The sequence below is a fragment of the Arachis ipaensis genome, chromosome B8 (genome assembly GCF_059453495.1).
Source record: "Arachis ipaensis isolate K30076 ecotype BB chromosome B8, ASM5945349v1, whole genome shotgun sequence".
Lineage (NCBI taxonomy): Eukaryota > Viridiplantae > Streptophyta > Magnoliopsida > Fabales > Fabaceae > Arachis > Arachis ipaensis.
In genome coordinates, this window is record NC_142443.1 from 55,441,253 (window position 1) to 55,513,341 (window position 72,089).

The window sequence follows — 72,089 nt, forward strand, 5'->3', positions numbered from 1 at the left end:
CACTCACGAACTTTTTTCTCTCTCTCAAATTGAAAACATTTAATTTTATATTTTTTTATTCCTCCTATCACAAAACGTTGCTGACGCTTTTACAAAAATGTCATTCACGTTTTTACTTTTTTTGCAATACATTAACGATGTTTTGACCGAAAAATAATTTAAAAATATGTCTTCAAGCAAAATGTTACTGACATTTTTTTGCATCAATTAAAAAAATAAATATACAATACGTCGCTGATGTTTTGCCTATAATAAAATTAAAAAAATATTTTTTTTATACAATATGTCGCTAATGTTGTATCCATGCTAAATTTTAAAAAAAAAATTCTGCAATCCAGCGATGCCATTTTGTTTTTTTTTTTATTAAAAAAAAACTCACCCACCCATAAAATGTCAATGACATTTTGTTCTTTTATAAAAATTGAAATAGACCCATAGCAAAGTAAAATACAATACCACTCAAATATTATTAAATATCACACATACGTTTATAATATAAAAAAAACTCAGCCCCATTTCAACATGTAAGTCCTAATATATTTTCATATGAAAAAAAAATCAGCCAAAAAAACAAATACTCTTTAAATTACATTTATGGATAAATAAAATATTTAATTTATTTATTTATAAAAAAAATCCCAGTAAATTGGAGTTGACCAGAATACCTGATTACGTAATGGATTGCATCACATTTCGTGGAAAGTATTTTTATTTTATTTTTCATTGAAAAAGAAAAGAAAATAGTGGGAAAATGTTGCTGACTTAAGCACTGACATATGGTTGTCGCCTTGAATCTCGATTCTACGTTACTTTTCCTCTAATTTCGAATGTCCCAGAAACATACATAACGTGCGACAACAAACCATAGCCCAAAGATATAGAAAAGAGAATCCTAGAAAACGCCATAGCAATTTAGCGACACAACACACTCGTATAAGTAACTACCGAAGTTTAGTGGCTAAAATTTTTTGAATGCGCCAGAGAAAATGACTTAATTGCTCAAAATAATATAGAAGAAAAAACTGCAAAAACATCTCTAGATGATATAGATATCAATAACAATATTTTTCAAAAATCAGAATCTCTAAAATCTTTATAAAAATAAATATCCAGCATTCAATTATTTTTATCAAAATTTAAATATTCAAAATATTTTTCGTTTTAATTTTTTAAATATATTTTTATCAGCATATAAATTTTTTGAAAATGTTTTCTGTGATTTACTGTTGTAATAGAGTATTTCTCTGATCTGAATATACTAAAGAAGATAAATCGTTAAAATACAAATTGTTAATAACGCATTTTGAGAAAATAAACCATGAATAATAAATTCTTAATATTTTAGTAATTTAGAAAAAAGTAAGTTTTATATATAACAGAATAAAATCGTTATTTGGAATTTATCAAAGTTAGAAATCACTAATCACGATTTATGGTGGTACCATATTTACATAACTACATAAGCAATATTTATTTTATTTTATTTTTTATCATATCACCTTAACCATGCTCATCTTTTTTTCTTTATTTTTTTAATAATATATTAAGTAATATATAAAGTCTGCTATATATTATCTAAAATCTTTACCATTATACCAATATCAATAACGTAACTTGTAATTTTTAATGTACATATATATAACATAAAAAGTATAATAAAGATAATATTTATTTTATTTTTTAAAAACAACTAATTAAATTTTTTGTTATTAAAAATTATAATTGTATTTATTTTTAGTCAATTGTTTGCTATCATATTCGCTAATCCTGTTATGATAACAACAAATTAAATGTTCATTTATGAGATTGGGCGGCTAACTTTTCCTAAACTGAAGGAATTGTTTTTCAAAGCATATTAGTAGTTAATGAAGGTTGAAATTAAGGCCTATCACCTGTATAAATAGGTGAAGCCTCGCTTCAGTTTATACAACAACAACTGAATATTATTCTCTCTTCTTTTATACACATAGCAATAATAAAAACAAATGCTATTATCTCTCTCTTTACTTTTCATACTCCTTTCTATCTTTATATATATATATATATTTATGCAATTCTCTCTCTCTACTTTTTATACTCCTTTCTATCTTTGTATATATATATACATTACAACATATAATATTATTATATATCTATAAATTATTATTGAGCTAATTATTTTAATACTAGAGTCTTCTATTTATACATCTTTATCTTATATATATCTCTCATTTTACAACACGTTATCAGCACGAGACTCTGATAAAATTTTTAGGAAGACTCAGGTAACAAATTTTTCATTATGTTGAAACTCTCTCATCTTGAATTCAATGCTCTTGATATATCTGGAAACAATTATTTATCATGGATATTAGATGCTGAAATCCATCTTGATTCAATGGATCTTGGAGATACCATTAAGGCTGAAAATAATGCATCCCAGAAGGATAAAGCTAAAGCCATGATTTTTCTTCGTCGTCATCTTGACGAAGGATTGAAAAATGAATATCTTACATTAAAAGATCCTGCAGATCTTTGGAAAGACCTTGAAGAAAGGTATAATCATCAGAAAACGGTAATACTTCCTCAAGCCCGATATGAATGGACGCATTTGCGTTTACAAGATTTTAAATCTATAAATGAATATAATCCTGCAATGTTTCGAATCACCTCACGAATGAAATTGTGTGGGAAAAAATAACTGATCATGATATGTTGGAGAAAACTTTCTCAACCTTCCATGCCTCGAATGTGCTCCTGCAGCAGCAGTATCGAGAGAAAGGGTTTAAAAAATATTCTGAGTTAATTTCTTGCCTTCTTGTTGCTGAACACAATAATGAGTTGTTATTGAAAAATCATGAAGCGCGCCCAGCTGGCGCTGCCCCATTTCCTGAAGTAAATGTGGCAAATTACCCCAGAAGAGGTAAATGGCAAGGTTTTAATAATAAGAAAAATTATGGAAGGAAAAAGAATTATGTTCAAAAGAGAAGATCTCACCAGAAATGGGATAAAGAAAGGAATATCGGGCAGAATAAATCAACAGAGGATAAGTGTTTCCGTTGTGGTGGAAAGGGCCATTGGTCACGTACCTGTCGTACCCCAAGGCACCTAGTCGATCTTTACCAGGCATCTTTGAAAAAGAACGACAAAGGAAAGGAAACAAATTTTGTTTCAAATGATGCTGAGAACTCCACCACTCATTATGATTTATCTGATTTCTTTGAAGATCCTGAAGGAAATATTGGTCATTTGATCAATGATGAAATAGTTTAATATGTGGGATTGTGAAGTATGTATGTAAATAAATAATGTAAAGAACTTATTGTTAAGTTTTATTTTCTATGTATTTAAGTTTCAAATGTGATGTACATAAATAATGAAATATTAATGTTTATAAATTTTGAAATTATTAAATGTGTCAAATTTTAAAATAAAATTTTAGTATATGACATTATTTTATGTACAGTGTTTCTTAGAAAAAATAATTCTGATCAAGTATTCAATTTAACTGTGCATACTACTCATTTTATTATTATTTGTTTTTGAAGAGAATGGCAAGGATATGTAATGAAGATGTATGCCTTGCGGATAGTGCAAGCTCGCACACTATTCTCAAAAGTGATATATATTTTACCCATCTTGTGCCAAAAGAGGAATATGTTAATACTATTATTGGCTCAGGCAATGTGATAGAAGGCTCCGGAAGAGCTATAATTTTGTTTCCTGGAGGAACAAAATTTATAATAAATAATGCACTGTTGTCTACCAAGTCTCGAAGAAACTTGTTGAGCTTTAAAGATATTCGCCGAAATGGATATCATATTGAGACTATGAATGAAGGAAATCATGAGTACTTATGTATCACAACTCATGATTCAAATAAGAAAGTTATATTAGAAAAATTACCCTCACTTTCATCTGGGTTGTATTATACCAAGATTAGTGCAATTGAATCACATGCCATTGTAAACCAGAAGTTTACTAGCCCAAATGAATTCATAACTTGGCATGATAGATTGGGTCATCCGGGAACAACCATGATGAGGAGAATTATTGAAAACTCTCATGGACATTCACTAAAGAACCAGAAGATTCTTAAAACTAGTGAATTTTATTGTGCTGCATGTTCTCAGGGAAAGTTAATTTTAAGGCCATCACCAGTAAAGATTGGATTTGAGTCCCCTGAATTCCTAGAAAGGATTCAAGGTGATATATGTGGACCTATTCATCCACCATATGGATCTTTTAGATATTTTATGGTCCTGATAGACGTATCTTCGAGATGGTCACATGTGTGCTTATTATCTTCTCGCAACCTGGCGTTTGCGAGATTATTGGCTCAAATTATTCGATTAAAAGCGCAATTTCCAGAAAATTCAATCAAAGCAATTCGTCTTGATAATGCTGGTGAATTTACTTCCCAAGCTTTTGATGCTTATTGTATGGCTAATGGAATAAGTGTTGAACATCCAGTAGCTTATGTTCACACACAAAATGGGTTAGCAGAATCACTTATTAAGCGCCTCCAATTAATTGCTAGACCCTTGCTTATGAGAACAAATCTCCCAACCTCGGTTTGGGGGCATGCTATTTTACATGTCGCAGCACTTATTCGTTTGAGGCCAACGAGTTATCATCAATTCTCTCCTATGCAATTAGCTTTTGGCCAGCAGCCAAATGTTTCCCATTTAAGAATATTTGGGTGTGCGATATATGTTCCCATTGCACCACCTAATCGCACCAAAATGGGACCCCAAAGAAAATTGGGGATATATGTTGGATATGATTCTCCCTCTATAGTGAGGTATCTTGAGATACAAACTGGTAATGTGTTTAAAGCCCGATTTGCGGATTGTCATTTTGATGAATCAAAATTTCCAACATTAGGGGGAGAGAATAAGCTTCCTGAAAAGGAACTTAATTGGAATGCATCATCGTTGATGCATTTAGATCCTCGATTAGGGCAATGTGAACTGGAAGTTCAAAAGATTATACATTTGTAAAGAATAGCAAATGAATTACTTGATGCATTTTCCGATACAAAGAGGATAACTAAATCTTATATACCAGTGGAAGATGCCCCAATTCGAATTGATGTCCCCGTAGGATAAGTAGCCACTGAAGCAAATTCACGCCAGAAGTGTGGCAGGCCTGTCGGTTCCAAAGACAAAAATCCTCGAAAGAGAAAAGAGGTAAATAATATTCTTGTTGAAAAAGACATAGTAGAGACACCTGCAGTTGTCCAAAATTCTGATATAACGCCAGAAGACGTTCAGGTACCTGAAAATTGTGAAAATGACGAGATCTCGATAAATTATGTCTTTACAGGAGCGAAATGGAACTGAAATAAGACAATTGTCAATGAAATATTTGCATATAATGTGGCATTAGATATCATGCATGAAAGTAAGGATCTTGAGCCAATATCAGTCGAAGAATGTCGACAAAGGAATGATTGGCCAAAATGGAAAGAAGCCATGAAGGCTGAATTAGACTCACTTGCAAAACGTGAAGTCTTTGGACCTGTAGTCCGTACACCTGAAGATGTAAAACCTGTTGGATATAAGTGGGTATTTGTGAGAAAACGAAATGAGAAAAATGAAGTTGTGCGCTATAAAGCCCGACTTGTGGCACAAGGTTTTTCACAAAGGTCCGGTATAGATTATGAAGAAACGTATTCCCCTGTAGTGGATGCGATAATATTGCGTTATTTGGTCAGTTTATCTGCATATCATAAACTGCATATGCATTTAATGGATGTGGTAACAGCCTATTTGTATGGCTCATTAGATCGGGATATCTATATGAAAGTCCCTGAAGGACTAAAGATATCTAAACCATCCAATGAATATTCGCAAGGGTTATACTCAGTCAAATTGCAAAGATCTTTATATGGTCTAAAGCAATCTGGACGAATGTGGTATAATCGTCTTACTAAGTATCTGGCCAAAAACGGATTCAAAAATGATGATATCTGCCCATGTGTTTTCATAAAGAAAACTACATCTGGGTTCATTATAATTGCTGTGTACGTTGATAATTTAAATATCATTGGGATTCCTGAAGAGATTCCAACAATTATAAAAACTCTAAAAGAAGAGTTTGAGATGAAAGATCTTGGAAAGACTAAGTTTTGTCTCGGCCTGCAGATTGAGCATATAAAAGGAGGGATCTTTATTCATCAAACAACATACACAGAAAAGATATTGAAAAGATTTTATATGGATAAGTCACATCCCTTAAGTACCCCAATGATCGTAAGATCTTTGGATGTGGAAAAGGATCAATTCCGTCTTAAAGAAGAAAATGAAGATATCCTTGGTCCTGAAGTACTATATCTTAGTGCCATTGGAGCGCTAATGTATCTTGCTAATAATACGCAACCCGATATATCATTTGCTGTGAATTTACTAGCAAGATATAGTTCCTCTCCAACCAGAAGACATTGGAGTGGAATCAAACAAATCTTTCGATATCTTCATGGGACGGTTGATATGGGATTGTTTTATCCCTATAGATCCAAGTCACAACTAGTTGGCTATGCAGATACCGGATACTTGTTTGATCCACATAAAGGGAGATCTCAAACAGGATATCTATTCACATATGGTGGTACAGCTATATCATGGAGGTCCACGAAACAGACGATTGCTGCAACCTCCTCTAATCATGCTGAAATACTTGCGATACATAAAGCTAGTCGCGAGTGTTTTTGGCTCAGGAGTTTGATCCAATATATTCTATCATCATGTGGACTGATTGATCATATGATAGCTCCAACTGTCCTGTTTGAAGATAATACAGCATGCATTGCTCAACTTAAGGGTGGATACATCAAAGGTGATAGAACAAAGCATATTTCTCCCAAATTCTTCTTCACTCATGACCTTCAAAATCAAGGGACAATTGATGTCTAACAGATCCGTTCAAGTGACAATCTGGCATATTTATTCACAAAGTCACTCCCAAAATCCTCCTTTGAAAGACTGGTACATGACATTGGGATGCGCCGATTTCGAGACATTAAATAATGTCAGCAAGAGGGGAGACTGTACTCTTTTTTCCTTGGTCAAGTTTTTTTCCCATTGGGTTTTTCTTGACAAGGTTTTTAATGAGGCAGCCCCATCATTAAAGGATATTGTACTCTTTTTCCTTCACTAAGGTTTTTTCCCACTGAGTTTTTCTTTAGTAAGGTTTTAACGAGGTAATAATTCTAAATGGGCATTCAAGGGGGAGTGTTATGATAACAACAAATTGAATGCCCATTTATGAGATTGGGCGGCTAACTTTTCCTAAACTGAAGGAGTTGCTTTTCAAAGCATATTAGTAGTTAATGAAGGTTGAAAATTAAGGCCTATCACCTGTATAAATAGGTGAAGCCTCGCTTCAGTTTATACAACAACAACAACTGAATATTATTCTCTCTTCTTTTATACACATAGCAATAATAAAAGCAAATGCTATTATCTCTCTCTTTACTTTTCATACTCCTTTCTATCTTTATATATATATTTAGGCAATTCTCTCTCTCTTTACTTTTTATACTCCTTTCTATCTTTGTATATATATATACATTACAACATATAATATTATTATATATCTATAAATTATTATTGAACTAATTATTTTAATACTAGAGTCTTCTATTTATACATTTTTATCTTATATATATCTCCCATTTTACAACAAATACGATATTGATATAAACAATTAAGTATTATTCTGTAATGTAATAACTATTTGATGTTTAGACTTTTAAATTATGATCAGTATTTAATTATTCAAAATAATTTTAAAATTTAATTAAATCGAATTTAATGGACACAAATTAAGTTATATAAGCTAATTTTATATACTATATTGACCACAATTAAGAATTATTTACATTAATTAACTACAAATGATAATCTTTAACTGGTCAAATGAATTCTATACAAAAAAAATAACTAATTAAATGAATTTTAAGATAAAAAAACAAGCATTACTAATAGGATTTAATTTTATATATATTTAAAATATTGTATTAATAAAAATATTTTTTTAATTAAGGATGAATAATTATAAAACAACAAATATGATTAATTGATGAATAAAATATTAGGTAAATTGTTATTTTGGTTTTTAAGATTGATCAAATTTTAATTTGGTTCCTAATGGTTTAAACGTTTTATTTTTATCCTAAAAAATTTTAAACAATTTTAATGTTATCCTAAAATTAAATTTGACACTAATAGTTAATAATATAAGTGATGTGAATATTAATAATAGGGTAATTTTCTTAATTAAATCGTTTCAACCTCAATATTACGTAAATACATTGTTTCAAAATCCAATACGCAATTGCATTATTTCACATTTCTATATAAAATTTATGTGTGCGGTTTACAGGTATACAGAAATCGCTACAACCAGCCGCGGTTTACGTGCATTATGGCTAACTCATAAACCGCTGGTACCAGCCGCGGTTTACGTGGAACATGCATTAGTCATAAACCGCTGCTGCCAGCAGCGGTTTACGTGTGTTGGTGTGCGTGCGTGTAAACTGCTAGAGCCTATAGCGGTTTACGTGTAATTGGCTGCCTATATAAACCGTGGTGGTAGCCGCGGATTATTCATTTGGAGGGGTTGTGAGGTTTTCTAGAGAGAGAAAATTCTAGAGAGAGGTCAGAGCAAGTTGAGAGCGGGTCCGAGGTATCTCAGCGGCGACTTCCGGCGAGTTATCATGGCAGACAGGACCTTGTACCGATTGAACGGTGTTGCGCATATTGCCGGTTCTATTGGTGACGAGGTTAGTTAATAATTATTTTTTTTAAGGCTTAGTATTTGTTAGTTAGGAAAATGGTATGTAAGGTGGAGGAACTAGAATTTATAGATTACTCCCTCTAGTTTGAAATTAGGCTTCGCATGCTAGGATGTTAGTTTAATCGGTTTGGGTTAGTGTTTTGAATTTTTCTTGTTAATTTATAAATATGACTAGTTAGCTGAATTTTAAATCCCTTCAATGAATGTTATTGTAGATGTTGTTGGTTTAGTTTAGGGAAAGGGACAGTTGGCATTAGTGATTTATTTTAGTTTGGTTAGTGTATTTGTATGTTATGAAGTTTTTTATTTTAAAGCTTTATAATATTTTTATAATTATGGCTGTTATTTATTCAAGTATGTGTGTTGTTATTTTTATTATCGTAATTATTTTCCATAATTTGAAGGTTACATGTTTTTCGATGGGTTACTAATATAGGGTTCATAGATTAATTTGTTTACCGGTTCATCATTTGTTGATGATTTAAGATATTTGTTATTGTTAGATAGGGGAATTTTTTTGTGGATAGGAGAATTTAATTGGACCCTATATTTCTTTCATGTTCTGTGCAGTCCACTAGGTGTATATACAGTGTGAGATGGCAACAGAATATGCCCATGCATGAAAGGATCATCCCGTATTTAGAGAGGACTGGATTGTACTATTTGGCCAGGCTAAACAGCCAATGGTTCTGGTTGGATGAGCCATTGGTTAGCGCGTTCGTTGAGAGGTGGCGTCCTGAGACGCACACGTTCCATATGCCTTTCGGAGAGTGCATAGTGACATTGCAAGACGTGGCATTTCAGCTAGGGCTGCCTGTGGATGGGGAGGCTGTGAGTGGTTGCCTTGGTGAGTTTGAGAAATACATGGAGGGTGGCCGACCAGCTTGGGAGTGGTTTGAAGACCTATTCGGTGAGCGGCCTCCACCGAATAAGGTCAAGCAGATGACGGTACACTTTACATGGTTCCACGAGAGGTTTAGGGTGCTTCCACCAGATACGAACGAGGAGACTGTCCGTATCTACGCACGTGCCTACATCATGATGCTGTTATCGACTCAGTTATTTGGGGACAAGAGTGCGAACCGGATACATATATGGTGGTTGCCATTTGTGGCAAACCTTGATGACATGGGGAGGTATAGCTGGGGGTCGGCCGCTTTGGCTTGGTTGTACCGATGCATGTGTCGGGTAGCGAACAGAAATGTGACTAACCTTGCGGGTCCCCTCCAGTTGCTGCAGAGTTGGATATTCTGGTGGTTTCCGACTTTGAGGCCGTCCGGCTTTGAGGTTTTCTCTTTCCCGCTGGCATCCAGGTATGGGTTATATTTTTTAATGCTTAAAAATTTTTAGGGCAGTTTTTCAAGTTTGTGTCTCATATGATTTACAATTAGGTGGTTTGCATACTTGCCTCCGAACGATGGCAAGGAACAGAGCGTCATAAGCTATCGGCTTGCATTGGATCGCTTGACCGCTCGTGATGTAAGTATTATACTAGTTAGGGTTTTCTATCTAGTTTGCTCTCTTGTTGTGACTAGATATATACTTGTTGTGGTAATGTCTGATGAGTTCTGAATTTTCGGATTGTATGGGAGCCCTACTCTGCGCTTGATATACTTGTCGTGGTCCATCCGGAGATACTTACAGAGGAGCATAGTCGCATCTGGCGAGCGGTCACTACTTTGATATACTTTGCGGTCATCGAGTGGCATCAGGTTGACAGGGTTGTTCCACAGCTGGGTGGAGTGCAGCATATCCCTGAGGATGCTTTGAACGTAGACTGGCTGCATGCTAAGGACGGGAGGGGTGGAGATAGGTGGTTCCCCCATTACTATCAGGTCTGGCATTTACACTGGGGAAACAGACTTGATGCAGTCATTGCCGTTGAGCGAGTGGCAGATGCCGGTCCCTCTGCAGATTACCTAGATTGGTGGTTCCGCGAGGCTTATCGGTTTCTTAGCCCGGGAGCAGCATTTGCGGATCCCAGAGGCACCCAGATACCTCCAGAGGCATTTCAGAGAGGGTCATCTCAGGTCCCACGCAGATCACAGCTACCTGATATGCCGGATAATCGCCGTGTTGAGAGACGCCGTCGTGTTGGTACTAGGGACACCGGTCGAGAGTGGCGATGGTTAGATGATATGATGCAGGATAATGATGCAGGCGGGGATGCTAGAGATGGTGGCGATCACCGTGTTCGTCGGTCTAGTGCCAGACGTGGGAGAAATGCTGGTCCCACCCAGTTCGGTGGTGGAGTAAGTGGGACCGCAGCGACTGAGGCTGGAGGGGATACATTCACCAGTAGATCTTATTCTTCGATGTCGGAGCCCAGCTCTCGTATGTATGCCCAGCCTGAGATGCCGACGATGACTATGGATTTAGATGATCAGCTGGGGAGTTCACAGTTTTATGCAGAGTTTGCTGCGATGATTAGGGATGATGCTGGCACATCCCATGTGCAGTTTGATACCCAGCCTTACCAGCCGCAGATGCCGGATGTGCAGTTCGAGACCACAGCTTACCAACCACATATGACAGAGATGCATTCCCAGCCAACTGATTATCAGGGTCAGTATGTGGTGGATCTTAACGAGCCCCCAGGTAGCCTGTTGGATACTTGGTTCACCATGGGAGGCACCCCCCAGTCAGCGTTTGGGTTAGACCCTCCAGTTGATCACGTTGGACAGGAGGCGGCCCGACCGACTCGAGTCAGGCGTCCCACTCGATGTGGGACGGGATCTCATCTCCTTGGTGATTTTAATGATGCATCCCGGGATGATCACGATGATTAGCATGTTGTGTTGTATTTTTTATTTGGTTATTTGGTTTATGTACTCATTATGGACTTTATGTTTATTTTCGTTGGATGACTGTTATTTTGGATTTTTATTTACTGATAAATGGTTATTCATCGTTTATATAATGGAAGTAAACCATGATAAATCTAGAAAACTGATAAACAACTACTTGAATTAACATTAACTACTAAACTGATAAGAATGAAAACTCATCGCTGATACAAACAGACATATTCGTAAGAACGAAGACTAAACTGATAACTGGTAACATGACACGTAAACTGATACAAAGGAACTAAATCATGATAAATTTAGATGCCGCTGGTAGAACCTCGCTGAGGACAACCCCTCCGAGTATGACCAGGCTGCCTGCACAGGCCACAGCGCTTCGGTCGACCTATGTCAGCTTCGTCCATGTTGTTGCGGATGCGGGTGGAACGTGGTCGTCCTTCTCTTGCCCTTCTCATGCCAGGGTCGGGGATCACAGTCGGACCGTCATATGGGGGCCAAATCCCCTCTGGAATACAAGGTGCAAAGGACATCTGATACACCTTAAAGACCTCAGACATGGTGTACACTTCATCGACATAAGTGGCCCAATCTAGCCGTGACTGTGCACAGCATGCGAGGGCATGGCAACAGGGGTAGTGCAGCGCCTGGAAGTATCCACAATCGCAGGTGTGATCCCTTAGAGAAACCCGATAGCTACCCAACGAGAATTTGCCAGTGGGAGTAGTCTCAGCCACCGTATAGTCAAGGTGATGCCTATCGAACACAGTCACAGTAAAGCACCTCGAATCCTTCAGGTTGCGCTCAATGGCCTTAACTAGTGCCTGCGAAAACCGGTGCCCAGACCCTAACTGTGCCTCTGCCGTCTACCCCCGGACAACAAACAACTCCGCCAGCCGGAGATATGTCGACTTAACCAGGGACGTCACTGGTAGATTTATTGTGCCCTTCAAAACAGAGTTCACACACTCAGATATATTGGTTGTCATGTGACCATATCGTCTTCCCCCATCTTTGTGCTGTGTTCACCTCTCATACTCCATTCTGTTTGCCCAATCGCACATGCCCGGGTTCTCTGTCCTCATTATATCAAACCAATAGTCAAATTCTGCTTCCGTCTTCGCATAAGCGGCATTTACCAACCACCTCCTCGCATCCTGTCCCTTGAAAGTAAGGGCAAAAGTTGCAGCAACATGCCGAATACAAAATGTCCGATAAGCATGGGGAGGTCGCCAACTACTATCGGGGGACTCTAGTGCAGCCTTGATCCCGTTGTGTCTATCAGAGATCACAAGAATACCTTACTGTGGAGTAACATATCTTCTAAGGTTAGATAGAAAGTATGACCAAGACTGTGCATTTTTCCCCTCCACGAGTGCAAACGCAACAGGCAAAATATTCGAGTTACCATCCTGAGCGATCGCCAACAACAATGTCCCGCCATACTTGCCATAGAGGTGTGTTCCGTTGATGCTTACGAGCGGCTTACAGTGGCGGAATACCTCAATACATGGAGGGAATGTCCAAAACATGCGATAAAAGTAGACTCTATCTTCGTCAACTTGGTCACCCAGTCTAACCGGGGAGGTCTTCAGCAGAGCAACGGAACCTTCCATGGTGCATGTGACCCCAAGGATCCATCGAGACATATCCGCATACGACTCCTCCCAATCGCCATATATCTGCGATACTGCCTTCTGCTTTGCCAACCACACCTTCCGATAACTAGGCCTGAATCCATATGTCGCCTCTGTTGCCTCTTGCAACACCTTAATCGACACCGATGCATCAGCTCTAACCAATGGAAAGATTCTCGCACAGATGACATGATAATCAAGCTGCTTGTGATCGCTCGATATCGATGTGGCCATACACGTGTGTGGTCCGTTGTACCTCCTAACTTCCCATGTGCTCTTCCTTTTCCGCATGACTATCCGAATCAACCACGTGCACCCATTACCAAACTCCTTGCATCTCCCTTGGTATTTCAGATTGTCTGACTCCATAACCTTGTACTCAACTCCACGCCGGATACTGTAATATTTTACGCTCAGCACGGCTTCCTCCTTACTCTGGAATGATTGGCCAATCTGAAATTCAGTCATAGGTGCCCCATCATGCATCCCCTGCCCATTGAATGTTGCATCTACATTCTGGTGTTGGCCGATGGCTTCCAAGTTCAACGAAGAGAGGTGGGGGAGGATACTCTTGTGTTCCAGAACCGGAACCTCCATGGGTAGTACGTGTACCTCTTGGAATATCATCATCACTGTCCCCACCAATATCGACCGGCTCCTCATCCGAATCATCGTCACATAGCGCATTCTCAACTAGATCCGGACAGGCATCAAACTCAAAATCAAGCACAACAGGAGCCACATATGCATGAACAGCCCCAGCATGTTCGGGCTCAGGAATCGGAACTGCCGCTGCTACCACATGCATCGATGTCGAGGCACCACCAGCTGTGGTCGACTAAGGATTTGGTGCCGATGCCCCAGAGCTATCCACACCATCTTCCAACTTCGCAAGCAGCTCAGGTACCCTCACCTCCGGAAAACTACGCCTGCAATGAAACAAGACCTGCAGGTCTTCATCCGACCCTATGACGAAGGTCTCATATCTCACCCCAGTTGAAACAACAGCTATTGGAATCTTGTAAAATAACTTTTTTACCCACTTCGTCCCACAAGTACCGAGCTTCCGTAATATGCCTAGCTTAATCTCTGCCAATGTACTCGACGATCTGATAAAAATACTAAGCGATTCTCTATCTGTAAATTTCACACCATGCCTTTTGCTCTTTTGAATTTTTCCAAAGCAGTGAACCAGAGCCACAAAACTCTCCTCCCCTCCATTTGTGAATAACACTCTACCTCTCCATATTTGGCCCCTCCATGGTTTATATAGGCAGCCCCATTCAGCATCCTCAACGTAAACCGCTATAGGCTCTAGCGGTTTACACGCACGGACACCAACACACGTAAACCGCTGCTGGCAGCAGCGGTTTATGACCAATGCATGTTCCACGTAAACCGCGGCTGGTACCAGCGGTTTATGAGTTAGCCATAATGCACATAAATCGCGGCTGGTTGTAGCGGTTTCTGTAGACCTGTAAACCACTACTGCCAGTAGCGGTTTATATAAAAATGTGAAACAATACAATTGCGTATTAAATTTGGAAACAATGTATTTACGTAATATCGAAGTTGAAATAATTTAATTAAAAAAATTACCCTTAATAATACTACTAATTAAGTCATATATTTTTCTATGTATTATTTCTTATAATATTTCTCTTCAATTTTAACAAAACTCTAAATATTAACCATCTCATATCAATGTTTTAAATTCAAAAAAATAAATTATATTAATGATAGTTAATAAATCAATTTTATTTATACATTAAAATTAAATACTATTAACTCTTTATTATACGAATTATTTTATATAAAGTTAATGATAAAAAATATTAAACTTAAATTTTCTTTTAAATTAAAATAAAACAGTTTAAAATTTTTTTAAAATTTAAATAAAATATTAAAAATATTAAAAATCAAATTAAGATTTGAGTTAAGCCCATGGGCCAAAATACTAGTTTTCCAAAATTCACTTTATCAACATTAATTTCTACTAATGATGCCTTCACAAATATTCTAGAAAATTGTGCTGCAGGCGGTTGTAAAGTTGCACAGATCAATTGTCTTTATTACATTACATTAATTTAATTAACTGAGTAATTGACAGTCAAATATCATCACATTCCAAAGGTGCACAGTTCAAACTTTCAGCCTATAAATATAAACAGCCCCCTAAGCAGAGTCACTCAACTATAAATTAAAACACTTCTCTACTTCTCCCTTCTTTAAACTCTAGCAATCTCTCCATTCTTGTGTTGCAAATCAACAATGGCAGATGAGGTGACTCTACTGGATTTCTGGCCAAGCCCTTTTGGGATGAGGTTAAGAATAGCACTTGCTGAAAAGGGTATCAAGTATGAGTACAAAGATGAGGACTTGAGGAACAAGAGCCCTCTGTTGCTGAAAATGAACCCTGTTCATAAGAAAATCCCAGTTCTTATTCACAATGGAAAACCCATTTGTGAGTCTCTAATTGCTGTTCAATACATTGATGAAGTGTGGAGTGATAGATCTCCTTTGTTGCCTTCTGATCCTTATCAAAGAGCTCAGGCTAGGTTCTGGGCTGATTTTGTCGACAAGAAGGTACCTACCCTTTTCCTTTTTCCTGAGAGTAATATTGTAATTTAATTAACGGATAATGTCATTCTTTTTTAGTTTTAAATTATTTTTTATTTTATTTTATTTTCTATAATAGTCAATGAGAGTTTTCGTAATTTGTGCTGCGATCTTTGTAATAATCTCAAAATAAAAACTGTCCTTTTTTGTGCCAATTATCCTTGTTTCTTGGTTGATAAAAATTTGACATATTTTGATTTAGATAACAAATATTTTTTTGTATGTTTCCTTTTTAATATATGTTTAATTCTTAATTTCTGTATATTTTTGTTGTAGAACAACTCTCAAATGATTGGTTATTATACTTTCTTGCTAGCTAATCTGTGACCCTCTGGATGTAGTCTAGAACATAGATGGGCTGCATGTAAAAAAAGCAAAATGCAAAAATGGTACCAATTTGGATAAGGAATATATGTCACTTTATGTTGGACCTTTTTCTTTACTAAGATATTCTCCCAATCTATACTAATTTTTAAATAGTGAAACTACTTTTCCTGTTTCTAAGTTTTGTTCTTTTGCCCCTCATTTGCATGCTTTTATGTATCAGTGTGTGACAAAGATCCTGTTTATTAATTATGTCCCTGAGTCAAAATTAACCACTTTCCAAATAAATGAGTGTATTAATCTATATGACCATAATCTCAAACTAATCATCCTTTAAGATTAGTCCCTTATCAGAGGCTTAACTTCTTCATTATGAAAAAATATATAAAAAGGTGTTTTCCTCATTGTATACCAGTTGTTGAACAATAAATTTTTTGAATTAAGAATAATTCCCTTGTAGAATCATAGACCGACTCGTATCAACATTGTGAATAGTCATTGAGTTAAAATTTTTGTTTATAAAATAATACATAATTAAATGTTAAAAAAACATGTCATTACTAAAAATCGTTTAAGCAAGTTAAATCCATAAAAAACTAATACGTTTCATTTTAATTGAATATTTCTTCCATTTTTATAATCCAATCAACTCTCTTTAATTATTTAATTTCTTGATATGTCAAACAGATTTATGATGCTGGAAGGAAGGTATGGACCCTGAAAGGAGAAGAACAAGAAGCTGGGAAGAAAGAGTTCTTGGATGCCCTTAAACTCTTGGAGGATCAACTTGGTGACAAGCCCTATTTTGGAGGTGACAACATTGGTTATGTTGATGTGTCACTTGTTCCATTCTACAGCTGGTTCAAGGCATATGAGACATTTGGCAACATCAACATAGAAAAAGAGTGTCCCAAATTCATTGCTTGGGCCAAGAGGTGTCTTCAGAAGGAAAGTGTCTCTAGTTCACTCCCTGACCAAAACAAAGTCTATGGTTTCATTGTTGAGATGAGAAAGAAGTTTGGTTTAGAGTGAAGAGGCCGCCAAGTTTAGTTAAATGATTCTGTAATAATAAAAGGGCACTTTGCTGTGCCCAATTTTATGCTTTTAGTAGGAATTTATGGTATCCGAATAAATTATGTATCTTTGGTATGGGATTCGTAGCAACTTTACCATGTATTTGGTGTTTTATTTGTCTAAGTAGTTAATATTTTCTGTATTATTATTATATAACATTGTTGCTCAAACTTCTATTTTTTTTTCGCACTGTATTTTCTAATTTAGTAAGTCATGATTATTTTGTCCTGAATTGAAATTTTATTTAAAAGTTTATTGTTGGTTAATAAATTATTAAAGAATACATTCAAATTTAATTACAATGGCACAGAATGTCAACGATAATTACAATGGCTAATAAATGATTATTTTTAAGTTTTGCTCGAGTTTGTGAAAAATATTTATTTTGTTAGTCAAAATTTTTAAAATGTCAACGATAATTATAATGGCACAGACTGAACTAGAGGAGGAATAGATCATAATTTTTATAGATGAGGCCATCAAAAAAGGATTGGATTTATGTACTAAAAGTTTGATTGGAATATTACTGGCGGATAGATCATTTAGTGTAAGTACATTGGAGGCCGACAACTAGAAGGCTTCCGTGTTTTAGATCATGGAGGTAACAAATTTTAATTTTTCTTCAAAGATGAAATTGAATTGCTCATGATGAAAAAATGGGCTCATTGGTTGTTCAAGAATTATATTCTAAATCTGAAAAGATGGAGAGAAGATTCAATGATCAATGATGCAGAATTTTCTCATGTTCTTATATGGGTACAACTGTGGAATTTATCGTAGCAATGTAAAACCAAAGGATTGAAAAAAGGGTAGGAGAGACGCTGGAAAAAGTAATGGATGTTGCTATCTTCTCTATGAAGAGAAAGGAGGAGAGGATTTTAAAAATTCAAATTCTTCTAGACATCACAATGCCATTGAGGAGGAAGATGAGAATCTCGAAAAGCAACAACAAAATTATTGACCTTCAACTCAAGTACGAGAAGATTGGTAATTTTTGTTATTGTTGTGGATGCATCAGGCATGAGATCAGGGCATTTTAGAAAACAGCGTATGGAGGAGAAAAAGAAGCGGAATGAGGAACATGGCTAATGGCAGATCAATTCGGTAGGCAAGTGGAGGATCAAAAAGAAAACAATCTGAATCAACCCAATGCTACACAGGGAGACATACATAAACAGAAAAAATCAATTTCCAATTAACCTACTCAGAGAATTTGTAAGTCTCTTTGTTCAAGACTGAAACTCACAAATCAAATAAGATGATCAAGGGGTGCAAAGTGACCGAAAAATACTAATAATGGAAGGGAATAAGGGAGGACCAGAAACATGAGAAGAAAGAGATAAAGACAGTGGCCTAATCAATAGAGCCAACTCCGTCTAAATTAGATGATGGATGCTTCACCTTCAGTGCAGCAGGAGGTAACAAGAGGGGAGGAGAGATTAAGAAACAAAATCTGAAGCAAATAACAAGAAAAAAACACAGCTTTCAAGCTGTCTTAGGTATTAAGAGGAGATCTGGAAGATCGGGTGAGAGTATAGGTGTTAAAAAATTTTGTCAGGAGGAAGAAGAAGAGCTGAATAAGGGAGAGGGTACCACCTAACAATTGGCACCTAAGGAAGGATGAAAGTAATGATGTGGAATTGTCGAGGTTTGGAAAAACCCCTGACAGTTTACAACATCAAAAGGATTTCTAGATCCTATTCTCCCGAGGTATTATTTTTTTGTGAGACAAAAAATAGTACCTTGACAGTGGAGAGAGTGCTAAGGAGAAAAGACTACAAATCTGTTTTTACAGTTGATCCAATGGGCCTGTCTGGAGAATTAGCAGTGATTTGAAAGGATGAAGTGCGGGTGCACATAGTGAAACATGACCATTTCTTTGTGTATTTTTCATAGAGGATCAGCAAGTTGGTTTAAAATGGAAAATTGTAGGAGTTCACTTGCACATAGATGAGACAAATAGAGGGTTTCAATTTGCAAAACTATTACAGATAATGGAAGGAGGGAGTGAAAAGCTGGCAATAATAAGAGACTTCAATGCAATTAAAAATCAAGAGGAAAAGGAGGGAGGAAGACAAAAATCCAGCACTTCAATACAACAGTTTAAGAATTTCATCAATGAGGGAAGGCTAGTCGACATTGGTTATAAGGGAGATAAATATACTTGGAGTAATCATCAATTTGGAGAGAATCATATAAAGGAGAGATTGGACAGAGCTCTTATTACAAATGGGTGGAGAGGTGAATTTTCAGCAACCACTCTTGCACACTTATTCGATTCGGGTTCAAACCATAAGGCCATTCTTCTCAACACGGGTGGTGAAGAAAGGAGGATAAAGAGAAGGTTCATATTCCAGGAGCGATGGTGCAAAAATGAAGAGGTGATTAGCTTAATCAAATAGGCATGGATAACATATATTCATGGGTCTCCAATGTTTAAGCTAGCTGAAAAGCTGAAGTGTTGTAGACATTCAATTATACAATGGCAGCAGCACTCTGAACAAAATTCAAGGAAGAAAATTTAGATTCTCAAGAATCGGATAGAATCAGAAATGCAGAAAGGAGTTCAGGCGGATGGGATTGCTATCCGAATCTTAGAAACTGAACTAGAGGACACATTGGAGGAAGAAGAGCGGTATTGAAGGAAGAAGTCTAGGGTGCAATGGCTCAACTGGGTCAATAGAAATACTAAATTTTTTCATTCTAAGTTTCAAACGAGGAACCGAAAAAATAGAATAAAGGAGTCGGAGGACAAGGAGGGGAATATGGCAAAGGAACCAGTAGAAATAGCGAAAGTTGCACAATAATACTTTGAAAATCTATTCACAACAAGCTATCCTAAAGACCCAACTGCAGAATTGGATGGAAGACGCTAAAAAATAAATGCAGCCACTAATAGAATGTTGTGTAGGCCAGTGACTGAAGATGAAATTAAAGCAGCAGTCTTCTCCATCAACCCTTTTTTGGCTCTGGGAGATGATGGATTCACAGCAAAATTTTTACAATTCTTTTGGAGTACAATAAAAGGAGATGTGACAGCACCTGTTAGAAGCTTTTTCAACGGAGGTAAAATTTTAAAAGCTTTTAACCATACTCATGTCTCATACCTATGGTGCCGGCCACTAGCTTTATAAAACAAGTTAGACCGATTAGTCTTAGCTCTGTTTTCTATAAGATCATATGATTCATATCTAAAATTCTGGTGCATAGACTTCAATCAGTTATGAATAGACTAATCAGTGACTCTCAAAATGCTTTTATAAAGGGTAAGATGATCATTGATAATGTTCTAATTGCACACAAATTCATGCATTTTCTCAAAAATAAAAGGCATGGAGATTATGATTTGGCATTAAAGCTGGATATGAGCAAGGCTTATGATAGGGTAGAATGGAGTTCTGTTTAGAAGGTGATGAAGAAGCTAGGTTTCTGTGATCGATAGATAAAGTGGATTGAGGAACTTGTGACGACGGTATCTTACTCTGTTATTGTGGATTGACAACCTCATGGTTATTTTAAACCATGTAGAGAACTACGATAAGGTGATCCTCTATCTCCCTACCTATTTTTGTTTTGCACAGAGGGACTCTCCCATCTGCTCCACAGAGAAGAACAAGAGCTGAAAATATCTGGTTTGAGACTCAATCAGAGGTGTCTGACAATCAATCATCTTTTCTTCGCAGATGATTCAATTCCTTTTAGCAAAGCTTCAGAAGTAAAGTGCAAGAGATTGCTACAGATTCTACAGACTTACGAAGAAATTAGTGGCCAAAAGGTAAACGTGGACAAATCATCAGTCTTTTTTAGTAAGAACACACCAATTCCAGTCCAAGACCATTTGGCGGAGATTCTCCTTGTCCCTCATATTGGTAATCAAAACAAATATTTGGGTTTACTGACAGTGATTTAGAGATCAAAGAAAGTGACTTTTAACTATACATTAAAGATAGGGTGTTTCAGAAGCTCAGCCACTAGAAGAGGGCTCTATTATCTTCTAGTGGACGCGAAGTGCTTATTAAGGCGGTGGCAATGGCGATACCTATATACACACTAAGTTGCTTCAAGTTATCAGAGACACTAATGGAAGAGATCCGGAGAGGCATACTCCAGTTTTGGTGGGAAAAAAAGATCAGAAAACAGGATGCAATGGATCAGATAGAGAATTTCTTGCAAACCAAAAATGCAAGGAGGGACTAAACTTTAAAGATTTGAAGGCTTTTAATCTTGCCATGCTCGCAAAGCAAGGTTAGAGGTTAATTTTCAGACCTAATTCTCTCATCAGTAAAGTGTTACAGAGCAAATATTACAGATATTCAAGCTTCCTAAGAGCAGAGGTTAGTAATAACCCATCATGGGGTTGGATGAGTATTATCGAGGGCAAAAAGGTGCTAGAAAAAGGTATACTATGGGAAGTAGGAAGCGGATTTAACATCAGAATCCGAGAAGACTCATGGGTGAAGGATTATGTTTTAATTACTCCTATTACTACCACTGCAATGACTGCTAATCTAGAATGGGTTTCACAATTACAACATTCAAACAGAAAATGAAACTAGAACTTAATTCAGTCCAATTTCAATCCAGAAATAGTTACAACAATAATCAACACTCCAATTCATGAGACAGAGGATAGAGTTACCTGGGTGTTGGAGAAAGGGGACGGCTTCACTGTTGCTTCAGGAAACAAAATACATTTAACTTCTACCACCCACCATCTGAATACCTGCCAGAAGAATGCAAAGGAAAGGACTTATGGAGGGGCATATGAAAAATTAATTATCAACCAAAAATAAAACATTGGCTCTGAAAATTGATGCATGGAGGACTCCTTGTGAAAGAAAGGTTGAACTCCCGAATACAATCCATCGAATCCTAGTACCCAAAATACAATCAGTCACAAGAAAGTATTTTTTTTTTATTATTTTTAGGAGTGCTCAGATGTGATTGAAGTTTAGAAATGTTCAAATCTGCCATGGTCGATTCAAGCTCGAGAACCATAGAAGTGGTGGATTCGTCTCGGAAGAAGAACTGAAAATGGAGGAAAATCCGAACGAAAAAAGAGCAGTAGCAGCAAACCTCTTATGGCAAATCTGATTAGCAAGAAACGCCTGGGTATTTGAAGATAGAACCACCCCTTCAACAACTATAGTGAAAATGGCCAGGAAAAATGTGCGTGAGAGAAGATGAGACCCTTGAGTTTTTATTTTACTTTTTTAGTTTTTTTATGTTTAAGTCATTTTATTAAAGTTAAAACTTCCTATTCTCTTTATTACAATTTTTGCCTGTAGTTTAAATTAGACCAATTTTCAATAAAAAAAAATGGTATAACTTTGACAAAAATAATTTATTAAAGATAAAATTGAAAATTTTCACTTATTTAAATGTACCAATGAGATAACCATTAGAGTAATTTAATTTTGTTGCTCAACTTATTCTTTTATTTTAGAATTGATATTTTTTATTTTTTTTATTTTATCGTGTTTCAAAAGGAATTATTAAATTTAAAGTGATAAGTTTTTATTATTTAATAATACTTTTTTAGAAAAATTGTTAATACTAAAAGTACTATGAAAATATAAAAAAAAGTGACTTTTATTCTAACAAAATTTCCATAACTAACTATTATAACCCCGGTGGGAATAGACATATTAGAATATATATATATATATATATATATATATATATATATATATATATATAACACGCACAAAAAAATATGATTTAATTTTGATATAGTAATAGCATAAAATATTTTATATAAGTGTGTAATACCAATTTTTTTAGGTGATTATTCACTCAATTAATATAAAAAATAATTATTTTTATTAATATGTCCTTATATAATTAAATACACATATACAATTATTTTATATTATCAAATATATATATATATATAATCATATCATGTGTATATTAAAATTTAGTTACCAAATTAATCATAAAATATATGTTAAAATATAAAATATGCATTTGAGTTGAGTGTAGTTTTGTGAAAATAAATTAAGTAAAAAAGATTAAGGAGTGAGATTAAGGAGAGAAAAAATTTCTGAAAAAAATACATCTGCTATTAATAAATAAGTAACACAAAAATTAAAAATGTGAAATAATGGTGGAAAACAAATATTACGATCTTCACTAATATCACAAGATGATAAATGAGTTCTTTTAAAGTGGACAAAATTTAGGTATAACTTACTATTTGGTGTTCTAATATACTAATTTTATAAATTCTCTTGTTTGAATTTGATGAATAAAATAAAGGTTTAATTACTCTGTTGATCTTTATAGTTTTGCCGAAATTTTTAATAAGGTACTTATATTTTTTTTTAATTGGGGTTGTATACTACTTTCAATTTTGTAATTAGATCATTCTTACTATAAATTATATTAGAGTTAACTGAATATTTCTATAATTAAGAACCTAATTAAATCTTTGACCACATATTTTTTGGAAGAAATATTCCGTTAATGTTAACAATTTTTTATATAAAAAAAAACCTAATTACAAAATTAAAAATAGTATACCTAATTGAAAAGAAAAAAATTGTAGGACCTAATTACAAAATTTGGTAAAATTATAGGGATTAGTAGACTAAGTAAGCCTAAAATAAAAAACAATAAAAAAAAAATTAGAGGAAAGTAAAGAAAAGAGATTATTTCCAAAGTTTTAGAAAAGTATTTTTTAAGTATTTTTTGAGAGTAGTGGGGTTAAATCCCCTTTTTATAATCTCAACCCATTTTAAAAAGAGAGTACATTATTTAATTTTAATAGTTACAATATCATATTCATCATATTTCTCTTCGCCCAAGACTAGTTACTAAATTGGATAATTAGCAAAATGCGCTTTTTAATGTTCGTATTATTTTAAATTTCTTTAACTAAAAATGGATATAAAAAGGAAATTGATCTCCACAAATTAAGGTAGCAATTTTAATACGGCCTTGGATGTTCATATAAAAAAGGTGTATAGATTAAACAGTGTTCATAACATGTGACATTAATAAAGAGGCATCTAATTTGGTTTATTTTTAACTAGATGACATTCTCTATACATTAAATTCAACTATCCACTTTTTATTAATTTAGTTTTCACTTAAAGAGAAATTCAACTCCTTAGAGTGTTCTTTTTAAGTATAATCTTTTTGACCCAACACCTATAAAAAAATTGTGTTTTTTTTGTCCATATTTTAAGTCATCTTAAAATTATTCATAATAATAAAATTATACTAAAGTAGAATCATAAGTCCCATGAAGTCTTTAAGGTAGCGTTTGGTAGAGAGATGGGGACTGAAAGACTGAGACTGAGAGACAGAGACTAAGAGACAGAGACCGAAATAAATTTCAGTATTCTGTTTGGTGTAAAGTGAGAGACAGAAATTGAAATAAGAATAAAACTCTAATTTAATTTGCACAAAGGATAAAATTGGAATTAATTAATTGAAATGAGAGTATTTTAGGTATAAAATGTTATTAAAATTTCAATCTTCTTCTCTAAAAATTTCAGTCCCTTGTGTCCCTTCTTTTTGGAGGTACTGAAATACTGAAATTTTAGGGATAGAGACAGAAATTTTAGTACCAATCTCTGAGCTAACAAACATGATACTGTGTCTCAGTCTCTTAGTCTCTGTTCCAGTACCTCAAAACAAACGCTACCTAAGGGTACAAAATGCTTTTTCAAATTGTATATTTTATATTATTATGCTCGTTAGAGTGTCTTGAGATATCAAGTGTTCTTTATATTTGTATCTAAATGTGATTCTTCTTTCTTCTCAAGTAACTCATCTCACCTCTCTCATGTATATTGAACTATTATTGAACTATTACTTCTGAAATTAACTATAGAAAATTGAACTATTACTTCTGAAATTAACTATAAAAATTTTATAACAAAAATCCTTTAATTTGGGACTTAAAAAGTCATATTCTCATTTGTAAATATCTTCAATATTAACACAAATAAAAAAATGAATTAGAAACTATGAATAATAATCATTTATAATAAGAAAAAAATGAATATTTAATAATATTTATTTTAAAAAATATTTTGGCTAGCATAATCATAAAAAATTTGATTTTTCAGTTAGAACAATTTGAGCAATACTTTTATATACTTCATCAAATGAAATAAGAATGTCCATCCTATGTTGGTTGAATATAATTTTACATCTTTAAAATTTTAAAAGACTTCTCGCCAATGTGTTTTCATCTAAAGATTCTTTTATGGTGATCATTCCTTCTGCCTTGTCTACAATCTCAATCAGTATTACCTCTCTTGCAACACTTATTATTCCAATGTCATGTTAGAAAAAAGAGACGTTCTTTACACTTACTTGACTTTGTTTTCCATTTAGCAGTATCTTCCTTTCTTTTACTTGCTTATGAAACACATTTCGCAGCATGCAGTATTTTAGGCACTCATTCGCTCAAGTCTTCAAGGGTTGGTGGTTCTTTATCTATTTTGTATTCAATGTATTATTCTAAAATCACCCATTTACGATCACTATGGCTTGAGATTTGGAGAGGGGTAGCAGAGGTGGAAGACTATTTCTGTTAGAACCTTTAGAATAGGAACACTTTCTGCTTCTGCCATCAGTAACACACTTCTCTAGACAAAAAAATTTTTTTAGATCTCCTTTTACTACGCTTCATTGCCTTAGTTATTTTAGGTGCTTTGTTTAAGAGTTTAACGAAGGTGTTTATATTGCTTATGAAAAAAATAAATTTGAGAATTGAGACCCATGTTTCACATTTCTAATACACTTGTACACTAAAATTGGGAATCTTAGAGGGTGTCCATGCAAAGTAAGACTTGATATCAACATCTTTTGATAAATGCTATCAATCATTCTCCTTGTCCTTGTTTCACTCTCTCTAAGTCCGTGATATGCATGGAGAGTTCCATTTCCAAAAACTTATTACAGAATTTTATCACCAATTGCTCTCAAGTGTTATGTTATTGGCTTTCAGCTTAACATACTAGGTGAACGCTCTTCTCATCAAAGACTTTGAGAACTTCCTGATTTCAAACTCCTGATGGTACTTGAGCACTCTGGGATCATTTATGAATGATATGATGTATTTCTTGGCACTTTTCGTACCATCAATCTTGTGAAAGGTATGCGATTGGTACCGCTTAGGATGTAATTTTGCTAGAATATAGTGTTTGAATGGTAGATTTATTTTTCTAGTGGGTTTATTTGTCTTTTCTTTTTTCTTTAGAATACGTGCTAACTCTCTGCGAATAATATGGTTATTATTGTCTTCCTCCACATGCTCCTGATTCATGACTGGAGGTGGCGAAGGAATTCTATATCTCATTTAGTTCCTAGTCATTATTTCAGTAATCAAAGCTTGCATCTTTACCAGGTTGTGTATATATGGTTGTACACATGAACAAAAATAGTAATGTGAATGTACAGACCAGTAGTACTTCTAGTATGGAATGTAAAAAGATTTTTATAAACGAAAGTTCCTCCTCCTCCTAAACCAGATTCTGCTGCTCCATGTAGTCTTCTTCTGGGTTATTGAACGCTGTCTATGTAGCTAATTCTCTCTGAGATAAGTATTGTTAGGCTCTACCATTGTGTTGATGTGTCCCTCCCTAGTGGAGTTGTAAAATAATTTGGGTATAATTTTGTGATATAAATTAAGTAAAGAAAAATTAAAGTTAGGTAAACTTCTGAGGAAAACACTTCTATTATTGACAAATAAGCAATGCACAAACTAAAGATATAAAATGATGGTGGAGAAAAAATATTGAGACATTCACTAGTGTCATACGAGGATGAATGAATTCTTTTAAAATGGACAAAATTTAAGTATATCTTGCTCTCAGGTATTTCAGTAGAACACTTATATATTACTTTTATAAATTCTCTTTTTGAAATTTAATGAACAAAATGAAGAACAATGAAAAGAACTAGAGCAAAGCATAAAAAAAAGTCCAAAGTTTTAGAGAAAAGTCTTTTTTGAGAGTAGTGAGTTGAATTCTTTTCAGTCCCAAGCTATTTTAAAGAGAAAATACATCATCCAATTATTACAATACTGTATTCATCCTACTCCTTTTTTTCTAAAGTTAATTATTAAATGAGATAATTAGCAAAATGTATTTTTGAATATTTTCGGTATTTTAAGTTTCTTTAACTAAAAGTGGGTATAGAAAGGAAGTCGATCTCTACAAATTAAAGAAGCACTTTTGACATTGTTCCGGGTGTTTAAGTCAAAGACGTATTTACATAAAAGAGTGCTTATAACATATGAATGTGAAATTAGTGAAAGAATATATAGTTTGGTTCATTTTTAACTAAATGATATTCACTGCACTTTAAATTCAACCAATCTACTTTCATCAATTTAATTTTCACTTAAAAAAAATCCAACTCCTTAAGATATTTTTTTGGATTTCACTCTTCTAACCTAACACCTATAAAAAAAATTTACTCTTTTTTAATAATATTTTAAATCATCTTAAAATTATTCAAACATAATAAAATTGCACATTTAATGTAGAATCAACATAAATGTACATTTAATGTAGAATTAACATTAAATGCGAATAAATTTATTGAATGAAATAAAATTGACATATGAAAAATAATTTTAAGAGTAAAGTATATTTTTTGTCTCTAAAGTTTGGCAAAAATTTTAAAAATACCCCTCAATTTTATTTTGTTTCAATTTTGTCCCAAAAGTTTTCGATTTCCATCAAATATACCCTCGACGGCAAAATTTTTAAAAAATTTTAAGACCAATCTAACAATAATGCATGAAAATTATGCTTGATTTGCTTGTATTGAGAGTTGTTCTTATAAAATTGTTGTTGAATTGGTCTTAAATTTTTTGAAAAATTAGTCGTCAAGGGTATATTTGATGTAAATAAAAAACTTTTGGGACAAAATTAAAACAAAATAAAATTTAAGAATATTTTTAAAATTTTTATCAAACTTCAGGGACAAAAAATATACTTTACCCTAATTTTAATTAACAAAATTATTCTAATATTTTTTTATTGTAAAAATTATTCTAATATTAAAAGAAGTATCATTATATTTTTCTCTAACCATTATTTTATTTCCAAATCAATCAATCTTATTTCCTAATTTTTGGTAAATCACCCCGTTCTTCCTTTTAAGTCTTCACAATTCACTAACCACCCCCACTACCACCGTCACCCTCACCACACCATTACCCTCTTTGATTATCAAAACGTAATTCTTCCTTTGCACGCTTTTCTTTCTTTTTCAATCTGTATATAAACCCTCTTCTTATATTCACAAAAGACTAATATTTGTAAAACGCTTTCATTTTCCAAGAAAGAAAAGGCATTTCATATCGACAATGGAAGAAAAGGCAGAAAGCTCCGGAGCCAAACCCCATCATGAGATATGGGTTAAGCCTGGTGAGGATTACATTCTCTATTTCTTTTATACGCAGCAACAATTACATATACTATAGTAGTATAACAATTCAAGGTTTTAAACTTGTGCTATTCTCATGTCCAAAAAAAAAATTGTGCTATTCTTTTTTCGTTTCACCTTTTTTCTTTTACCACTTCCCTTCACTTGATTTCGCTGTAATTATTCTAATGCTGAATGAAATTAGGACATTGGGTGTGTGTAAAAAGCTTAAACTTTTACTGTTTGGTTGTGGTTCGTAACTACCTAGAATAATGGGCGGTTGTGGATGCCATCTTGTGGGTCTGATGGACGGACACGACACGACAGGTGATATGCCGAAAAGCAAATGGATACACGTACATATAAAATCGTAATCATATTTTTATATTTTATTAATATTAAAATATAAATTAATTTTTTAAATTATTTTTAATGTCTTATTTTAATTATATTAAAAATTTAAAATATTTTTTATTTTGATAAATAATAATATATACTATATCTAAATTCATTTCAAAAATATATCTTAAGAATAAGATAGAACATACTGACACGTAATGCTATTTAGGTGTGTCTAAGCGTATTTGGAGAAAATTTTTTTATTTTTTTATTAAGACACAGTTGGACACAACAGACACGTGTGTCGGACGACTGTCGATGAGTGTCGTGTATAAAATGTATTTGACACGCAGACTTAATTTGAAAATAAAGAATGATTACGAAAAGTAGAAAGTTTTCAAATTATTTTGATTTTTAAATATTGCAAATATTTCATTATAAATATGAACATTAGTTTCTTTTTACTAAATATGGAAATTAGTTATTCAAAATATCATAAATACACGATTAAAAAATAAAAGGCAGCCGCCAAAACCTATTAAATGTTAATGCCTAATTAATTACTATAAATAATAAATTTTGATAGGTGTTAGGTGATAGCATTCTTCGTATTATAATTATAATATTACTAGCGGCTCAACAGGCACGATCAGCCGCTTTTCTATTTTTTTTTAAGGAATTATTTTTATTTTTATGTTAATATATTATTCATTTTTAAAATTTATTAAATAAGTATTTTTTTTATTATTTTAATATTAACGTTGCTTTATTTATATTATATTTTGTTAAAATTAAAATTATTATAAAAAATCTTTAAAATGTTAAATTATAAAAGCACACAATAAAAAAGTATATATATATATATATATTATCAGAAAAAATATAGTTCAACAAATATTGATAATAATATTATCCTGATTCAAAAAGATTATATATAAATTAAAATACATATTAGTTATTTATTTTCATCTTTTTTAAGTGATAGGCCAAAATATGGATCTAAATCTAAAGAGGTCTTCATTTTCCTATAAATAATAAAAAAAACTGAAGAAATAAAAATGCTTATTTTTTCCTTTTTAAATATCAAACTATAAGAATAATTAATAAACAAAATAAAAGAATATAAAAATTATGTACATGAGAAAAATTTTTGTAATTCATCATACATCTCCTTATCAATAATTTTTTGAGTTTTGAAAAACTGTCAGATTTATTGACCATAAAAATAACTGTATAAACGCTTCAAGATTATTCAATTAAATTGATTTCTTATTATAGGGATGAATTTAATTAATTTTAGGACGTTAAAATTAAAAAATTTAAATTAAATAAGATATTAAAAAATTTATCATGTTGTTATTATGTGTAATAAAATCAAGATAAATATTTATAAAATAATTATTTATAAATATTATAAAATTGATTTATTTATTTATTTTAACCGTGTTTAATTTGAAGCAAAGATAAAAATTTATATTCAAAGTATTTTTTTTAATTTTATATTCATAATTCTAATAGATAAAAAAATATTTTATTTTTTAAATTTTATTTTCAATTTATTAAATTATCTTTAATTTTATTACTTTTTTAAATTATTAATTTATACTTTTATTATATCTTATTGTATCATACACTATTATTTTCTCTTACTATTATTTTCTATATCACACACTATTATTGCCTTGTTCTCCTTCTTATTTTGTTCTTCTTCTCCCACCTTCTCCTCACCCGATCGTAATTAATGATCATCAAGTACCATTATCACAACTTTCAATCTTGTCTATCACTTTGATCTATAATCATTTATTGTGTTAACTTTTATGAGTCATTAAAGTGCATGTTTGGGCGCCATTATTTTGTTAAAAAAAGATCTTTTTTTAATGAAAAAAGATCTTTTTTTTTATTTTTTAATGTGTTTGACAAATTTCTAGTAATAAAAGTAAAAGTACTAGTAAAATAAAAAAAGATGTTTTTCATGTAATAAATAAACAAAAAAGTATTTTTATATTGTTATACCCAAACATAATTGATTGATAAAAAGACCTTTTTACATGAGATATCCAAACATAAAATTACTTTTACTTCTCTATAAGATCTTTTAAAAAAAGATAATTCAAAAAAAAGATCTTTTCTTAAAAGCTCACCCAAACAAACCCAAAGTGTTGTTAAAAGAATTAGTTTTTGTGTCTTTTGAATATCTAGATGTATAAAAATAATAGTTTTTTCTTGATATACATTTTAAGTTGTCTTATTATTCTATTAAAAAAGATGTACGACATAAAACATTCAAAATTTTTACTCAAATTATCAAAATTTGATGTCAATAATCCATAAAAATAATATCAAAATATATTATTTTTAACTAATTTAATAAAAATAGTACATTATTGTAAGTTTTTAACAAATAATTATAAATTTAAGTTGCGATTTAATATAGGCCCTTAGAATAAAAGACTGTTATTGTTTCTTATATTTGACTACTTTTATTTGTACGTTTGTTTAAACTATATTAATTAAACTATATTTTATTAATTAAACTATAGTTTATTATAATATTTTGCATGTTTTGAAATAATGCGATCCTACTATAAGGATGACATTAGTTTTCATAATCTAATACGAACCTTCTTATTATTTTGTTTGTCACTTAAATACTATCTATAAAAAATAATTATTTAAGGTGAAACACTATAAAAAGAGAGACATTTTTTTGAATCTAGAGTTTTAATTTGTTTCTTAATCATCATTTGATATAACGCAAATTTAATATGTTAAAAAATTCTTTCTGTCTCTCACTCACTCATATTCTTAACTTCTTCTATAATAAATTTTTTAAATTATCTAATGTATAAAAGGTCGCATCTTTACATTTATCTTGAAAGTTAAAAGTTAAAAGTAAATGATACTAGTATTTTTAACAAAATTAAAATAAAAAAATAGAAGGCTCTTGATATGTTCTTTTGTACCAGAATATTACAGTTTATTATATTATTATTTTATCTTTGTACCATAGAACAAAAAGTAAAATTTTATCTTCTTGTTTTTATTTATTTTATTTTATTTTTATTATAGTTTATTATATTATTATATCATCTTTGTACCACATAACAAAAAATAAAATTCTATATCTTCTTGTTACTTATTTTACTATGTTTTGGCTATCTAAATTAGGCTGTATAATATCGTAAAAGTTGAAACGTTAAAAAATATATAATAAAAAATTTAGATGTTTATTGTGTTATCAGGTTATTTAAAAAATTAATTAATAAATATTTTTATCCTACCACATCTTCAATGTTATATGTTATCTAATATTCAATATAAAAATAATATTAACCAACATAAAATTGAGTAAAAATTTTAAAAAGAATTAGCAAAATATCCATGAAAATTTTTTTACACATTTTTTTGCGTTTTTTATATGCCAATCTAATAATTAGTATCATATGTCAAATGAATAGTATTAAATTAATAAATTTGTTTTGCAATATAAGTTATTTATTTTAATTTAAATATGGACGAATTTGTATTTACTTGAATATCAATACTTTACATCATTAATTGTTTAGGAAATAAACATATTAATATTTTAAAAAATTATTGGTAGGTGCATTTTTTTTGTTTTGTGTCTTTTCTATGTTAATCAAATAAGAATTTAATTTTGATGTTCTATTAGTGTAAAATAGTTTCACATGCATCAAATTATACAACGCTATTAAAATTAAACTCATCAAATAATCAGGGTTATATACCAAACAATATTGTGGAATACAAAATTATTAAATTTTTTGTTATATAATTTATTTAATTTAATTTAAAAATAAATATTTATGTTCTCAAATTTTAATTACAATACTTTACATAATCAATAATTTAAAAAATAAAAAAATAATATCATTCAATACAAAACAATTTAAAAAAATGAGATTTAACTAAAAAGTAATAATTTGTAATTGTAGTGAATGGAGACGATACAATTACGATGTTGAAAGAAGGAGAAAGATGGCAATAGTAAAAATATAGAAAAGTGCATCTAGTGGTGAGAGTAAAAGCACTACGAATCCAATAATGAGATAAAAAAATTAATAACAGAAGAATGAGATCAAACTCTTAGTATAAAGTACTCACATAAAAAATATATCTAAAACAAAATGATAAGATCTATAAAAAATTATTTATCACTGCTAATTATTCTTTTCCTCCTTTCATACATGGCATCGAAAATCAACATTTGGCATCGTCGTTATTTAGTTCATAAAACCACAAAAACTCATCCAAATAATTGTTATATTAAGAGAAGCACATTCAGAATGGAAAAGAGAATTAAAAATAATTGAAAAGGATAAATTATTGAAATGAATAATTGAAGAAGAGGTTACGCGTTTCAACGGTTATTAGTGAAAACACAGAATGAAAATGAGATATAAGAATATGTGTTGTTGTTAACTGTGGAAGTTTTTTTATTTAAAATAAATGACGCATGCATATAGGGCAATATTGGAATATAAAATTGGACACCAAAAACTCTGTTTTGACATTATATATTGTTATATTGTTATAGAATAAATGACGCATGCATGTACGGAAAATTTCTATCATTAAGGACAATATTGGAATATAAAATTAGACACCAAAAACTCTGTTTTGACATTATATATTGTTATAAATAATATTTTCCCCAAGCTCTTCCTCAAACCAGTATTGAGAGATTTTCGCCCCTCCCCCTGTTATTTGCTTTGTACGGTTTTTAATTCCTCACATTACGTATTTACGTCACGTTAAAATCTGATTCAAATCAATTTTCACAGGCTAATAATTGATTAATTCATTTAAATTAAATTATGATCTGCGCTATTCTCAATTCTTCTGATTTTCGGTTGTTACCATTTTGCCTCCATAATACTCCACCATTGTTACACGATTAGCATCTTATTATTATTCCACTCATTTTTTCAATTATACGTTTACGATATCACACCATCATCGTTCAACTGTCTCTATTAATAGTTTAATACCATAACATACATTTGAGATGGACCTCAACACAAAACCGTTGGCAGAGGAGTTGGACGTCGATGAAGCTGGCTTCCACTTGTGTAACGAGGCTGGTCATAGGGAATCAAACAACGATATAGGAGATCTCAGAACAACCGCTGATGAGGTATATGTTTGCTGATTCTATTAATTTTATTTTTGTGCTTTACATACATTCTACTATCTACTATCTACTAAGCCATTAGTTCATAGTTTTTATCTGTAAAGTCCTAAGTAGATAATGCTTTTTCAATATTTGACTTTTTCACTAGGTTGATAAGTTATTCTTTCATGTAATTATTTTTATATGAAAATAAATTACACGCATTAAATTTAAATTTGAAACTCACACTATTGGATGCAAAGAAAAGGAGAGAGTTTATGGAATAATGATGATTTGTAGTGTATGTCCCATTGGATGTGGGGTGCAATGTTGCAATTAAAATGCATAATTGATTTTCTTAGATTTAAATAATTTTTTTTGTTATAAAATTATTTGTGTTTTGGTCTTTGGTTTTTATAAAATTCAAAAGGCCTCTATTTTAGTCTCTCTCTTTGGTTTGCTCCGGTTTGCTCCGTTAAGTACTAACGTAACATGTTAGATGCCATGCACTTCTTGGCACAGAGCAAACTAACGGTAGCTATTAAATTAGAGATCTTCTAAATTTTATAAAGAGAAATTTTATAGAGACTAAATTAAAAGAGTGAATACCATTTTGATTCCTGTCCATTCTAAATTAGGACAAAGGCGACTTTTGTAAAAAAAATACATCCATGTCAGCCCTGTCTGTCCCAAAAGTGAGCATCGCAGCCCTTCCATCATATCCCTTGGCCAAACTTGATAGAAAAATCCCACTACTCCTGATTTCTCCTCTACTGAAAGTTCCATACGTCACCAGCTTCCCAACCCATGACTTCTTCTTTGTTGATGGGCTCTCATGAGACGAGACGATGACGAAGAGTTCATCTTCTGGCAGAGGTACCCTTTCACGGCATACAAGCCCTGTTCCACCACTTCCGGTGGCGGCGACATGAACGAATTACCATTAACACAGAGCTTCTGGAGCTTGTTGAGGCAGGCAATGGAAGAAGACAAAGAGGTAATCCTGTTGTAGCTGATGTCAAGTTCGATGAGAGAGAAGAGGAGGCCAATGGATCAATGGAAAGAGCGGAGGAAGTGGAAGTTCTGGCTGATGTTGAGGGTTTCGAGGCTGATGAGGTTTTCGAGGTTGTCAGGGAGGGAGCGGAGGGGTGTCGAGGACCTTGAGAGAGGTGAGGTGTGAGGTGGAGCATGGAAGGAAGAGGAGCTTGTTGGAGTTCACTGATAGCTTCTTCCAAACAAGTGCTTTCTGGAAGCTGCATCAGTTTGTTGAAGTTGGCGTTCATCAGTTCCTCCAATGATCTGTAATTGTCAATGGTTTTGCGAAGGTATTCAATGAGGTTTCCAGCGACATTCAAGACCTTAAGCTTATAGAAGCAGCCAATGCAGTTCGGTAGGCTTTTAAGCTGGTTCGAGTGTACGTCCAACACCACCAACTTCACCACATTAGTGCCGATAATTGTCACTGGATTTTTCCGTCAAGTTTGGTCAGGGAATACAATGAAGGGGCTGCGATGGCTCACTTTTGGGAGGAACAGGGCCAGTGTGGGTATATTTTTTGAGAGGAGTTGCCTTGTTCTAATTTAGAATAGACAGGACCAAGTTGGATGTTCACTCAAATTAAAACAAAAAATGAGAATTTTATAAGAATCAATGTTTTTTTAGTTGCAACAAAACCACTTCTAAACAAACCATTTTATAGACATGCATAGAGATCTAGGTTCAAATTTGGATGTCTTTTGACTTTATTCTTTTAGTGATTAAATGAATTCATCTATGTTCCTTTATATATATTAATTGATTAAATTTTGGATGTTTGAAAATACTATTTAAAGGAAACTAGGTGTAAATTAGGATGAATAGATCAAGTATTTGGTGTATTGGCCAAGATAGTCTACATTTACTTCACTGCACTAAACTTTGCTGCACTAACTAGTAATTAATTTTGAGTTAATACTCAAATTCCTTCATGAAAGATAACTTAGTTTTTAAATTGCTCGATGAAAATTCTTTTAATTATGTTAGTCCCTGAAAAATACAACATAAGTCAAATGGGTCCTTCTATAAGTTAGATGATGATATGACATATGGTATGATGACATGGCAGGTTAATACGACGTGTCACAAAATGATTGGTTGACTTGCCATGTCATCATGCTATGTTTCACTTAATATGACAAGTCATCATCTAACGGAGAGAAAGATTGATTTGACTTACAGACTTACAGTTGTATCTTTTAGAGACTAATATAATTAACAAAATCTTTTGAAGACTAATTTGGAGAGTAGTTTACAAAATCTTTTGAAGACTAATTTGGAGAGTAGTTTATATTTCATGGACAAATTTGGATATTAACCCAATTAATTTTTGCATAAAGGTAATATATTAATTTATGATATTTATGAATGTTTTTCTAAATTTGGCTATATTCATATTTTGTGGTTCAGGGTCCTGTCGGTGAGAATCCTAGGGAGGGTATGTGCTTTGGCACTCTTCTTGAAGCGCGCAATTATTATCATCGTTATGCTGCAAAGATGGGTTTTGTACCAAAAATAAGGAACACAAATTATGAGAAGCACAGCAAGGATAAGATACCTATAAATCAATCCATGCATTGCAATAAAGATGGCCATCGTATATCTCAGAAAAGGGCACCCAAGAGAGCAAAAACAATCACATCTGTAGGCTGCAAAGCACGTTGTTATGTAAGGTTGGACAAGTCCACAGGTCTATGGAAAGTTTCAAAGTTAGAATTGTCTCATACACACCCGCTTAATCCGAAGCCTTCAGCCATCCTGGAGAATAGAGAGCTCTGCCAGCACACGAAAGATCTGATACAGCGTAATGATGAAGTCGATAGACAACCCAACAAGACCTTTCAGGCATCGACCAGTAAGTGTGGTGGGCTACTCCACTTAATTTCTTGCAAAGTAAACCACCAAAAATGCAGTTCAAAAGTTTATTTTTATTGAAATTTAATGTGTTGGACTGGTTAAATATATGATTATTTTTCATGCGTTAAAAATCCACAAAACATACCTATTTCAACCGTGGAATCACATTTACCATACTGTGATCCCAAATGATTATTGTGGATTTTTGAAGTACTCGAGAGTCCATCCAAAGTTACTTTGACATATCTTCAGAATCCTCAGGGGTTGTGGTCTAAGTCCACGTAGAGGCTCTGTACCATTTGGTATTTCTGATTCCGAAGAAAGGATATGCTATTTTAATTCCCGAGTTGGTGTTGTTCTGAATTGGATATGGATGTATGATACCAAATTCATGTGGCTTGGAGTTCAAATTCCTTTTTTTGAATTTCAGTGACAAATTTTGAATCAATGTTAATTTGGTTTATCTCAACTCCACCCAGATAGTTGGGCCATCATCTGCTTCTTTGAATTAGTATATGAATATTTAGAGCTTCTAATTCATATTCATACTTTCTTTCTTTTTCTTGGCTATTCTTACTATTCCTAACTATATGAATGGTCGAGGTTACCTTTCCTTCCGAGCTCATCTGGGTAGAAAGATCTTTAGCTTTTATGAAGATTCATTTCAGGAGTTCAAAGAAATATACTTTAAGGTTTATGCTACCCTGGGTTGTCGACCCTTTTTCTCGACCCAGGAACTTGAAAAGAGATTCAACTTGAACTAGCATTTTAGCACTTCTCCTAAGTTTGATTTTGATGTATTAAGAAGAACAAGTTGTAGAGATTCTAGTAATTCTGCAATAATTCTTTGTTGCCGATTTATGAATTGACTTCATATTATTCCTGTCCTTTTGTTTTCACCATATTTTCCTTTTATTTTTAATGCAGTGGATATGGATAGAAAAATTTCTAGTCTCAATGCCATTCATCAGAGTCTTCTTACCAGCGGGACTACTGAATCAGCCGGAGAACATGGATCTTCATCAGCTACTCCTTCAGATGTCATAATTAAAGATGAGACCCCATTCCCGGTTAATAATCAAACTCCTTCCGATGTCATAATTAAAGACAAGTCCCCAATCCCGGTTAATATTCAAAATATTCCTGAAGAGCCATCGCCATCACCACTTCATTCTCTTCCAGAAAAGAATAGAAAGAAAGGCAAAGATACTGAGGCAGGTTGTGCTAGTGAAGTGGTGTCCGACCATGATTTTGGTTTCGTGTTAAAGAATACTTTTGATGCAGGTGGTTTTATCGACCAGTACCTTCTGGATTCATCAACTGTGGAGGTGTTGGAAAATATTCCTGCTAATGAGAACATTAGTAGGATGCAGCGAATGCTCCTAAAATCGGCAATCTTATGTCGCGACATGGAGAGGAGCTTTTCCGATTTGGAGAAGTTGAAGGAGAAGCTTGCAGCTAAAGAAAAAGAGATAGCTTTCCTCACTGCCCAAAATATTGAGCTATCCAGTAAAACTATTGAATTGTCTTCTCAAGTGTCAAGGTTAGTAGAGGAGAAAAAGACACTATCTTGTGACCTGAAAGCTTCTGAAAAGAAGGCCTCAGAGTTCAAGAGGAGCTTGGAGATTTCTAGGGACGAAATGGGTATTTTGAAGGATAACTATAAAAAACTTGGTATAGTAGTATTGGAGGGAGTGACTGATGTTGAGAAGAATATCAAGCAGCAAATTCAGTTGTTGGCTCCTAACTTGGATATTTCTAAAGTTGGGGCTTATCGTCATATTGTAAATGGTCAAATTGTTGACCTTCTTAACTAGTGAATTAGTGATTGTAATAGTTCAGCTTTTCTCCTTGCTTTTGTTTTGAATGGTTGGTAGTCTGCTGTTGCCTAGCTGCGATTTTTATGCTTTGAACTTTTAGTTACGATTGAATTTCGAGAATGGATATTTTCGCTCCCATTTTAATATCGCTCTTATTTTTTATAAATTCATGTAAATATAAAATAGAAAAAAATCATGTGTGAAGTGACATAAAAAATGTGATTGACATTATCATTTTTTTTTTCTAATTTTTAGTAATATTTGCTTTTTGCTATGTTCGTGCACCAATTGTTTAACTCGGATGTAGGGTTGAGTAGTTTAAGCTTTGATTTTGTGAAGAGTTTGCGTTTCAATATATTTGCATTCAATGAATAAATAAAAAGAGGAATTGGATTCGGAAGAGACAAAGGATAAAATTGTAACTTGAGAGTAAAGATATTACAAAATTTGGCCATTTCAAATAATTTAAAACTTTAGCATCTATATTATTGTTAATATGAATCTCGTTGAAACCATAGCATCTATATTATTGTTAATACGAATCAGATTGGCCACTCTGACTGAAAATCTGGTGATTTAACCAGTTAGTTCGACATGAAGATCATAGGTGCTAATACTCCATCCAGTCAACCATGATCAAACTCGCTGAAAATTAAACGGTTCACATGAACCGGTACGGTTGGGCTGACTCCGAGCACTTATACGCTGCACCGTGGTTTTTTAGTTGACGGTGCACATGTGGAAGCCTTTTGAATAAATTGATTAAGATGATATGGGGAGATAATGATTTTAGTATACAATGTGTATAATAGGAGTAAAAAGAGATTAAGATGATATAATAATTAATTTAATTAATTTTTAATAATTATCATTTTGAATTCAAATATTATGATCAGTTTTTTTTAAAGTTGCAAGAACCAAACCGGTTAATAAACCGATAAAATCACAGTTCAATAGTTTATTGGTTCGATTGGAGTTTAACCGGTTTAATTAAATATTAAATAAAATTATTAAAAATTTATATATAATTTTGAATATATAAATTCAATAATTTCTAGTAATAAAATTCAAAATTTCACAATTTCACATAATAAATTATTATAATTTAATATTAAAAATTCACAAACAACTTCAAACATCAAAGTTCATAACGAAAAACAACCAAAATGCACATAATAATAAACACATAATGTTCTACTATCAAAAGAAACATTAACAAACAAGTTTTCAACTAATCAAAGGTACAACTCATCATAATCATAATCATCAAAGGTACATCGTAACAATCAGTTGCAAATTTTCTTTTTTCTTCCTTATTCTTGTTTTTCTCCAAGAGCCTTTTGAATTAAAGTTCAATATCTTCAGTCACTTTGTTACAAACCTTAATTTGTCCAGAAATTTTTGCAAGGTGATATATTATTCTATATATTTCCTCTCCATTGTAAGTATTCAAGCAGAAAATACATGTATATTGAGCCTTGTTATTTTTGTCCTACTTCACTGTAAAATATTGCCAAGCTGGATTAGATTTACCTCTAGAAGAACCAATTTAAAATTCTTGAATAGCATTGTCTTGTGCTTGTGGATTACTTTGTGATTGTTCCATCTATAATATACAACAAAAAAATATATATGATCATAAACAATTACTAAATAAGCAAAAATCAATAACCTTAGCAAACAATTACTAAACCAAGAAACAATAACCTCAGAAAAAAATTATGAACAGAAATAAGAAATAAATCAATAACCTCAACAAATAATTACTAAACCAGTAAACAATAACCTCAGCAAATAATTACTAAACCAACAAACAATAACCTCAGAAAAAAAATCATGAACATAAAATTAAAAATAACAAATAAATGATAAATCAATAACCTCAGCAAGCAATTATTGAACCAGCAAACAATAACCTCCGAAAATCCAGTTAATCAACAAATCAATTACTAACAAATAACAAGTATTATCAAAATCAAGTGCTAAACGCCTAAACACTAAACCAGCAAGCAGACGCCGAGGAGATGGCTAATTATTGCTTACCGGTTAACATAGAGAAGGCGAGGTTGGCGAGGAGGAAGGCGAGCAACGGCGACAACAGAGGACGCGACACCGGCGAACACAGGGAAGGCGAGCTCGGTGATGACAACGACGCGGTGGGGGCTATGGGGCTGCAGTGGTCAAAACCGTCACTGCGGTGGCTATGGGATACGGTGGCTGCAGGTTGCAATGGCTGCGTTGATTGGGGGCGGCGGTGGCTTCTATGGTTCACTTTCAGAGAAGAGAGGAGCGGATATGGGTTTACGGGAATAACATGAAAGGAATTGATTTAGGGACAATGGTTTTCAATTCAGTTTTGCCGTTTTTGTTTTTTTGTTTGTTTGTTTTTTTAAAGATAAAATGACACCATTTTGGAAGGTTTATTTTCGAACCGAAAACCCTCCAAAAAATCGACCGGTTGCTCCGATTTACTGGTTAACTATTGCTTTGACCGGTTCTGTAACCGGTTTTTTGCCAGACAGTTTATAGACCTATCTAGACCGGCTTGGTAACTGGTTTTCGGTTATCCCGGTTGAACTGAATGGTCCAGTTTGATTTTCAAAACAATGATTTTTTCAACATTAATGCTAATTCTATTTCTCTTTCAACGCCGTTCTTCTTCTTCTTTCCTCTCAGCGCCGGCATCTCCTTTTCCTCCCTCGCGTTGCCATCCTCCACTGCACCAAGCCCCCCTCGCGTCGCCCTCCTTAATCGTGCCTCAGCAGGCGCGTCCTCCCTCATGTAGCCCTCCACCATGCTACTGCGACACCGGCCATCGTTAGCGCTGCCGTTGAAGCTCGCCACCCCATGCTGCCTGACAGCCTCCCCCCTGCTCGCCCTGCGCACCACGAACATCCTAGCAGCACACAATAGCTACTAACTATATAACACCAAAATTGTGAGTGTATGATTAATGTATTGATCCGTATAAGCATGGCTTTGGAATTTGAATGGAGCTACATGGACATTGGACAACGCACGTTTCTTCTTGTTCAAATCTTGTGTTCTTTGCATGTGGTCCAATATATAACATTTTCTGAATTTGATAGCTAAATATAAAGCTTATGCTTAGTACTTCACACAATACAAATCTTTCTTGGATTTAGCTCCCCTTACGTCTTCAAGGTATATACATTAAAAGATGAATTTAGATGCTGGATATTCAATTCACTAGGTATGTAGATGATTATTTTAATTTTTAATTAGATGTTTATTTTATTTAATTCAGTTTAAGTATATACAATTAACAAATGCTGGATGATTATTTCACTAAGTAGTCGGATGATTATTTTCTGGAGTTACAGAAGTTCAAATGGAGCGTTCTAAATGGATATGGAAAGCTAACATCAAGATCTTTCCATAAATATATAATAGTCCATACTTTGCTTTAGAATAGAAGGCCCAAAACTGACGTTCAACGCTAGCCATCTACCCCAGCCCAGGCGTCCAGTGCCCACAAGGGGAGACTAGCGTCCAAACACCCAAAGAGGTGCCCCTAGCCAGCGTTCAATGCCTTAGAGCCCTTCTAGCACGTGTATCTCAATCAAGCTCAACCCAAACACTCACCAAGTGGGCCCCAGAAGTGGATTTAAGCACTAAGAGACTGTTTTACCCTTTTTATGTAATCTTTAGTCATGAGTTTAGTATTTAAGGGATATTTTACATAATTTTAGGGGACTTTATGCCATATTTCATTTTTCACATTGTATTTTCTATCAGTATGAGTTTTTAAACCTCCTAGGTTGAGGGGAGGAGCCCTGCTGAGTTTTATGGATTAATAAAAGTATTCCTGTTTCTCTTCAATCCGTGTTTGATCCAATTCTAAGATGTATCTTCGTTCTTCAACCTGATGAATGGAATGACCAGTGACAATTATCTTCGTTCTTCAATCTAAGACCGCGTGCCAAACAACCACCTGTGTTCTTCTTGGGTTTGTGTGAATACGTGACTGGAAAACATTGAACCACTAGCTTGATTATACATCTCTTAGACGGCTAATCCACGACTTCATTGGGGACTTCTCGAGACGCCAGTTAACCCAAGGTATGGGGAGATTAGAGTCTTTATGGTAGAGGCTAGAATCCAAAGGCGTAGCATTCTCTGATCCGGAAGATTCGACCTTGTCTGTGGCGTTTCGAGTAGGATCATTAAGGAGAATGAACTGCAGGAGCTTCACCCTCAATCAGAATGGATCCACACTCCTGAAATTAAATAAGAAACCCTCTGTTAATACATTAAATTTTGATAGAAACAGGAAAGAAAGTGATGATAATTTCAGAATCTTACTCATCATTAGATTCACTTTTGCTTTCTGAACTGAAATCCTCTAAAATCTGCTTCCTCTTTCTGGATTCCATTCTGGAAAGCAAGCAATCATTAGGAAAAACATCCTAAAACTGACAAAATAGACCCAAAAATATTACTTACTTTTTGACCTTCCTTTTGGGTTGTTTCCTTCTAGGTTCCTCTGAGTCTTCTTCTAACTCAGACTCAGAGGAAAAATCAACATCAGTCTCTGATGGATCACTCTCAGACGATGAACTTGGCTTCTTTTTTTTTTCTTCTTTCTTTTCTTTTTTTTCCATTTGTTTCAATTTTTTTTTTTGTTTTTTCCATCTTAACGATGCCCTGAAATAGTAGAAATATTAGTTTACAGCATCTAAATAAATAAAACACACCCAAATTAGAGAAGGTATTCTGTTCGCTTACCATATGACCATCTATCTCTGCTATCATCCTTGCAACTAGTTGCTCTCTATTCCAGTTGCTAATCCAGGGCAGTCCAGGGTTTTCTTTTCCTTTCTTGTCCTTGTTTTTTGCTAGATAGAAATAGATTATCATCAAGGCATAGAGGCATCCGTCGATTGATTTTTTTCTTTTTTAGACAGTAATTTGTTATGCCTTTGATGATGAAATTCAGCATATGGGCTCCCGAATTGCCCTCCGTTATTTGCTTCATCTAAAAAATTGGAGCTATGTGCACGGGAGATACTTTGCTTAGTGTAGTTGGCAACAGGAATGCCATCTGAATATAGAGGATGAAGATCCACTTGAACATCAGCCGATCTTGTTCATTTTCAACACCGATACTTATCATGTCATCGGTCAGCTTCTTTAGAGTGTTGCCTTGGAACCTTCTAAAAATTAGTTTGTTCTCTTCAGAAAGATTCTTATAACCCACTTTATCAGAAAATAGATCTCCTACAAAAAAAAATAATTTATTACTTGAAATGCACCTAAATATCATTCATATGCACCCAAATATTACTCATATACATCTAAATTTATTACTTGATTACATGAGATCAGAATAAGATATTACGAAGAATATATTATAGAGAATGGAACTATAGAGATTTTCTGTAATCAGTTACCTGATGCATTGAGGCCAAGGGCAGCCCCTATTATTTTGGGTTTAACCTTAAAGGAACCATAGCTTGTTTCCAGTGTGTTTTTGCCCAATTTAAAGGAGTTAGCTAACTCCTTTAATAGTTTGTGAGGCACATTCACTGTCGGGATGTGCATGAGTCCACCAAAACCTAATTCACAAACGATCGCTTTCTTTGGCTCGCTCATCTTTTCAAATTTTTCACTCAATAGTCTGGTGGCACACTTCAAGTCTTTAGTTTGCTGTAAACAAAGCAAAATTAGAGTCATTAAAATAACCTATATTTGTATTAGAAAAAATTGACTTGTTCTTACATTGTATTTTTTTCCACCTTGGTTTTTGCTTGTCATTTTTACTGCAAGGAAAAAGAAATACTGTTAATAGATAAAAAATGCACCCAAATACCAGAGACATACACCCAAAAACCAGTCACGTACACCCAAATACCAGCCACATACACCCAAATCCAGTCCTATACACGTTTTGTTTTTTCAATTAAACAAAATTAAATGAGTTCAAAATCATATTCAACTCAACCAAACATGCATAAAATGACATTATACGAGTTCAGAATGATATTTAAGTTCAAAATACCACTAGAAGCACCAGTCACATTCAATACTGACATATACACCAAAAAATGCGCTATACAGAGTTTATATGTATACAAACCTACTTAAAAAACATCCAAACATTCACAAAATAAAGTTTATATGTATACACCCAAAAATCATTTCACTAGAAGTACGTAAAATAGCGTAAACGACTTGAAGAGTTTCATCAGAATAGTAATATGAGATCTAAACCAAGAACAAGGAAACAGATAAAGAAATACGACGATATAGTGCTTCGATTTCGAAATCAGAAATAGAAATGTGAAAAATCTAGAAGAAAAATGAAACAGTACCTTGAATAATGTTTGTTCTTTCTTTTTGCTCTTTTTTTATGCAGATTTGTATTTTTCTTCTTGATTTCTTCTACTTTTCGCGAGGATTTGGACGGTTTCTTCAGAGCTTTGTTTGGTTTTGAACGTGGCTTTAATCTCGAGGGTTTGGGTATTGATTGAGGAAGAAGAGGAAGATTCTTTCATAATGAGCGCACTTTTACGTGACTTTTACGTTCGAGTGTGGGGAGTATGGTGCGCGTCGTTTTTGTTGGGCTTGCGCCAACTTGTAGAACTTGTAAGTCAAAAAGGCTTGTAGGTGTAGCAGGCCTATTTTAATAAAGTGAACCATTTTTTAAGTCCCATCTCTTGAATTCTACTAAGGGTGTATATAAAATAACCAAATTATGGTTAATCGGTTAAAAAATCATAACTACATTTTGGTTAACCAATTTAATAAAACAATTTTAAAAATCATATCCATATTATTAAAAAGTGGTTAACCAAAACCAAATTTTAAAAATCCATTTTTAACCGGTTAACCAAAACCAAAACCAAATTTTATGCAGCTCTTGTGTTTAAATTGGTTAACCGATTTTTTTTTTAAAAACCGATTTTTAATTTTTTTTTTGAAAAATTCAATTAATCTATGTAAAAACCGGTATTTAAAAAAAAAACTGGTCATTTTTTAAAATTAGTTTTTATTTTTATAATCGATTAAAAATCAATTTTTGAATTTTCTAACTGATTAATAACCAATTTTATCATATAAAATTATTTTAGTTAATTAACTAAATTATATTTTTGACTAACCTAAAAACAAGTTTAGTTTTTGGATTAACTAAACTATATACAACCCTAAATTCTACCAACACTATTGGCTACATAATTATTAATGGTCAACTCTTGGGTGTAGATTATATGGAGATATTTACACATGTAAATTTTCGTTAGATGAGTCTCCAACTGACATTTGTTCTTTGAAAGGACAAAGACTGGCCTTGATACAGATAATGTAGCGTGATTCATGGAAAAATAGTCAGGCCCATCATATAATGTTAGAATTGTTAATGAGCATTGTTAGGATTAATTAGCAAACTTATTATTTTTTGTTTCTTTTGTTGGGCTTCTTATCACTTATGACTTTTTTTTTTGTGCAAGATAGCTTTTATGACTCACGTTATTTTATTAAGAATTTTTTTTTGAGAAATACTATTTATACACTAAAATTAGCTACTAAAATTAGGCACAAATATATTTATATATAAATACATGTGTGGTTTAATTTATTTTTACAATGTATTTATATTCCAGCATGTATTTTATACTAGTGGTTGACTTTGGTGGCTGATTTTGATGTACATGTAGCATAATCCTATATTTTAAATGTGCAAATATAGACTCATGTAATACTTGCACTACAAGAAAAAAGGCCTATGGCCACGCTTTAAAAGCGTGGCCAAAAGTGGTCAATGGCCACGCTTTTATGAGGGTGGCGATAGATTAGAGATTTGGCCACTTTTTTTTGCCACGCTTCAAAAGCGTGGCGAAAAGGATCAACGGCCACGCTTTTTTAAGGGTGGCAATTGATTAGAGAAACGGCCACGTTTTAAAACTGCCACGCTTCAAAAGCGTGGCCATAGAGAGCAACAAGGACGTTTTAAAAGCGTGGCAAAAGGGTTTCATTAAGGCCACGCTTGGAAAACGTGGCCATATCCTGTTCCTCTTTTGACACGCTTTAAAAGCGTGGCCAAAAGGTTTTTTTCTGCCACGCTTCAAAAGCGTGGCCGTAGAGAGAAAAAGTTATGTTGTAAAAGCGTGGCGAGAGGGTCCCCAACCCATTGACACCAACCCGGCCCCCAACCCGGCTCGCAACCCGGCCCCCAACCCGGTCCCCAACCCGTTAGACACTAACCCTAATCTTCTTTTCCCTTCGAAAACACACTCGCCTACTGGAAGAGCTCCTATTCCCTTCGTCCTTCGCCCTTCGCCTTCGTCACTGTTCGCCCTTCGCCCTTCGCCCTTCGCCTTCGTCACTGTTCGCCTTCTTCTTCATCTTCTTAATCTTCATCTTCTTCTTCATACTCTTCATACTCTTCATCTCTCTGTTCACCTTCAAGCTCTACCTAACATGGGCGACGACAAGGTATCCCCAATGGTCTCTTCTCCTCCAAGCCCTCCGATTCCAAAGTTCTGATCTCTTCACCAAGCGCTTCTATTTTTTTATTTTCTCGATTTTTTCCGTTGGGGTTACTTTTAGGGCTTTCACTTTCCATTTTCATTTTCCCCTGATTCGTTCCCCTGATTCATGTTCCTTCTTAGTTAATTGATAATGGTCACAATATTAGCGTTGTTTGTGACGTGATTTTTTTCTGGTGCACTCTGTTTTGGTTATGACTTGAGCATTGTTTCAGTTTGGGCTAAAAACGGAAAAAAAAAGTGTGTTTTCTTGCTGGTTTTGGTATTCCTTTTATTCTCACTGTTTTTTCCCTCCTCTCTTTTATGTATTGCTATAAAATTATATTATAGTATCTTGAAGCTTTAGTAAAGTTGTTTTATCCTCACTATGTTAATGTGTTATTATTCCTTAGGTGGTACTCTAAAGCCAATAGATATTGACACATTATGGGTTCATGTCACTTGTGCTTGGTTTCGGCCTGAAGTGGCTTTTGCTAGTGATGAGAAGATGGAGCCTGCTTTGGGTATTCTTAGTATTCCGTCAAGTTCTTTTGTTAAGGTGAGATATCAATACCCAATTTATTTAGAAAACGTAATTGTAAAATGATATAGACTACAGGTTTCCTAAATGGTTTTCATTTGACGTCTCTTGTTCCTTCTTTATGCCTATGTTAATCTAAATTGTGTTTGTTGAATTTCAGATTCGTGTTATTTGTAAGCAAATTCATGGTTCATGCACACAATGTTGCAAGTGTTCTACTTATTTCCATGCCATGTGTGCATCAAGGGCTGGCTACCGAATGGAGGTCGGATCAACTCTGGTTTTTATTTTTTATTTATTATTTCGGGCTTCCATTTGCGAATTATTGTTAACCTCTTACAATTTGAATTTCAGTGTTATGCATCATGACTAATGTTTAGTTGACATGTTGCATTTTCTTATAGATAATTTAGAGACTTTTTTTTTCTCTAAATTTTCCTGCTTAAATGCAGTTGCACATTTCGGAGAAAAATGATAAACAGACAACAAAAATGGTTTTCTATTGTGCTTATCACAGGTATAGAATCTTCAATTACAACAAAAGAGACAATACTTTCTTCTTTGTCCCTTTATACGGTTTCCTTTTCAGAGTTTGCTTTTGCCACAATTTTTACTCTTTTTTGAATTCCTCAAGTATGAATTTAAGATTCATTTAAATGTTACTGTCAGCTTTTTATTTTAATATTACTTGCAGGGCTCCCAATCCAGACAATGTTTTGATTATGCAAATCCTCCTTGGGGTCATTTCAACTAAAAGTCTTCTACAAACAAAGAAAAAAAGGGGTTCCAGGCTAATTTCCTCTAGAAGAACAAAGGTAGAAGAAACCCGTCAAGCAGATGATAGTGCTTATTATTAGTGCTCTTTTTTGTCATCCAATTTATTAATGTTAGTGTGTGTGTATGTGGCTTTTCAATCCCATCATCATTCAATTATTCAAGATGATGCACATAAATTCTCAAAGGCTCTTATTCCTACTTCTCTTTTCTGGGTTTCTCTTATCTTCTTTCTGCTTTTGCTGTACCTGCAACCAGTAAGAAAGGCCTTCAAAGTTGTTAATGAATATTATTGTATCTGTTCTATTTTATTATCAGTTATTATAGCAATTGGATATATCATGGAATTAATATATTTAGAGTGACAAAAAATTAAAAGAGAATGGAATTAATATATTTAATATGATGAATAATTAGGGATTAATTTGATTTAATTTGTGTGATTTAAGGATCCAGAATTTGGATGGTGAAGAATCTGAAGATGCATCACTTCTAATTTCTTTAGCTAAGGCATAACTTGTTTAATATTGTTGGTTGGTTGGTTTTGTTTATGTCCATTTAAGCGTTAAAATTCTGCATTTGAACATGATCTTTTATTATCATTTATTGCCCCTTGGAACTTTTCCTGTGTTTGTTTTGCAACCATGCATGTTTCTTTTGTCCCTTGTATAAAGATAAATGGTTGTTGGTGTTCAAAGTTGGAGTGTGAGATTATGTTAGGTCTTTGTTTTGTTTCTATTCCCTTTTTCATGTTCACATCTCCTATTATTGTGGGCTCTCATGTTTTTTTGGTTCTCTTCCTATTATTTGGTTGGTATCTTTAGTCTTTAATAATAACAATAATAATATTATTGTAGTAATTAGTCTCTTATATGCTACTGTATGTCATTTTCTTGTGTTCTCAGTGGAGTGTGTATTTTATTTCCACTTTGTTTTGGTTAGATTATGAAGAGCTTGGGCACGATGGTAACAGAACAGTTGCTAATGGTGTTGACAAGGAAGGGCCAGTGCTTTCAAAGCTTGGTTCAAGTTCCACAGCTGAGCTTCACCCTAAAAATGGAGCTCAAGGTGAGTCCAAACCAACCAACATGCCACCTACTAGTGTTATGACAAGACTCATCTTGATCATGGTTTGGAGGAAGCTGATTAGGAATCCCAACACTTACTCTAGCCTAATTGGCCTCACATGGTCTTTGATCTCATTCAAGTATGCAATCTTTACTCATTTTAATTGTTGTTATACTTAACTAATGTTTTAATCTTAGACTTAGGAATTGTTAACTTTCTTAGGAATTGTTTCTTAATCCCAATACTTACTCTAGCTGTTATTTGCACATTGCTCATGCATTTTGACCTGCTTTCTTCTCTTTATTTGCACACCCTATTTATATTGGTGTGTTAAATAAATAAAAATAAAAACATGGTGTTAAATAAATCCTATGTGAACTAAGCTTTCTTACCAAACCTCATTTAGCTGCTTCCTAGTTCTTTTTAAGTGGCCAGTGATTCAAATCCTACCTTTTGTAGTTTATTGCTTTTTGTTTCAGGAGTCCTTCAAAGTTCAAAGACTTGTTCTTTGATTGATTTGATTAGTCTCTGAAAATGAAACTGCAGGGTCACACATTGCTGCAAAGAGCAGCACTAACTACTTTTCCTTTCAATTTCACCTCTAATGGCACCACCATAACCCTAACTCTCTTGATCTTTTGATGCCACCAAAGTCTTCCTCATAAACACCTCAGATTCATTCCCACTTACACCAACACGGGACCCTCACCACGTGTTGATATCAATAACAACCAGTTACAACAAGAAGAGCAAGATGATCTAGAGGTCCACGTTGAGAAGGTAATATAATCAATAAAGTTAGTTTTCATGATCTTTATCTGACTTAGCATAATTGCTTTCTAATTTATTAGTGATGAAACTTTTAATTTGCAGATTATATATTGATGCCGCTTCTTGGCTACTTTTGGAGTCTTTGGTTATTTAATTGTGGAAATTAATCGTGAATCGGGTGACGACATTTTGTACTATTTAAAGAATTTTATTTTTGTTGTTAGTTGGTAGAGGACAAGCATAGAATTTATTATATATAACGTGACTTGTAATTTTGAACTCTTAAATTCCTTCCGTTCTTTTATCCATATAAAAAGAGTTCTCTAGTGTTTTCTTTCTCCGTGGGACATATATATGGAGATGATGCTTTGGCCATTTGATTATTGCTATTGTACTCTGGTTGAGAAATAAGAATTTTGAACTCGAGATACATTATGTATGAGTATTAATGTATAAAATAATTATAGTATAAATTATGTCACTAATTACTATTTGATTTGTCTTGTAATAAAAATTACATTATATTTATAGGTTTTGGTAATAAAAAAGGACTAAAAATTTATATTGTGCAGTGATAAAGGAAAAATTAGAAAAAAAAGTTTTTTTTTTTTAAATTTGATAAGGCTATTGCCACGCTTTTAAAGCATGGCCGTATCTCTAGCTATGGCTACGCTTTTAAACCGTGACAGTATCTCTTGCTATTGCCACACTTTTAAAGCGTGGCCGTATTTTGCTACTGTCACACTTTAAAAACGTGGCCCTATCTCACACATATGGCCATGTTTTTTAAGCGTGGCAATCCACAAAAGCGTGGCAAAAAATAAAGCATGGCGGTAGGTCACCAAAAGCGTGGTGATAGAGCAACCGCCACCCTTTCAAAAGCGTGGTTGTAGCTCAAAAAGCGTGGCGAAAAGCTATCGCCACGCTTTTTTCAACTTTTTGCCACGCTTTAAAAGCGTGGCAATAGAGCTGTTTTCTTGTAGTGTTGTTATCAGTGATATGAAATAATAATACTTGTTATTAGTGACAGACCAGAAAAATTTTATAGTTGGGCTAAAATTTTAAAATTTTGTGGGAGTAAATGTCTCCTCTTTATTGCATGTGGGTTCGTCCCTGGCAACACTTGCTTAAGCGGACGACTAAGCTGTTTACTCGACCAACTCAAATTGGTGTAGATATATTTAAAAATTCAAATTAGAACTATTTATACATATTGATAAAAATTAGAAATATACACACAATTATTTATTATAGTATTTAAAATAATAAAAAGATAATTTCACACACAGTATAATATTCAAAATAATAAAAATAATAATTTATAATAGCTTTCTTTTTATTTTTAACATGACAGTATTATTTTTCTATATATGTTCTTAAATAATTATTTTATTTTTTATTATCTCATATTTAACTATTAAGTATACTTATTATAGTTTTTATGGTATAAATAAAATTTTTAACCAAAATTATTACTATAATTAAGACTATTTTAATAATGAATATTAATATAATATATTAATATGTAGATAATCTATTTTTTATCATAATTTTTTAAAAAATTACTAATAATTTAAGCTGTATTTAATTACAAAACTAAGTTTCAATTTAATTATTAACTAATTAACTAATATAATGAAACTTATCACTATTTTTTGAGTTTATTTATTGATTTATTTATTTATTTTTTATTATTATACTAATACAAACTTAATAATATAATTATTATTATAGGTTAAGTTTAACAAAAAAAAAAATCAGCATAAAACACAAGAAAATCATTTATATTTTATTTTAGGACAAACATAATATAATAAGGGACAAATATATATAAGTATTAGTATTTTTTTTAAAACTTTGTGGGGGCAAATACCCCCTATTTGTTGCATGTGGCGTCCTTGATCGTTATTAGTACTTATAATAATGATAACAATCATAAATATTATTAGTTGGGCAAAACACTTTAATAAACCAAACAAAAATAAAAATTATGTATATCCCCCAAATGAATTTTGTAAGATTTCGAATTTTTTATAAAATTAAATAATAAATTTGTTTATGATTTATTATATTTAATTAAGATTATATTTTAAAAAATTATATATAAATTAAGCAATTTTTTATTTATGATTTAAAATTTTAGTAATTGAATAATAATAAGAATTTTATATGCTTTAAGTTGAATAATTAGATTTTTAACTTTATTTCACGATTACAAAGGAAATTGATTTTTATTATCGCTAATTATTGAATTTGAGTATTTATTTAAAAATAAATTTTAAGTTAATAATTAAATAGTATTTTTATAGATATTATTATTATTGAATTAAATTTGGTTTTAAATTATTACTCTACCCTCTTAATTTTATTGAAATTATCGAATTATCCTAAAATTCGATTACACAAAAAACCCTAATTGAGACAATAATCCGTAATTCCTTCTAATCTAATTCTAGGCACCCTTGTTTTCCCTTTCTAACAAAACATACGGCAGCAACAGTAAAAAACAACGAAAGAAAGAAATGGTGAGGGCAGATAGGAAGAGATCTGAAGAAAATAGGGAGATCGGGAAGAAGGGGGACCGCGTGCAGTCGTCACTGCCGCGCTGCTGCTCTGTCGCCGTCACGCCGCACCACCATCGCAGGAGAGAACCGAGGGGAGAGAGAGAGAGAGAGAGAGAGAGAGAGAGAGAGAGAGAGGGAGGGAGGGAGGGAGCTTCTGCCATCTGCACTGTCGGGAGGGAGTCGCCGTCAGCTTCGCGCCGAACTCCTCACGAACCGTCGCCGTCCATGAAGCCGCTAAGAGCTGTCACGTCGCTTGCACCACCGCACCCTGTCCGTATTGCCGTCGCCGATTGGTGGAGGGAGAGGACGCGTGAGGAAGAGAGGGACGTGGCAGTCTCGTCGACGTCAGATCCTTCACCGCCATGCCTTTGCCCCATCGCCAATCTGTCTTGCTGATGGAGATCCTGTTGTCGAGCTGCCGCATAACCACTACCGCCATTGGTTTTCCTGGGAAGAGGAGCACGAATGGGAGTGAGAGAACATGTAGGTTACTGTCGCGGGTGTCGCTGCCAAAGGAGGAGGAAGCCTCGCCGTTGCTCTGACCGCTGAGAAACGCTGCTGGAGTAAGCTGTTGGAACTGCAGTTACTCTGTTCCTTGGTTTTTCTCGGAGTACAGCAAGCTATCTTGCTTTGAAAACCTCTTTTATCGCTTTTCCGTTATATATTAGTGAGGTTTCTACGGCTTTTTTGCTACAGGGTTGAATTATAGCGATTGTATGTTGTGTTTAACGTTGTCGATGTCGCGGCAAAGATGAAATGGAGTTGCTTTTGCTGCAGACCGAGAGAAAAAGATGTTTTACGCATTTTATCGCTTTTGAGTTTGGCTTGTCGAGGTAGGGGTTTTTCTTAAAATTTATTTAATATTACAGAATTGTTATAAATAAATATTGGTATGAAAATATACTCCTGTGATTATGTTTGTCTTGTGGATATGGTTGTTTGTCGGGCTGAATTACTTATTGCCTGATTGCTTGAGTGGTGTGTGGTTGTTGATAAAAATTTGATTTGTAAAGTCATCTGGTTGAATATTGTAAAACCCTAATTAGCCTAAGATTTACCACGCGTCGTAAAGCAAAGGATAATAAGAGATTACGACAATTCTAATCTCGTATATATAATATATATAGAAAGGATTAATAAAGTCTAGAAGCCCAATGAAGGATATAGCTCAAAAACTGGATTTAAAAGCGCAAAACGTACTAGCGAAGCGTCTAACTTAAAGCACAAGCAACAGATAAGATATATCAAAATAGAATAGTATAATATCATAAGAACCTAGCCACGACTCGCAGAGTTTAAGCCGGCTAGTCATATATACAGATAAATAGAAACCTGACAGTAAAAACAGCTTATACAATTTTGTTCTCTCAAATACAAGCCTCTAGGCAAAACAAAATACAAAAATGAGAGTCATATACAAAATAAGCCAAAAAGACTCAAAAAGATATCTGGATCCTACGCTTCTGTCACCAACCAAACAACTCACCGAGGTGGGTTGCGACCTGCATCTGAAAAACACAATAGAAATATGGTATGAGAATCGAAGGTTCTCAATATGGTAACAGTGCCCAGTGATGTAGGATATAAGACCCCGGGACGCCAAAGGCAATCCTAAGCTCCATATCCATCACAGATTCAAACTTAAGGTATACTAAAACAGTCAAGCATAATATAAACCTTAACATAAATAAACCGGGTAATCTATCTTAGGGGATTTCTATTCTAACCAACACCACTGTCCCAAAGCCTTCACCAACCGATCCTCCATGCGATCCCCTCGCCACCGCCTTCCGAACCTCCTCAATCCCAGTAGAAATCACAATTATATACAAGGCAAGTAAATCACAAATAGAAGCATATAAGGCAAGTAACTCAAGTAGCAATTAGACATGTTATACAAGTAGGCAAACCATTTCAAGTAGTCAAAGCATACAAACAGATAGAAAATGCATATGATGAATGCTTGCCCTATTGGCTGTGATATCACATTGTCGGTTCAACTGCCAACCCGACACATCTCCATGGAAATGTCGCCCTTCGGAATCATCAATGGGAACCCCTGAGATATATTGCCCGGATCACTGTCCAGGGTTTTGCGCCTGCACGTTCTATTGTTCCGAAGGGATGCGAGCGGGATACTCTTGCCTTAGACCTCACATCTCAACGTAAGCGGGATTAACCACCGTCCTTACGCCACCATCGCAACCTCAACAGGCAGGATTAACCACCGTCCCTGCCGACGCATAGCGTCTTATAATCACAGTACAAATCAGTATTTCAGTGGTTTTCAGAAAACATTTTCAATATACATGGATCCATCATCCCATTCAGAGTCCTCGACTCATCTCAACCACTGTCAATTCACATTTCAGTTTCTAGACATCAACAATTCATCATTCTTCAACTCATATATTAATCATCCTTCACATGACGTCAAACCATCCTCAGTACACCCAAAACCTACTCCTCCATTTTCTAATTTTTTCCAAATAATTATTCTTTAAAACCCTTAGATTCTTCCCCATGTTTTAAATATCCAAAACTAGGCCCAAGTGTCTTAAAATGGTGTTATAGAAGCTTACAACCTTGTTGGGAAGGTAGAATAGTTGAAAACAAAGGAAAATTTGAGAAACATGGCGTGTGCATCTGCACAAGGGTGTGCGCGCGCACGCTCTGGAGAGTTTTAAAACGTGTGCGTACGCACATGTGTCAAAATTTACAAAGTTTGTTCACTCGCACAACCTGTGTCAGTGCCCCTAACAGACAAGCCTCCCCAATTAGTGCGTGCGCACAGGTGCGTCCGTACGCACAGGTTGCAATTCTTCATTGGTATGTGCGCGCACAAGCTGTGCTAGCTCTGCAACTAGACTGCCTGGATTTGCGTGTGCACAAATCAAAATTTTTGCGGGGGTGTGTGTGCGCACACGGTTGTGCGTGTGCACATACCAGAAAACACAAAATTCTGCAACTCTGCAGAATTTCAGATTTTTAACACCAACTTTAAATGATCATAACTTCCTCTACAAAACCCATATTTTACAAATTTTATCAAATTCAAGGGTTTTCAATAAGCTCTAATTTCAAATAAATTCTAATCAATTTTGAAAAATGAGGCAAAAGTTATGATCGAACAAAGTTCACCAAAAACCCTCTTTTACCCAAGTTCACAATTTCCACAATTTCTTGCCATACACATTCCAAACCATACCAAACCATTCAAAACTCCATTTTTTTTATCAAAATTAGTCTTTTGTGTCCTAATATACCAACATTATCACATTTCTCTTCACATTTCACTATTCTCAATCTCAACATTAATTATATAACACTTATCATCCAACCACATTCAAATTTACCATTTCATCAACCTCAACCTCACATCTATCACAATAAACCAACATTCTAATCCATACAATCATTCAACATCATAATATCACTATAAATCATCATAATTGAACCCAACATTCATCAACTCATCATAAACCATCATTCATCAATGTTTAACACACCAACAATCATTTTATTTCAAACCTATCCTATGGGTCACTAGCCTAAGTGTCCATGAATATTATATACTACATAGAGGAAACCGAAACCATACCTTGGCCGATTCCCTATATGCACCAAACCCAAAATGAGCACAAGCAAGCTCTCAACTCCAAACCGAGCTTTCAATTCCACTTCAACAAGCACCAATATGTTCTAATAGCTCCCAAACTCACAATAATCAAGCTATATACATATAAATCACCACAAATCAACCTAGGGTTCAACATGAACATAATCTCACAAAGGTTCAAGAACTCTTACCTTTCTCAATAGCTTTGGAGGCCGAAACCCAATGCTAAGCAAGGATTAGAGTGAACCTAAACATAAAAAATCACAAAAACTCACTTAACCCAAAGCCCTAATAAACCCAAAATTTTGAAGAGATAAACTGAGAGGGATTCAAGATTTTCTTACCAGTTTCTTATATGGATTTTGTAGAGCTCTTCACAAGGAACGCGTAGCTGCTGACGGCACGTAAATCGGAGTATCGTAGCTCGAGATATCACGAAGAGAATAGAGGTGTGAATAGTGTTCTCTTCTTCCTCTCCTTCCCTCTTTCAAATCTAATGTGTGTGTGTGTTTATGAGGTGAGGGTTCATTAATGAACCCTTATATATGTTGGACTTGGGCCCAACTTGGGTCCGGTCCAACCTGTTAGTATTTTTAGCCCGTTTGGCCCAACTTCGGGCCAAACCTTTTAAAATTAACACCCGATTTTCCATTTCTAATGTTTTTCTAAGGTTTTTGACTATTTCCACTTTTTCTTGCGTAGCACCAGGCAGACTTGAACCGGTTTAACCGGTTCAACTGTCAGTTTACGGTTTTTCACGGTTTTTTTTGTAGAAAACACATTTTCTGACTCAGAAAGACCTACTGAGTCCAAAAATCACCTTTAAATCCTCAAATTCTCACTCTAACTTTGTGGAGTCTAATCTGGGCAATATAATCACTTAATTAACCGGTTGATTAGTTGCAGTTCTTACATTTACCCCGCCAAATAAGAAATTTTTCCCTCAAAATTTGGATTACCTGAGAAAAGTTCGGGATAATCCTTTCGCATCTCAGACTCCAGTTCCCAAGTGTGTTCTTCAACTCCAGCTCTTTTCCAAGCAACCTTAACCAATGTAACTTCTTTTCCTCTCAGCTTCTTCACACTGGTGTCATCAATTCTCACTGGTGTCACTTGGAATGTTAAGTTCTCCTTCAACTCAACCGACTCAGGATCCAACACATGAGCCGCATCCGACGTGTATTTACAGAGTTGTGACACGTGAAATACGTCATGAAAGTTAAACAAATGAGGTGGCAAGGCTACTTGATACGCCACGTCCGAATCTCTTCAGAATCTCAAACGGTCCTATATATCTTGGATTCAACTTCTTGGTTCTGGTTGCTCTTCCAATCCCAGTTGTCGGTGTAACCCTGAGGAATACGTGCTCTCCCACTTCAAACTCTAATGGTTTCCTTATCCGATCTGCATAACTCTTCTGTCGACTCTGAGCAGTTAGAATTCTTGCACAAATCTTCTTAATGTTCTTAGTAGTCTCTGCTATCAAATCAGGACCCAAAACACTTGTTTTACCGGATTCATACCAATAAAGTGGTGATTGGCACTTCCATCCATACAAGGCCTCATACGGAGCCATCCCTATGCTCGCATGAAAGCTATTGTTGTACGCAAACTTCACCAATGGCATGTAATGATCCCAACTTCTGGTTTGATCCAAAACACATGCTCTCAGCATATCTTCCAACGTCTGAATAGTCCTTTATGACTGTCTATCCGTCTGTGGATGATAGGCAATACTGAGACATAGCTTCGTACTGAAGGCTCTTTGGAAAGCTCCCCAAAACCTTGATGTGAATCGGGGATCACGGTCCGACACTATGCTCGACGGCACACCATGCAACTTTACTATATCCTTTATATACAGCCTTGCTAACTCCTCCATAGAACAGTTCACTCGGATAGGCAGAAAGTGAGCGGATTTGGTTAAGCGATCCACGACCACCCAAATCCCATCAAATCTCGACCTAGTCCTCGGTAAACCGGTCAGTAATTCATCATAATTTCTTTCCACTTCCACTGTGGAATCTCAAGTGGCTGTAACATTCCTTACGATTTCTGATGCTCTATCTTCACCTTCTGGCAAGTTAAACACTTGGATACCACTGTTGCTACATCACCTTTCATCCCAGGCCACCAGAACATCTTCTTCAAGTCATAATACATCTTCGTGCTTCCATGATGAACAGAAAACCCACTGTTGTGAGCTTCCGACAACAAATCCTGTCTCAAACTTTCGACATTCGGTATGAAAATCCTCCCCTTATACCTCCACAATCCTTCACCATCCTTAGTAAATTCTTCAGGCCTCTTTATCACCAACTGGTTAAAACAATTGCTGAAGCTTCTGCTCATCTTGCTGAGCCCTTTATATCTCTGATTTAAACGTGCTTGAGATCTGTAACCGGTTCAAACAAGCTCTTCCGGCAACTTCACCAATATACAGCTTAAGATCCACAAACTTATCCACTAACTCTTCTTCCTTGATTCTCATCCAAGCAATTGTTAAAGATTTCCAACTCAATACGTCTGCTATCACATTCGCCTTTTTGAGATGATAACTCTGCTCAAAATCATAATCTTTTAGCAACTCCATCCACCTTCTCTGACGCTGGTGCATGAATTGTGAATCACACTTTTCACAATGCGTACCACTAACCAGCAAGTGCACTGGGTCGTCCAAGTAATACCTTACGTGAGTAAGGGTCGAATCCCACGGAGATTGTTGGTTTGAAACAATCTCTGGTTATCTTGTAAATCTCAGTTAGGAGGTTAATTATAATTATCAGTTGACTTGCAAATGAACAAGGGAACATAAAATAAATACTTGGTATGCAGTAAAGGAGAATATGTTGGAGTTTTGGAGATGCTTTATCTTCTGAATCTCAGCTTTCTCCCTGTCTTCTTCTTCACGCACGCAAGGTTCCTCCTATGGCAAGCTGTGTGTTGGTGGATCACCGTTGTCAATGGTTACCATCCGTCCTCTCAGTGAAAAAGGTCCAGGTGCGCTGTCACCACACGGCTAATCATCTGTCGGTTCTCGATCATGTCAGAATAGGATCCATTGATCCTTTTGCATCTGTCACTACGCCCAACACTCGCGTGTTTGAGGCTCGTCATAGTCATTCAATCCCTGAATCCTACTCGGAATACCACAGACAAGGTTTAGACTTTCCAGATTCTCAAGAATGCTGCCAATGGATTCTAGCTTATACCACGAAGATTCTGATTAAGGAATCCAGGAGATACTCATTCAATCGAAAGTAGAACGGAGGTAGTTGTCAGGCACGCATTCATAGGTTGAGAATGGTGATGACTGTCACGGATCATCACATCCATCATATTGAAGTGCGAATGAACATCTTAGATAGGAACAAGCGTGTTTGAATAGAAAACAGAAATAGTTGCATTAATTCATCGAAACACAGCAGAGCTCCTCACCCCCAACAATGGAGTTTAGAGACTCATGCCGTCAGAGATTACAAAGTTCAGATCTAAAATATCATGAGATGCAAAATAATTCTCTAAAAATTGTTTAAATACTAAACTAGTAATCTAGGTTTACAGAAAATGAGTAAACTATGATAGATAGTGCAGAAATCCACTACTGGGGCCCACTTGGTGTGTGCTGGGGCTGAGACTTAAGCTTCTCACGTGCCTGGGCTGTTTTGGGCGTTCAACGCCAGGTTGTAACCTGTTTCTGGCGTTGAACTCCAACTTGTAACTTGTTTCTGGCGCTGGACGCCAGACTGCAACATGGAACTGGCGTTGAACGCCAGTTTACGTCGTCTATCCTTGAGCAAAGTATGGACTATTATATATTACTGGAAAGCCCTGGATGTCTACTTTCCAACGCAATTGAGACCGCACCATATGGAGTTCTGTAGCTCCAAAAAATCCACTTTGAGTGCAGGAAGGTCAGAATCCAACAGCATCAGCAGTCCTTTTTCAGCCTGAATCAGATTTTTGCTCAGCTTCCTCAATTTCAGTCAGAAAATACCTGAAATCACAGAAAAACACACAAACTCATAGTAAAGTCCAGAAATGTGATTTTTAATTAAAAAACTAATAAAAATATACTAAAAACCAACTAAATCATACTAAAAACTAAGTAAAAACAATGCCAAAAAGCGTATAAATTATCCGCTCATCACAACACCAAACTTAAATTGTTGCTTGTCCCCAAGCAACTAAAAACAAAGTAGGATAAAAAAAGAGAATATACAATGAATTCCAAAAACACCTATGAAGATCAGTGTTAATTAGATGAGCGGGGCTATTAGCTTTTTGCTTCTGAACAGTTTTGGTATCTCACTTTATCCTTTGAAGTTCAGAATGATTGGCATCTATAGGAACTCAGAATTTAGATAGTGTTATTGATTCTTCTAGTTCAGTATGTTGATTCTTGAACACAGCTACTTTATGAGTCTTGGCCGTGGCCCTAAGCACTCTGTTTTCCAGTATTACCACCGGATACATACATGCCACAGACACATAACTGGGTGAACCTTTTCAGATTGTGACTCAGCTTTGCTAAAGTCCCCAATTAAAGGTGTCCAGGGTTCTTAAGCACACTCTATTTTTTTTTTGCTTTGGACCTCAACTTTAACCGATCAGTCTCAAGTTTTCACTTGACACCTTCACGCCACAAGCCCATGGTTAAGGACAGCTTGGTTTAGCCGCTAAGGCTAGGATTTTATTCCTTTAGGCCCTCCTATCCACTGATGCTCAAAGTCTTGGATCCTTTTTATTACCCTTGCCTTTTGGTTTTAAGGGCTATTGGCTTTTTTTTCCTTGCCTTTTGGTTTAAAGAGCTTTTGGCTTTTTCTGCTTGCTTTTTTTTTTTGCTTTTTTTTTCTGCAAGCTTTGTTCTTCACTGCTTTTTCTTGCTTCAAGAATCATTTTTATGATTTTTCAGATTATCAAATAACATTTCTCCTTTTTCATCATTCTTTCAAGAGCCAACAATTTTAACATTCATAAACAACAAATTCAAAAGAAATATGCACTATTCAAGCATTCATTCAGAAAACAAAAAGTATTGCCACCACATCAAAATAATTAAACTATTTTAAAATTCAAAATTCATGTACTTCTTTTTCTTTTTCAGAAAACAATTTTCATTTAAGAAAGGTGATGGATTCATAGGACATTCATATCTTTAAGACATAGACACTTAGATACTAGTGATCATATAGTAAAGACACAAACATAATTAAACATGAAGCATAGTAAACGAAAAACAGGAAAATAAGAACAAGGAGATTAAGGAATGGGCCACCTTAATGAGGGTGGCGTCTTCCTCTTCTTGAAGAACCAATGGTGCTCTTGAGCTCCTCTATGTTTCTTCCTTGCCTTTGTTGCTCTTTCCTCATAGCTCTTTGATTTGCAGTCAATTGCTCTACCACTGAATTATGGAAAAACAAAAGCAATGCTTTTACCACACCAAACTTAAAAGGTTTGCTCGTCCTCGAGCAAAAGAAGAAAGAAGTGGAGAAGATGGAGGAGATGGAAGTGTGTGAATGGGTGGATTTGGGAGGGAAATGGTTTGAATTTGAATGGTGAGGTAGGTGGGGATCCTATGGGGTCCACAGATCCAGTGGGGTCAAGGATTTAGCATCCCTGCTCCAATTAGGCGTACAAAATGCCCTTACTGTGCAATCCTGGTGTTTAACGCCAGATTGCTACCTGTTTCTGGCGTTAAACCCCCAAATGTAGCCTATTTCTGGCGTTTAACGCCAGACTGATGCTTGTTTCTGGCGTTTAAATGCCAGAATGATCTTCCTCCAGGGTGTGCTATTTTTCATGCTGTTTTTCATTCTGTTTTTGATTTTCCATTTGTTTTTGTGACTTCACATGATCATCAACCTAAAGAAAACATAAAATAGCCATGGAAAATAAATAGATATAATTAAATAACATTGGGTTGCCTCCCAACAAGCGCTTCTTTAATGTCAATAGCTTGACAGTGAGCTCTCATGGAGCCTCACAGATAATCAGAGCAAGGTTGGGACCTCCCAATACCAAACTTAGAGTTTGGTTGTGGCCTCCCAAAACCAAACTTAGAGTTTGACTGTGGGGGCTTTGGTTGACTCTGCAGTGAGAGAAGCTTTTCATGCTTCCTCTCCATGGTTATAGAAGGAGAACCTTGTGTCTTATAGTTTGCAATGTCTTCAAACCACAGAGCTTCCTGAATAGAAAACAATTGCTCATCCGGAAAGGTTTCAGAGATCTCAGTAGGAGGGAGGGATGCTCCTGCTACTGGTTCTATCCGGGACAGGTGATCAGCTACTTGATTCTCTGTTCCTTTTCTGTCTCTTATTTCTATATCAAACTCTTGCAGAAGCAACACCCATCTTATGAGCCTGGGCTTTGAATCCTGCTTTGTGAGTAGATATTTAAGAGCAGCATGGTCAGTGTACACAATCACTTTTGATCCTACTAAGTAGAATCTAAACTTGTCAATGGCATAAACCACTGCAAGTAATTCTTTTTCTGTGGTTGTGTAATTTTTCTGGGCATCATTTAAAACACTGCTAGCATAATAAATGACATGCAGAAGCTTGTTATGCCTCTGTCCCAATACTACACCAATGGTATGGTCACTGGCATCACACATTAGTTCAAAGGGTAATGTCCAGTCTGGTGCAGAAATAACTAGTGCTGTGACCAGCTTAGCTTTCAGGGTCTCAAACGCCTGCAGACACTGTGTCAAACACAAATGGCGTGTCAGCAGCTAGCAGATTGCTCAGAGGTTTTGCAATTTTTGAAATATCTTTTATAAACCTCCTATAGAATCCTGCATGCCCCAGAAAGCTTCTGATTGCCTTAACATTGGCAGGTGGTGGTAATTTTTCAATTACTTCAACTTTAGCTTGATCCATCTCTATTCCCTTGTTTGAAATTTTATGCCCAAGGACAATCCCTTCAGTCACCATAAAGTGACATTTTTCCCAGTTTAAAACTAGGTTGGTCTCTTGGCATCTTTTCAGAACAAGTGCTAAATGGTTAAGGCAGGAGATGAATGAGTCTCCAAATACTGAAAAGTCATCCATGAAGACTTCCAGAAACTTCTCTACCATATCAGAGAAGATAGAGAGCATGCACCTCTGAAAGGTTGCAGGTGCATTACACAGACCAAAAGGCATCCTTCTGTAGGCAAACACTCCAGAAGGACATGTGAGTGCTGTTTTCTCTTGGTCCTGAGGATCTACTGCAATTTGGTTGTAACCTGAATAACCATCCAAAAAGTAGTAATATTCATGACCTGCTAGTCTCTCTAGCATCTGGTCTATGAATGGTAAAGGAAAATGATCCTTCCTGGTGGCTGTATTGAGCCTTCTGTAGTCAATACACATACGCCACCCTGTAACTGTTCTTGTAGGAACCAGTTCATTCTTTTCATTATGAACCACTGTCATTCCTCCCTTCTTAGGGACAACATGGATAGGGCTCACCCAGGGGCTATCGGAAATAGGATAGATAATCCCAGCCTCTAGTAACTTAGTGACCTCTTTTTGCACCACCTCCTTCATGGCGGGATTTAGCCGCCTCTGTCGTTGAACCACTGGCTTAGCATCATCCTCCAATAGGATCTTGTGTATGCATCTGGCTGGACTAATGCCCTTAAGATCACTTATGGACCACCCAAGAGCTGTCTTGTGTGTCCTTAGCACCTGAATTAGTGTTTTCTCTTCCTGTGGCCCTAAAGCAGAGCTTATGATTACAGGAAAAGTGTCACCTTCTCCCAGAAATGCATATTTCAGGGATGGTGGTAGTGGTTTGAGCTCGGGTTTAGGAGGTTTCTCCTTTTTCTGAGGAGTTTTCAGAGGTTCTTTTATTTCCCCTGGTTCCTCCAGATCAGGCTGAACATCTTTAAAAATGTCCTCTAGCTCTGATTCGAGACTCTCAGTCATATGGACCTCTTCCACCAGGGAGTCAATAATATCAACGCCCAGGCAGTCGTCTGATGTGTCTGGATGTTGCATAGCTTTGACAACATTCAACTTAAACTCATCCTTATTGACTCTCAGGTTTATCTCCCCTTTTTGGACGTCAATGAGGGTTCGTCCAGTTGCTAGGAATGGTCTTCCTAGAATGAGAGTTGTACTCTTGTTCTCCTCCATTTCTAGCACTTCAAAGTCAGTAGGGAAGGCAAATGGCCCAACCTTGACAATCATGTCCTCAATTATGCCTGATGGGTATTTAATGGAGCCATCAGCAAGTTGAAGACAGATCCGGGTTGGTTTGACCTCTTCAGTCAAGCCAAGCTTTCTGATAGTGGATGTAGGGATTAGGTTGATGCTTGCCCCAAGATCACATAGAGCTGTCTTGGTGCAGTTACCCTCTAATATGCATGGTATCATAAAGCTCCCGGGATCTTTAAGCTTTTCTGGGAAGCTTTTCAGAATGACTGCACTGCATTCTTCAGTGAGGAGAACTCTTTCAGTTTCTCTCCAATCCTTCTTATGACTCAAGATATCTTTCATGAACTTGGCATAAGAGGGTATTTGCTCAAGTGCCTCTGCAAACGGAATCTTTATTTCAAGAGTCCTAAGATAGTCTGCAAAGCGGGCAAATTGCTTATCCTGCTCCTCTTTGCGGAGTTTTTGAGGATAAAGAATCTTGGCTTTGTATTTCTCAACCTTGGTTGCTGCAGGTTTATTTCCTACAGAGGTAGGTTGAGAAGCCTTCTTGAGAGATTTATTATTAGCACTTGCAGGTGTCTGATCCTTCACTGGCATTTGAAAGCCAGGGTTGGAAGCTGGAGTGGCGTTAGACGCCAACTCCTCATCTGTTCCTGGCGTCTGAACGCCAGAACTGTGCTTCCTTTGGGCGTTCAACGCCAGTTCCTTGCTTGTTTCTGGCGTTGAACGCCAGTCCTGAGCATGGTTTGGGCGTTCAGCGCCAGCCTTCCACCCAATTTCTGGCGTTTTAGCGCCAGAATTATTTTTCCCCGGGCTCTTACTGTCCTCAGATGGAATTTGGATAGTTTGCTCATTTCTTGGCTTCCTGCTGCCTTGAGGTGGGGTATTTAATGTTTTCCCACTGATAAATTGAACTGCTTGGCATTCTTCTGTTATTTGTTTTGACAGCTGCTGCTTTGTTTGCTTTAATTGTTCTTCCATATTTATATTAGCCATCCTTGTCTCTTGTAGTATCTCCTTGAATTTGGCTAACTGTTTTGTTAGAAAATCCAATTGCTGATTGAATTCAGTAGCTTGTTCAGCAGGACTGAGTTCAGTAGTCACTGTTTTAGCCTCTTCTTTCATGGAAGGTTCGCTGCTTAAGTACAGATGCTGATTTCTGGGAACTGTATCAATAAGCTCTTGAGCTTCTTCAATTGTCTTTCTCATGTAGATAGATCCACCAGCTGAGTAGTCTAGAGACATCTGAGCTCTTTCTGTAAGCCCATAATAGAAGATGTCTAGCTGAACCCACTCTGAAAATATCTCAGAGGGGCATTTTCTTAGCATCTCTCTGTATCTCTCCCAGGCATCATAAAGAGATTCATTATCTCCTTGTTTGAAGCCTTGGATGTCCAGCCTTAGCTGTGTCATCCGTTTTGGAGGAAAGTATTGATTCAGGAATTTTTCTGTCAGCTGTTTCCATGTCTTTATGCTAGCCTTAGGTTGGTTATTTAACCACCTCTTAGCTTGGTCTTTTACAGCAAATGGGAACAGTAATAATCTGTAGATATCCTGATCTACTTTCTTATCATGTACTGTGTCAGCAATTTGTAAAAACTGTGCCAAAAATTCTGTAGGTTCTTCCTGTGGAAGACTGGAATACTGGCAACTTTGCTGCACCATGATAATGAGCTGAGGATTCAACTCAAAGCTACTGACTCCAATGGAGGGTATACTGATACTACTCCCATATGAAGCAGTGGTGGGGTTAGCATATGACCCCAGAGTCCTTCTGGACTGTTCATTTCCACTTAGATCCATGATGGAGAAAGGGAGATGATGTAAAATAGAAAAAAAATATTTTTATTTATTTATTTATTTATTTATTTCGAAAATAAAATAAATTAAAATAAAATAAATAAAAATGGGTGAAGATTTTCGAAAAATAGAGAGAGAAAGAGAAAAAAAATTGGTTAGGAAGTTTTGAAAAAGATATGATTTGAAAAATTTTGACCAAGTCAACCCAAGTAATTCGAAAATTATGAGAAAAGATAAGATAGAAGATATGATTTGTAAAAGATAAATATGATAGGAAAAATATGTAATTGAAAATTAAAAAAAAATATAAAAGATATTTGAAAAAAATAAATTTGTTTTGAAAAAGATATTGTGAAGATTTAAAAAAGATATTTATGAGTTGAAAAGATTTTAAGAAGGAAAAGATATAAATTTTTTTATTTTTTTTATTTTTTTTAATCTTAAAAGGATAAGATTTGAAAAATTTTGAAATTAAAATCTGAATTTTTATAAAAAAAATTTGAAAATATGGCTTAAAAATAGTTAGAAAAGATATTTCTTTTTTTGAATTTTGAATTTTATGATGAAAGAGAAAAACACATAAAAGACACAAGACTTAAAATTTTTAGATCTAATGCTCCTTGTTTTCGAAAATTTTGGAGGAAAAATACCAATGAACACCAAACTTAAGAATTTTAAGATCAAGACACAAAGAAGACTCAAGAACACTTTGAAGATTCACAAGAACGCCAAGAACAAAAGAAAGAACACCAAACTTCAAATTTTTAGAAGAACAAAATAACTTTTCAAAAATTATATAAAGATTAACAAGAAAACACCAAACTTAAAGTTTGGCACAAGATTAAATCAAGAAAAATTATTTTTGAAAAAGATTTTTAATAGAACCGGTGCCCAATTATCAAGAACATAAACCAATGCTCTAGCCAATTGAGCTGTAAATGTAACACTTGTTTTGAAGAGGTATATTTTCACTAACTAAAAATAAATTCCTTTTTGAAGACTAATGCTTTGGAAAAACACAAGAAAAATAAGAAAAGACACAGAACAAGAAAAACTAAAAATCAAACAAGACAAATAAACAAGAACAACTTGAAGATCAAAGAACACAACTTCGAAAATTTAAAAGAAAAATATAAAATATGCAATTGACACCAAACTTAGAACAAGACACTAAACTCACGAAAAAAAAAATAAAAATTGATAAAGAAAAATAATATTTTTGAAAAATTTTTGAAAAGGAAACAAAGGACTCAGAATTTAATGACTCTATAGCAACAAAAATAAATTATTCCTAATCTAAGCAACAAAATAAACCTTTAGTTATTCAAACTCGAATAATCCCCGACAACGGCGCCAAAAACTTGGTGCACGAATTGTGAATCACACTTTTCAACATGCGTACCACTAACCAGCAAGTGCACTGGGTCGTCCAAGTAATACCTTACGTGAGTAAGGGTCGAATCCCACGGAGATTATTGGTTTGAAGCAATCTCTGGTTATCTTGTAAATCTCAGTTAGGAGGTCAATTATAATTATCAGTTGACTTGCAAATGAACAAGGGAACATAAAATAAATACTTGGTATGCAGTAATGGAGAATATGTTGGAGTTTTGGAGATGCTTTGTCTTCTGAATCTCAGCTTTCTCCCTGTCTTCTTCTTCACGCACGCAAGGTTCCTCCTATGGCAAGCTGTGTGTTGGTGGATCACCGTTGTCAATGGTTACCATCCGTCCTCTCAGTGAAAAAGGTCCAGGTGCGCTGTCATCGCACGGCTAATCATCTGTCGGTTCTCGATCATGTCAGAATAGGATCCATTGATCCTTTTGCGTCTATCACTACCCCCAACACTCGTGAGTTTGAAGCTCATCACAGTCATTCAATCCCTGAATCCTACTCGGAATACCACAGACAAGGTTTAGACTTTCCGGATTCTCAAGAATGCTGCCAATGGATTCTAGCTTATACCACGAAGATTCTGATTAAGGAATCCAGGAGATACTCATTCAATCGAAAGTAGAACGGAGGTTGTTGTCAGACACGCGTTCATAGGTTGAGAATGGTGATGACTGTCACGGATCATCACATCCATCATATTGAAGTGCGAATGAACATCTTAGATAGGAACAAGCGTGTTTGAATAGAAAACAGAAATAGTTGCATTAATTCATCGAAACACAACAGAGCTCCTCACCCCCAACAATGGAGTTTAGAGACTCATGCTGTCAGAGATTACAAAGTTTAGATCTAAAATGTCATGAGATGCAAAATAATTCTCTAAAAATTGTTTAAATACTAAACTTGTAACTTAGGTTTACAGAAAATGAGTAAACTATGATAGATAGTGCAGAAATCCACTACTGGGGCCCACTTGGTGTGTGATGGGGCTGAGACTTAAGCTTCTCACGTGCCTGGGCTATTTTGGGTGTTCAACGCCAGGTTGTAACCTATTTCTGGCATTGAACTCCAACTTGTAACTTGTTTCTGGCGCTGGACGCCAGACTGCAACATGGAACTGGCGTTGAATGCCAGTTTACATCATCTATCCTTGAGCAAAGTATGGACTATTATATATTGCTGGAAATCCCTGGATGTCTGCTTTCCAACGCAATTGAGAGCGCGCCATTTGAAGTTCTGTAGCTCCAAAAAATCCACTTTGAGTGCAGGAAGGTCAAAATCCAACAGCATCAGCAGTCCTTTTTCCAGCCTGAATCAGATTTTTGCTCAGCTCCCTCAATTTCAGCCAGAAAATACCTGAAATCACAGAAAAACACACAAACTCATAGTAAAGTCCAGAAATGTGATTTTTAATTAAAAAACTAATAAAAATATACTAAAAACCAACTAAATCATACTAAAAACTAAGTAAAAACAATGCCAAAAAGCGTATAAATTATCCGCTCATCAGACGCATATTTAGCTCTTTCTGATCAAAGATTTACTTGAGACTCTTATGATAAAAAAAGACACTAAACCTTACTCCGTACAAGAGGTGTCTCCAAATCTTCAATGCAAACACAATCGCCACTAATTCCAAATCATGAGTTGGGTAATTCACCTCATACGGTCTCAGCTGACGTGATGCGTAAGCCACCACATTCTGGTGTTGCATCAACACGCAATCCAAACCCTTCAGTGACGCATCACAATATACTTCAAACGGTTCATGTAGTTCCGGTATGATTAGAACAGGTGCTGAAGTTAATCTCTGCTTCAAAGTCTGAAAACTCTCTTTGCACTCCGACGTCCACACGAATGGCACTTCTTTCCTTGTCAATTTAGTCACCGGTAGTGTAATCCGGGAGAATCCTTCAATGAATCTCTGGTAATATCCGGCCAAGCCCAAGAAACTCCTAACTTCTGTCACCGTCATTGGTCTTTCCCACTCCATAACTGCTTCTACCTTAGAAGGGTCTACGACTATTCCTCCTTTGCTCACCACGTGACCCAAGAACTTCACCTCCTCCTTCCAGAACTCATACTTCGACAACTTGGCGTACAACTTTTGCTCCTTTAGGATTTGCAACACAATCCTCAAGTGTTCCTCATGCTCTTTTGCCGTCTTAGAGTAAACCAAGATGTTGTCTATGAAAACCACCACGAATTTGTCCAAAAAGGAATGAAAGACTCTGTTCATGTAATCCATGAAAACAGCAGGTGCATTCGTTAACCCAAAGGACATTACCGCAAACTCGTAGTGTCCATAGCGTGTCCTAAATGCAGTCTTAGGATTGTCATCCTCTTTCACCCTTATCTGATGGTAACCGGATCTCAAATCAATCTTGGAAAATACTCCGGCTCCTTGCAGTTGATCCATCAAGTCGTCGATCCTAGGCAATGGATACTTGTTCTTCACAGTCACTTTATTCAACTGTCGGTAATCCACACACAGTCGCATCCCTCCATCCTTCTTTTTCACCAATAAAACTGGCGCTCCCCACGGTGATACACTCGGTCAAATGAACCTCTTGTTCAGAAGCTCTTCCAACTGAGTCTTTAATTCTAGCAGCTCTATCGAAGCCATTCTATACGGCGCAATCGACACTGGTCTGGCTCCCGATGCCAATTCAATCGCAAATTCAATCTCCCTTTGAGGTGAAAATTCAGGAATATCCTCTGGAAATACCTCCGGAAAGTCTCTAACCACCAGAATCTGATCTAAGTTCTGGACATCGCCCGAAGCATTAGTAGTTAACAAGATGTATGCCGGACGCTCTTCCCCACTACAGTGCACCCTTACTGAGTTCAGGTAGTAACCTTCAGCTATCACTACCCCACTTTCTCCTTCCGGCATAAACTGAATTGTCCTTTCAAAGCAACCCAACAAAACTCGATTCTTCGACAACTAATCAAACCCCAAAATCATCTCCAACCCAACCATTGGTAAACAGATCAAGTCATGCACAAAATCTCTACCCTCAAGCTTGAAACCTACTTGCCTACACCCTGACCTAGATATAACCGTCTGATGCGGAGTATGTACATGCAAGTCAAAAGGTAACTCTGATACTTTCAAACCTAGTTCCTCGACTTTAGCAAACAAAATAAACGAATGCAAAGTCCCAGTATCATATAATGCAATTAAAGTCTTATCCCCAATTAAACAAATACCTCTCATCAACGGATCCGCCTTGGAAGCATCCTTGGCATTTACAGTAAAGACTCGACCTTGATGCTGACTCTGGCCCGCATTCTGATTCCTCCCACGAGTACAATCCCTCGCAATGTGGCCAGAAAACCCACAATTGAAGCAACCACCTAAACCAATCTTGCATGAGTTACAAGGATGGAAACGCCCACAATGTACGCAAGTCAAATTCGGAGAATCCTTACTCTGATTTCCTCTCCCCTTAGCGTACTGAAACTGAGTCTGAGTGTTCTTCCTGAAGCCTCCTTGACCTTGAGGCGCATATCCTCCTCTTTTGAAGCTATGACCCTTCGGATGAAAATACTTGCCACGCCCCCGACTAGAACTCCCTCCATGAGTTTCCTTGGACGAAGCTACTGTCTTGGCGTACTCTTCCACCACTCTCGCCTTGTTCACCAAGTTGGAGAAGACACGGATTTCCATAGGCGCCACAGCAGTCATAATGCTATCTTTTATACCCCTCTGGTAATTAATGCACTTCCAGCCCTTGTAGGTCTCCGGGGCACCCTGACATACCATAGAAAATCTACAAAGCTCCTCAAATTTGTTGGTGTAGTCCGCTACAGATAAGGAACCTTGCTTCAACTGCATCAGTTCTATCTCCTTCGCTTCCCTTGCAGAGTCGGGGAAATACTTCTTATAAAAGGCCGTCTGGAATACGTCCCACAGAACATCGGCGTTCTAAAGTTGTAGCAAGCAGCACTCAGCTTGCCACCAGTGCTGGGCCTTTCCCGCAAGCTGATAAGCGGCAAACTCGACATATTAATTGATGGGAACATGCTGTGCCTGTAAAGCACGCTCCATAGCCTGGAACCAGTTGTCTGCTTCAGCTAGATTAGTTGATCCTCGG

General features: G+C 35.0%; 5 protein-coding genes across 18 annotated transcripts in view; 3 read left to right on the forward strand and 2 right to left on the reverse strand.

The window, feature by feature from the left end:
- Positions 1-11,887: 11,887 nt before the first annotated feature.
- On the reverse strand, positions 11,888-13,690 carry LOC107611086 (uncharacterized). The gene is made up of 3 exons (XM_016313048.1): positions 12,969-13,690; positions 12,638-12,863; positions 11,888-12,451 (listed from the first exon to the last, which is right to left on the reverse strand). Exons 1-3 carry the CDS (start codon positions 13,688-13,690, stop codon positions 11,888-11,890), a joined length of 1,512 nt encoding a protein of 503 aa, XP_016168534.1.
- A 1,629-nt stretch (positions 13,691-15,319) lies between these two features.
- LOC107612911 (putative glutathione S-transferase) lies at positions 15,320-17,471 on the forward strand. The gene is made up of 2 exons (XM_016314696.3): positions 15,320-15,808; positions 16,853-17,471. Exons 1-2 carry the CDS (start codon positions 15,494-15,496, stop codon positions 17,195-17,197), a joined length of 660 nt encoding a protein of 219 aa, XP_016170182.1. The 5' UTR covers positions 15,320-15,493; the 3' UTR covers positions 17,198-17,471.
- A 10,906-nt stretch (positions 17,472-28,377) lies between these two features.
- On the forward strand, positions 28,378-38,968 carry LOC107611085 (uncharacterized). Of its 7 annotated transcripts, none has more exons than XM_021109468.2 (4): positions 28,378-28,638; positions 34,036-34,136; positions 36,558-37,011; positions 37,932-38,968. In XM_021109468.2, exons 1-4 carry the CDS (start codon positions 28,578-28,580, stop codon positions 38,819-38,821), a joined length of 1,506 nt encoding a protein of 501 aa, XP_020965127.1. In that variant the 5' UTR covers positions 28,378-28,577; the 3' UTR covers positions 38,822-38,968. The 7 variants fall into 7 exon arrangements, with proteins under 7 accessions (XP_020965127.1, XP_020965129.1, XP_016168533.2 ...); XM_021109470.2 differs by having other exon boundaries at positions 28,380-28,638; positions 33,983-34,136; XM_016313047.3 differs by having other exon boundaries at positions 28,383-28,638; positions 36,558-37,002.
- Positions 38,969-47,085: 8,117 nt separating this feature from the next.
- LOC107611084 (histone-lysine N-methyltransferase ATX5) lies at positions 47,086-50,928 on the forward strand. 8 transcript variants are annotated; one of them, XM_088496138.1, is made up of 8 exons: positions 47,086-47,281; positions 47,727-47,872; positions 48,015-48,119; positions 48,307-48,371; positions 48,549-48,669; positions 49,571-49,835; positions 50,176-50,476; positions 50,570-50,928. In XM_088496138.1, the coding sequence occupies exons 2-6, from the start codon at positions 47,822-47,824 to the stop codon at positions 49,736-49,738; spliced, it is 510 nt and encodes a 169-aa protein (XP_088352264.1). In that variant the 5' UTR covers positions 47,086-47,281; positions 47,727-47,821; the 3' UTR covers positions 49,739-49,835; positions 50,176-50,476; positions 50,570-50,928. The 8 variants fall into 8 exon arrangements, with proteins under 8 accessions (XP_088352264.1, XP_088352260.1, XP_088352265.1 ...); XM_088496134.1 differs by having other exon boundaries at positions 50,243-50,476; XM_088496139.1 differs by having other exon boundaries at positions 50,350-50,476.
- A 20,008-nt stretch (positions 50,929-70,936) lies between these two features.
- The window catches only part of LOC107611082 (uncharacterized), a 1,349-nt gene continuing 196 nt past the window's right edge, over positions 70,937-72,089 (reverse strand). The window contains exon 2 of the mRNA XM_016313045.1: positions 70,937-71,890. Within this exon, the coding sequence (XP_016168531.1) occupies positions 70,937-71,890 (954 nt within the window). The remainder of the gene's footprint in view (positions 71,891-72,089) is intronic.

Excerpts from the sequence above, each read along its gene's own strand:
- LOC107611086 (XM_016313048.1), bottom strand. The coding sequence starts at position 13,690 with ATGACTGAATTTCAGATTGGCCAATCATTCCAGAGTAAGGAGGAAGCC. Across the intron at positions 12,864-12,968 it reads TCGAATATTTTGCCTGTTGC|ACACAACGGGATCAAGGCTG; the intron begins GTTTGCACTCGT and ends GATCTCTGATAG. Across the intron at positions 12,452-12,637 it reads ACCCGGGCATGTGCGATTGG|ACGGCAGAGGCACAGTTAGG; the intron begins GCAAACAGAATG and ends GTCCGGGGGTAG.
- LOC107612911 (XM_016314696.3), top strand. The coding sequence starts at position 15,494 with ATGGCAGATGAGGTGACTCTACTGGATTTCTGGCCAAGCCCTTTTGGG. Across the intron at positions 15,809-16,852 it reads CTGATTTTGTCGACAAGAAG|ATTTATGATGCTGGAAGGAA; the intron begins GTACCTACCCTT and ends TATGTCAAACAG.
- LOC107611085 (XM_021109468.2), top strand. The coding sequence starts at position 28,578 with ATGGAAGAAAAGGCAGAAAGCTCCGGAGCCAAACCCCATCATGAGATA. Across the intron at positions 28,639-34,035 it reads TGAGATATGGGTTAAGCCTG|AGGAGTTGGACGTCGATGAA; the intron begins GTGAGGATTACA and ends AACCGTTGGCAG. Across the intron at positions 37,012-37,931 it reads GGCATCGACCAGTAAGTGTG|TGGATATGGATAGAAAAATT; the intron begins GTGGGCTACTCC and ends TTTTTAATGCAG.
- LOC107611084 (XM_088496133.1), top strand. The coding sequence starts at position 47,822 with ATGGAGCCTGCTTTGGGTATTCTTAGTATTCCGTCAAGTTCTTTTGTT. Across the intron at positions 47,873-48,014 it reads CGTCAAGTTCTTTTGTTAAG|ATTCGTGTTATTTGTAAGCA; the intron begins GTGAGATATCAA and ends GTTGAATTTCAG. Across the intron at positions 48,372-48,548 it reads TTCTATTGTGCTTATCACAG|GGCTCCCAATCCAGACAATG; the intron begins GTATAGAATCTT and ends TATTACTTGCAG.